General features: G+C 36.2%; 2 protein-coding genes and 2 long non-coding RNA genes across 4 annotated transcripts; 1 reads left to right on the top strand and 3 right to left on the bottom strand.

The window, feature by feature from the left end:
- Positions 1–5,868: 5,868 nt before the first annotated feature.
- LOC128287411 (uncharacterized) lies at positions 5,869–6,580 on the bottom strand. The gene is made up of 2 exons (XR_008278116.1): positions 6,493–6,580; positions 5,869–5,964 (listed from the first exon to the last, which is right to left on the bottom strand). It is a non-coding gene; the product is annotated as an uncharacterized LOC128287411 (long non-coding RNA).
- Positions 6,581–25,731: 19,151 nt separating this feature from the next.
- LOC128283318 (uncharacterized) lies at positions 25,732–26,247 on the bottom strand. The gene is made up of 2 exons (XR_008273665.1): positions 26,150–26,247; positions 25,732–26,062 (listed from the first exon to the last, which is right to left on the bottom strand). It is a non-coding gene; the product is annotated as an uncharacterized LOC128283318 (long non-coding RNA).
- Positions 26,248–26,354: 107 nt separating this feature from the next.
- Positions 26,355–42,063, bottom strand: LOC108466165 (putative disease resistance protein RGA4). The gene is made up of 6 exons (XM_053022074.1): positions 41,821–42,063; positions 28,416–28,556; positions 27,907–28,168; positions 27,499–27,857; positions 26,820–27,457; positions 26,355–26,727 (listed from the first exon to the last, which is right to left on the bottom strand). The coding sequence occupies exons 1-6, from the start codon at positions 42,061–42,063 to the stop codon at positions 26,355–26,357; spliced, it is 2,016 nt and encodes a 671-aa protein (XP_052878034.1).
- Positions 42,064–53,156: 11,093 nt separating this feature from the next.
- LOC108466166 (uncharacterized) lies at positions 53,157–54,275 on the top strand. Its single transcript, XM_017766523.1, has 2 exons — positions 53,157–53,679; positions 53,833–54,275. The coding sequence occupies exons 1-2, from the start codon at positions 53,157–53,159 to the stop codon at positions 54,273–54,275; spliced, it is 966 nt and encodes a 321-aa protein (XP_017622012.1).
- Positions 54,276–72,089: the final 17,814 nt, after the last annotated feature.

Below are 72,089 nucleotides of genomic sequence, written 5' to 3' on the forward strand. Positions count from 1 at the left end.
AGGGTTCCGCTAGTGAAAGTGTTATGGCTCAAACACGGGATAGAAGAAGCTACTTGGGAACCCGAGAACTCTATGAAAGAGCAATATCCAAACCTATTTACCGTAAGATTTTCGGGACGAAAATTTCTAAAGTGGGGAGAGTTGTGACACCTTAAAACGACCCTAGTCGAAATGTGGTTTCGGGACCACAAAACCAAGGCATAAAAATAATTTGATATTTATTTTATTGCCTATAATGTGTGTTAACTCATGTGTGATATTTTTATGCTTTGATTTAGAATTATAGATGTGAATTTCACTAGAAAGGACCTAGTAATAAACTTTGAAAGTGTGAGGGAAATGTGTGATGACTAATTAAAGGATGCATGCAAAACAATGGACTTGCATGTCAAATTTCCCCATAGCTAGTGGCCGCCCATGACAAGGATTTATGGGCAAAAATCATGTCATGAAACATGTTTGGTAAATGGGTTATGATGGAAAGAATAAAATAAGGGTATGGAATAAACAATTAATGTTAGTAGATGAGAAAAAAAAAAAGTGTCCATCTTCCTCCATAGCTTGGCGAATGTCCTAAAGGAAGAAAGAAAAAATTTTGTTCATCTCTTTTCACTCTCTTGTTGGCCGAAAATACTAAGGTTAAGGAAGGAGTTTTGCTTCATACTTGGTTTGGAAGAGGATTAGGAAGAGGTTGGCTAAACTTGCATCAAGATTAAGGTATGTTTGAGGTTCATGCATGTTTTTAGTTGCTAGCTTAATGTTCTTGTTAGCCCATGGTTCAAATCCTTGTTATGTCATGGGAATGAAATTGACCAAAGTGAATGTGGTGTTAATGCCATTGCATGTTAAATAACAAGCTTGAAAGTGATACATGTGATGGAGGATTGAAGATTCTTAGATTTTCTTTTAGCATTCTTTTTGAATGAGATACTAAGTTCTTTGTTTCACCATGACCAAATTGAAATGGTGTGGTGTTGTGGTATTCGCCATGATATATCCATAAGTATAATTCATGCCTGTTGCATGGTAAGTAAGATTTAAGCTTTGGAAATGTGTATATATTTGGATATAAGCCACTTGAGAATTCGCCCTTGCACTTACATGAATATATGTTTGCACATGATGGATTGGTATGACATATATACTAATTCAAAGTGTATATTTGCTTGTGATGATGTGTTGATTATGAAGTAAATAAGAGATGTGCAATGAATTACGATATGTAATGTGTTAGTAGTAAAATGTATGCTATTTTTTTTTGTGGTATTAAGTGTATATTCGCCACATGAGGGGTAATTAGTGTGCATGCATTCGGTTTGAGGCAAGCATATTGATGCCTATTCTTGGCTTAGAAATTTCGCTAAGAGGAATATTAACTAATGTGTTGAGTTCGATTTATGATTTCGTACATATACAACTTTGATGCCTAATGTATATAAGGGCCAAGTACTTTGAACTTCACGTTGATGTTTGAATGTATTGAATTGCTTGTTGTGATGTAAAATGTGCATGACCATTGTGTATTTGAGCTAAAGGATGGCCATATGACCATTTACACTCCTTGTCATATTCGCCATAAGCTATCATGATGAGATTTTAATAAGTTAAATTTGTGTAAATTAGCTCAAGAGCAAAGGGAGCTAAATCCGATAAAGGAAGGAAAAAGTAGTTGAATAGCCGTCGAAATCGCTCGACAACATCCAAGGTAAGTCTTGAGTGATGACCCTACTTGAATTATATAAAATTATGCTCCTTGTTTGTGTGGCCATTGAGCCGAAATAGTAAAGGTTGATAGATATTTTGTGTTAGAGCTTTAGTAACGAAAATGAACTATGGACGTGTCTTGAATATTGATATATATGTAAATGAACATTGGAAATATATCCGGCTAAGACCAAGGCATTCGTGCGAGTTGATATATCCGGCTAAGACCAAGGCATTCGTGCGAGTTGATATATCCGGCTAAGACCAAGGCATTCGTATGAGTTGATATATCCGGCTAAGACCAAGGCATTCGTGAAGTTGATATATCCGGCTAAGACCAAGGCCTTTGTGCAAGTCACCAAATCCGGATTATGACCAAGGAAATCGTAAGAGTCGCTATATCCGGTTAAATCCGAAGGTATGTGATTCGAAGTGAGCAATCTTGCTGTGAAAATTTCAGCTTATACACTTGTGAAAATTCCAGCAATGAGGTATGTTTGTATGTGCTTGTACTAATTGAATTCTTACAAGTAAGTATGCGCTAAGTTGATAACGAGCTACCGGCCTTGGGCCAAGTTGTTCTTTTGTGTATGAACATAAGGGTCGGTGATGTGAAATAAGTATGAGTATGGGAATGTGAATTAGTAAAGTGGTTTAATTAGCCATGTGAATAAAATACCTTAGTCAAAGCTGATTTCATTGCTTGAGACTTACTAAGCATTAAAATGCTTACCCGTTGCTTTGGCTCTCTGTTTTATAGGTTTCGCTCGTTAGCTGTCGGATTCGGGATCAAAGAAGTCAAGTCATCCACACTATCGAAGCCCCATTTTGGTACAAATTTTGGCTGAACTTTGAAATGGCATGTATAGGACCATCCTTTGTTGAAGGTCATGTACCTTCCGGTTTGTGTAAACTTGGATAGCCATGCGAAAATGGCTTATATACGTTTTAGCATAGAACTATAATCGTTTGTATGTTGACCCTTATGAGGTATGGAATTATTTTGAAACGATTAGCCATTGGAATGGTTAATCATAATCACGCTTTGTGCTATGTATGTAAAAAGGGCCAATTGAATCATGGAAAGTATGAAATAGGTAAAGCCTACTAAAGGCAGATGCTGACAGCAGCAGTGACGTGGATGTGAAAAATCACTAAAAATAGTAGGAATGGTATTAAATAGCAAATAAATTATGTAAGTGTACCTTGATGAATCTACTTTCATATGGAAGAAACGAAATGGTCATATGAGTTATAAGTTAACAGATTTTAAAGTTCTTGTGAAATAGGGCCAGAACGGTTTCTGGATCCCCTGTTCCAACTTTGGAAAATCATTGTAAATTAACCAGAGATAATTAGGAGTCACTCCATATATATGTAGATTCCTCTCTGAGTCTAGTTTCTATAGAAACAAACGGCATTAGTATTGAAGCCCTGTACAGGAGATATCCAATTCGTAACGCACAAAGGTCAGCGTAGTCGATCCCTACAACTGGCGAGACTTTAACTAATAAACTGTACTAATTGGCTCGACCAAAATTCTAGAAAAAATATGTAGATGGACATATGAGTCTAGTTTCAGGAAAAATTTACGGAACTGATTTTCGAGTTGTAAAACTCAAGTTATGAATTTTGGAGCGACTAGTACTCAGATTGGCAGCTTGTCTGAAAATTGTCAATAAGTGGGTTGAAGTCTGTTAACACCTCGCGTTCGACTCCGGCGACGGTCTCGGGTTCGGGGTGTTACAGTTCTAACTTTACTTACCAACTCAGTCTCAATCTCTAATCATGTTTATGATTATTCTATCACTGAACTCTTTGGTTTCTCAACCGGAAACTTATTCAGTACAAATCTCATGAAATTCCATTATAAACACCACTTCGGTAAGGGGGAGGGGTTGTAAGGCCTCTGACTCTACTTTCTTATACATATGCATATAACATTATTTCATCATCATAGTAACATTTTCACAAGCATATAATTCACTTCACACCAATTATTATTCACACTTGTTTAACACGAATCTTCCAATTATCTTATTTAAACTAGTGCACTTATACATGCATCCTATGTTTTCTGGATAACTTTGCTTATCTATTCATTCAATCAAACAAATCATACTCATGACATCGTATAAAGGCCAAACAAACATGAATATTTGTATCACAATTGCAACTTTCATTTCGTGCATCATCATATACATATCATTACTATCATCTAATTCAGTCCAAACAATTTAACTTAAATAAGTTCATTTCATTATAATCCTTTATCTCATAAAAAAATATCCTTGACATTCAACATCCAATCGATATAATGACACTTTTTTTTTATTCACAACATGATATCATGCACCTTTATTCATACCTCTACGAAATTATATTTATCCCATTCATCTTATCAAGTAGGCCAAGTGCACTACATCATATGAGCATCAAACAAGCATGGGTATTCATCACCACACTTTCATCTCACGTATTATCACGTACATATAATGAATTTTTATTCATAATTTTCTAAATCGAGACTTATCATGATCGTAATTTTACTCAAATATCTTCACATCGCATTAAACATGGTCGGGGTAGCTCGGTTGGAGAGTACCTCTGCTTAAACAAGACGATTCTCATATGCGTCAGGAGACATCACACTATCACGGATCTGTGGCATATATAGCTAAACTTTTACACATGCTAGGTTAGTCCGAGAACTGACTAAATCATAGCTTTGATACCACTAAATCTAACACCCCTTACCCATACCCGAGACTGGGACAGGGTACGAGGCATTACTGGAAAAACATACAAATATCCAACTAAAATACGGGCTATAAAATTTCATTTTTATTTCGAAACATTCATTCACATGCACATATCATAAAGCAATGGATCAAGCACGCATAATCAATTAGACGTACAACCCAGTGATCTAATATAAACCATATTACATGGCTATATACGATTTAACCATAATAAGCCAATATGTTTGGCAAAATCATACTAACAACTATCATACGGCTAAATCTCTATACATGCCACTCACTTGAAAACACTTGAAGTTTATCGACACTTCACATCAATGTTTCGATAGTGTGACGCTGCTTCCGACAATCTCCAACCCCGAGTCGACCTGCCAATACTAAAAGAAATGGAAAGGGGGTAAGTTTTACGCTTAGTAAGTCCATATGAAATTAATAAGCAATTTACCAACATGTTTCCTTAGGTAAAACAACTATAATTACACTTTTATTCATATTCTGGTCAAGCTGTCTACTTGAGTCATAGTCGGTAATTTATTTATAACTCAAGCTACAGAATTCCAAATTAATATCCGTTAATTTTCCCAGAAACTAGACTCACATGTCTTCTTACCATAAAAATTTAATAATCTTTGGTTGGGTCAATTAATACATTTTATTCATTGAAGTCTCCCCTATTTTGCGGTTCAGCAGCTCTCACTACAGCAAAACTGACTTTTAGCGGCGTTTTTTAGGCCTTTAGCGGCGCTTTTAAGTGCCGCTAAAACTATTTGCGGCGTTTTTACAAGCGCCGCAAAAAACGCCGCTATTGCTAACACCGCTAAAGTTTGCGACATTTATTTAAAAAAATACCGCTAAAAGGTCATGACTTTTAGCGGCGCTTTTCCTAAAAACGCCGCTAAAGACTATGACCTTTAGCGGCACTTTTTCTAAAAACGCCGCTATATAACAGACCTTTAGCGACGCTTTTTTGACAAACGCCACTAAAAAATATAAACTTTAAAAATATATTTTAATTAAATAATATTTATTTTCTATGATAAATATTATATTATGTTTTATTTTGAAATTTGAACTTTAAACTATACACAATTTTTAAAAAATCATTTATATGTAACTCAACATAAATTATGTTCAAAGATTCGTTGTGTCACTAAACAAAGAAAAATAATTTACAAAAATAAATAAAAGACAAGAGAAAATGAAGGTTCTAATGAGCAAACTATTTTATAAGCAATCAGAAAGAATAGTACAGGAAATTCTTAGTATCCTACTTGAAGAAAGCATCGAAAAATATAAAGAGGATGAGAATGAGTGCAAGGAAGCATCTTTAAGTTGAACCATTCTTGATGTCAGGTTCCTTGCCTGTCTCAAGAAGAAAAAACTTGCACACAACAAGGACATAATGTCCCTTTCTCCATTTGACTTAATCACCTACATTCTCTCATACCCTTTCTGCCAATAGCAATTGTTCAAGTTCTTCTCTTCTTCTCTCCATTTCCTGCATATAAATGTCCATGAGATTATGGTATTTGATGAGAAAATTAGTTCACAACTGTGATACTTTCACAATATTGGCCTGAAATACCCTACAAATCAATACCATATTGCAAAATCTCCAATATTCTTATCATGTTAAGTTGTTTATTGATAAATTTCTTAAGAGAAATGTTAACTAATGCCGTGTAATTAATGCATCACTTTTTTCTTGAATTCAGTTAAAGTAAGCAATGTATTAAATGTTAGAAAATATCCTTAAAATGAACTGTTCAAGACTCCTGAAAGGTTGTGGGTTCAATATCTTAACAACAATCACTTGTAACGCATGACAAGAATGGGTTCTTACAGTATATTTGTCAACTTAAGAACACTTGATTATAATGTGGTAGGAGAGGTTTTAATATAAAAAAAGAAGCATTCAGAGTATGACTAGACCTCCAATTGATCAAACAAAAGAATACATAAATAAGAAATCATCAAGGCAAAATGTAGACCAAAAGGCCAGCTTTGAACAACTCTCATAGCTTACCTCCAGATCTTGAACTGCTTGTTCCCTTGTAATTTCCTTTTGCTGGCGAGAACATTTGAGAAAGCCAATGCATAAGATTCCCTGACAAATTTATTATCAGTATAATCAAGGAGTAAACATAAACTCAACTCAAAATCACAGTTCTGAAGCCTTTGCTCAATTCCACCCCAAACTATATTTTACCTCTTGTTGTTTAACGTTATATAGAAATTATTCTTTACTTCTAGTATCTAAAATTACAAACACAAAAGGCAATATCAGGGTCTGATGAACAGTTAGCTTTGACTAAAAATACCAGTAAATCCAATAAGCCCTAATTATAAATCTAAAGATTTGAAATCCAACTTTGGAACAAATTATAACACAAAACTAACAACAAAAAGACACAAAATAGACAAACAATCACGCAACAAAACTAGAGCAAATACAAGAATTTAAAAAAGAAAAAAAAGATGATAAATAGCAGAAAATCTAAAAACAAGTAGCAAAGAAATGAAACAAATTAAAACATTATATCAGTTATTTAACAGTATTATTCGGAAGGATGTTCAAAACCAGAATCCACAATAGATCGAAATGCTCGGTTTTCAGAGAAAGTCTCTGAATCCCGAGCTGTGAATTCCAACATACCCCCTACACCACATAAAAAAGAAATGAAACAAATTAAAATAAAATTGCTTTACACTAAAGCTAGCAGATTATATTAGAACATTGTTTTCCTTAAAATATTTATAATAAGTTAAAAGAAATATTTTAAAATTTGATTATGTATATAATTATATGTATTTGCTTTAATTATATGTCTTGAAATAAAGTTTGTATGCATAAATAACTCCCCATTCACAAAGTATTTCAATCAAGATAAATCGATAATTTGTGGCTTCAACATGTCGACTTTACCATAATTTTGTCTAAAATTTACAATCTTTAACATGGCACATCACTAAATTTAAATAGTTGATTTCACAATCATTATATCTACATTTGGACCTTAATAAACCTAGAAATTATCCATGCCAAAACACATTTAATGTGTCCAAGAATCGACAAAGATAATGCACCATTAATCAAAACGAACTCTATTCAATCTATTCAATTTGAACAACATAAGACATACTAGACTCTTCTACAAATGCTGGAAAACTTGTCCTTACCAGTCATTTAAACAAAGATAAACAAGGTAAAATCATGAGATTTAATCCGCTTTTACTCATTAATTTTTTTCAAAGTCGAACCGCATCTTTCATGTCGCAAAAATCATAAAATTCAACATACAGTATCATAAAATCAGTTTGAGCTCCAACCTTTAAATTTTCAAAAGAATATCACATCAAAAATTGGATAGAAATAATATAAAATTTCTTAAAACAAGTTCCATATGGACAAACTACATAGAATGTCCCTTCAACTAACTAATGGCTACCTGTATCACTGCCACACCACCAGATAATTTAACAATCCTTTTGTTAAGTTTTTCCTTCTCATAATCCTGTTCTGCAGCCTGCATTAAAGTAATAATATAACTAATTGCATACTCAATGTCTGCCACGAATATTCATTGGTAATTCATTACTAAAAGTCATCATATGGTTAGGACAGCTGGTGCAAAGTTTTCAAAGATTGAATTTCAAATGTTACCATGTTACCATGCAATCGGCCCAAAACTAAGCAATTCATGCCCCAAGTTAGATGGATGTGGCCAATACATGACCTGCTTTCAGCCCAAAACTCTCTTTCCTTTTGTCTTTTATAGTTCATTTTTTCATGAAATAGTTTTTTATGTCACAATTTATTTAACTAAAGTTTAAACAACTTTTTCATCGATATCCAATATTGATCGTTAAATTGACTTAGATTTAAAGTATGTTCTTTTATCTATCAATGAATATTGATTTACTATACCAATCATTGAATTATTACTTGAAGCTTAATGGCGAACTTTAAAAAAAAAACTTAACAATCTAGTAACTTAAATAAAAATTTTGTATAGTTCAAGGATAAAATTATATATGTTTTTAATTTAGTGGTTAAAATCAAACTCGTGTTGTATTTATAGCAAAAATTTATGATTATATTATACCAAATTTATATGGAGATTTTGTGACAAATAAATAGTGGATACTCTTGATAACATTAACATGTAGTTTGGCAAACACTTGAGGATATTGTTGTTAATACATTTTCAAAAAAATAGATATTTCTTAGTGCCGACTTTTAGATGCTTATATTTTGAAATATTAATAAAATTATAATTTAATTTTCAATATTCTTTAATAATTATAATCCTAAGGTAGTTCAAAATCGAGTATAATTTCAGGTCAAGTAATTATTAAAAAAATAATGAAATGAGTATATAAAATTACATACCTTCACGTTTGTGTGCTTCCTCTTATTCTCTCCTCTTCAGACCTCACATAGAATATTTTCTTCCTCTTGATATCCCTTTCTTGCTTCCAGGCCTGAATAATTTTCTAACATGCGTGCCAACCTATTCTTCTCTTTCAAGTCCCCATCATGATGCTGCCTACTCAACTCAACTTCCAGCTACAACATAGAAAAACTGAATTACGAATGATTATATCAAAAAGGTTGACAATGGAAAAAATACAAAACAAAATGTAACCTCTCATAAAGAAAGATCATGACATATAAACGCTGCTCTTCCCTTCAAGATATGGAAATGCAAATGAAGATAGAACATCTGTTGAGGCAGACTTAAGATAACAAATCAAAGTCTTTGATATGTTTATAAAACATGAAAGGTCATACGTTACAAGACCTGGAAAGAGAAGCACTAAAAACAAAGTACTTCTTTCAACTGCAAAACAAGGAATTAAAATTTTACCTGTTGTTCACGTTCATGAAGCACCTTCTCTTCTAGCAGTCGTCGTTGAAAAGCGGCTTCAATCAAAGGTGTTGCTTCCTCTCTCTTAGCTCTTTCCATATGGTTCATTGTTTTCGCAACATTTTGTAGTCTCTTCCCCTGTTCCTGCCTCTCCTTTAGCTGCTCACTCATCGTCTGCTCAAGCAAGGTTTGCTTTGTTAATTTCTCCTGGACACATGCATAGTCAGAACTCAAATAAAAAATAAAAATAAAGAACAGCTTATAGGAGTCAGAAACTTAATGAAAATAAATGGTTGTTCACCCCATCTAAAATTGGCTTTCTTTTCCCTCTTTTCAAATGCTTCTCAATTTCTTGTAGAAACGTTTGTGCTTCTTCAAACTCCTGCTCCTCTATTTCCTTACAGATTCTTTCAGCTTGTTGTTGCTCAAATACAGCAGCAAGCCTCTTTTTCAAGTGCCTATAAAATTCCTACCAAGCATGACAATCTAGAAAGAACTATTGATATGAACTCATGAGAGCAAGTTTTGATTAGGCTAGGGTTCAAGAGTCTTCACATTTATCTATTTTAACTATAACATTTAAGCTTTTATAGTTTAACTCAGGGACAATACCATTTCAAGTATTTATCATCACACTTATTCAAACTCAACATCTTTATTAAAAGGTAGACTCAACATACCAAACAGTTTAACCTCAAATTTGCATTGGTTCAGATGTCTTTACTCACATCTTTATTGACAGGTTTTATGGAGACTAATTGTTCTGCTTCAAAGGAAAAATAGAAAGTACTCAATTTATCACGTAGACTATATTACTTTAAACAACCCAGAATTGAATACAAATAGAATCGCATGAAATTCAAAGAAAACATACAATAGAAACTTGGGGGGAACAAATAAGCAAGAGAACAGACACATATATACCATTGTTGGAGACTAATTGTTCTACTTCAAAGGTCTTGCACTGGGAAAGGGGGCGGCGGCCGCAAGTGTAGGTTTTGGAGTGGACCTAGAAGATGCTGATTTTGCTGAAATGTTGGAGAGCATCGACTGACACTTCTCCTGCTGCTGTTTAAATCTATCTAACTTCTCTTGTAATGCCATCACTCAAGACCTTAACCTTCACAACTCTCAAATCCCAGAGACAAAAGAGAAAGAAAAATCAAAGCTGAAAATCAGAAAAGCTTGTCAATAGAACTACCCAAAATCGCTGAATCTTAAGAATATTTCTTTACTTTTCCTAGCTTTTGAGATTTTCTATCAAACTTTAATTTCGAGTTAAAACACTTCAAATCGCTGAATCTTAAGAAAATAACCTTGGTAGTTAGTAAGGGATTTCAACGAGCTTTCGGCTTCAATTTCCGTTTAGATGTTTGTCCTTTGACAAAAGGTTGAGGAGAGAATGAGAGTCCTGTTAAATAATAAGCAAAACGAAGAAGAGGGAGTAACGACCGGGTAACAAAAATTAGGGATTTTGATTTTCCTGCTTTGCGTTTCCACTAAAACGCCAATATAGCTTAACTTTTCACGGTATATTTCAAATTTTGTATGCTTTTGTCTAAAACGCCACTATTGCTTAATTTTAATTTTTTTTATTTTTAACATATTTTTTCTATTCTTTTCTTTCAAAATTTTTAACATATTTTTGTATGCTTTTGTCTAAAACGCCACTATTGCTTAATTTTAATTTTTTTATTTTTAACAAAAATTAGGGATTTTGATTTTCCTATTTTGTCAGTAGTGGTTTAATGTGTAATTGTAGACGTGAAATTCTAATTGTGGTTTAAATGTATAGTTAAAACTTTAATTTTGATTTAATCATACACATTTAAAAAATAAATACATCAATATATTTTATATTGAATAAATATAAATATTTATGTATCCATGCAATATATAAATATAAAATGGTGTTATATCAATAATTGTGTAAAAAACGAAAAACGTGAAGACACAAATATATATTTTAAAAAGAAAATGAGTTACAATTAAAAAGCGTGGAGACACAAATGAGTGCGAGAGAATTTTCGTTCAGATAAATAAATATATTTTAATTAATCAAGATAGATAAATATTAAAATAGTATAAACAAAAACTATTAATAAAATTTAAAGGTAAACTTATCATTAAAAATGTTTTCCACGAATCCTTCAATCCATTAAACAATATAACACCTTATTAATATATAAAAATATTTTTTATCAAAATCAAGATATCTATTATCGATAATAATAATTAATTATAGGGTTTAGGATTTAATTATTGAATATGATTCACTTGAGATTAACATACTATATATATACCCATGGCCATTAAACCTTAAACCATAAAACCCTAAATCATAGACCTTAAACCTTAAATATTAAACCGTAAACCAAAAAATAAATTTAATCAATATTAAGTATTGCTTCCATTATTTATTATGAACATAAGCTTTTACATTAATATATATGTATATACACATCAACATCCATGTGATGTTTTTAGGGGTTTAGGGTTTTAAAAGTTATAGTTTAGGATTTAGGGTTTTCAAGGTTTAGAGGTTTAGTGTTTTAGGGGTTATAGATTAGTGTTCATGATTTTTTTGGGGTTTAAGGGGTTATATGACTTTTAACGGCGTTTTATCAAAAACGCCGCTAATGCTCCGACTTTTAGCGGCATTTTACCAAAAGTGCCGCTAATGCTCCGACTTTTAGCGGCGTTTTACCAAAAGCACCGCTATTGCTCTGTTTTTAGCGCCGTTTTAACAAAAAATGCCGCTATTGCTCTGTTTTTAGCGGCGTTTTTAGTAAAACGCCGCTACTGCTCTGTGTTTTACAATTTTTGTGGCGTTTTTTGATAAAACGCCACTAAAGCCCTATTTTCCTGTAGTGTCTGACCACTCTTCACTAAAATTTAATTATCTTTTGCTACCAAATTCAAATGAGGTTCTTGTTACTTTTTTCTGAAAATAAATTCAATAAGTAATCAAACCATATAAATTATGTTGCTTAAATATTTTTTTACAATTTTTAATGATTTTTACAATTCAGAACAAGGGATCACGAAATCAATCTAAACTAGTCTTACAAAAATATAAATATCTCAAAATACAGATTCATTTGTTTGCTCTATTTCTTTTATATGAAAATAAATTCAATAAGCTTTAATTCCATATCTCATTCCACTTCTAATTCAACTTCTATCATTTTTGGTGATTTTTCAAAGTCACTCCCCTACTGCTATTTTAGACTGTTTATCCCAAATTTCATTCCTTCACTAAAATTTCTTATTATCAACTTTCAAGATAATACTTATCCATATTCATCTTATCAAAAATTCAATCACATATCTAGCTCATAATTCAAAACTCATATATTCATATTTCGGTATTAACTCACATAATTTCTCCTGGTGAACACTTCGAAAAGTAACAATATCCGGTGGTTTTAGCACATAGCTCCACCTTCTGTAATTAATGCCCAACTTAGTGGTATATGCACATAGCACCACATTATTGGGCTAACATGTAATGTGGCATACGCACTTAGTGACACTTTTCAAATTAACATGTATAACCGTGGCATATCCATTTAGCACCACGTTAATGAATCAATATATGTAACCGTGGCATATTCACTTAGCACCACGTTACATGTATCAATATGTGTAATCATGGTATATCCACTTAGCACCACGTTACACGTATAACCGTGGTATATCCACTTAGCATCACCTTTTTCCATTCCAAAGTTTCAACCGAGATTTTCTCATTTAATCTCAATTCATCAACCACAATTCACCGTTTGTATCCATTAATTGAACAATACTAAAACTTATATCACATGTCACAAAATAGAATATTATAACATAATCAAAACAATACATTATTTACATATAAACTTACATCTCATATACTATCAAAGAAATAACATTAAAATACACATTGCATTATTAAAAGTCATATGAACTTACCTCGTATACGAAAATGGTCATTTTTACCATTTAAGTCCACTACTTGGTATTTTCTTGATTTTAGCCCGAATCTCGATTTCCTTGATCTAACATTACAAATATAGCTCATTTATTACTCACGTTATTCAAATGGGTTCATAAATCATATTTTTACAAATTTACATTTTGACCCTTAAACTTTTGCATATTTGCACTTTTGCCCCAAGGTTTGAAAATTAAACTTCATCCTATTTTCTTATGTTTTATGACATGATGATCATTTTTCCCTTCTATAACAACATCAAATTCTCACTCTAACATGTACTTATGAGCATTAGGTATTTTTACCGATTATGTCGTTTTACTCGTTTTCATGTAAAATCGCTTAGCCAAAGTTGTTTATCTAACACCCAACACTCATTTTCTACCATTATACAACAAAATGCATGCATTTCACATATGGGTAAATTTTTAAACATGAACCCTAGCTCAAATTAATGGTAGAAATGGGTAAATCGAGCTACAAGGATTTCAAAAATACAAAGAACATTAAAAACGGGGTAAAGATGGACTTACAATCATGCTTGGAAGTTTTACAAACCCTAGCCATGTCTACCATCTCCATATACGGTTATGGAATGAGAAAAATGAAGAAGATGACATCTTTTTCTTAGTTATTTTGGCTTTATTTTCCAAATTACTAAAATACCCTTAATGAAAAATAAATAAAAACATACCATGCTATGTCCATTTTTGTCCACTAATTACAAAATGGGCTATTTACCATTTAAGGATCTCCAACTTAAAAACCCATTACTCACAAGTACTTAGTACCTTTGTGAACTAGAATACACATTTTGCAATCTTTTACAATTTAGTCCTTTTGACTAAATTGAGTGCCAAAACGTCAAAATTTTTGAACGAAATTTTCACAAAATTATACCGTGAAATCGTAGACCATAAAAATATAATAAAAATAAAATTTTCTTCGTCGAATTTGTGGTCCCTAAACCATTGTTCCGACTAGGCTCAAAATCAAAAATCGAGATGCTACACATTAGAAGGCAACAACATCAAGTCGACTGGGAAACAATGACCTTTAACAATCAATGGGCATTTCTCACATACTTTATCAACTATCACATGCTTTCCTAACGGGTTTGACACCTTGATCATAAATTCTGTAGACTCGACAAGTATATTCATACTAGATGCCAATTTCATACACATATAAGAATGAGTAGAGCCAAGGTCTATCAAAGCAATAACATTAGTATCATAGAGAGAAAAATTACCAGTGATCACATCAAGAGAAGTTGCCTCTTCGTGTGCATGTATGGCATAGGCCTTAGTTGGAGCCCTAGCTTCAGATCTCACTGTTGTATCTTGTGTCACATTCTTACTCCCCCGACCCATTCCCGGTATTTCTCGGGGGTCTTCCCCTAGAAGTTGCGCCACTCGGTCTTGGACTCTAAAATCTTTCTTTCTCCATCATCTCGGGACAATCCTTAATAAAGTGGTCTAGAGAACCACATCTAAAACAAGATCCTTCACTCACCTTATAGTTTCCAGAATGACGTCTACCACATTGCTGGCATTCGGCCTTGGAAGGTTTAGCATTACCCATACTTGCCACGGACGTAGCCTGATATCTAAAACCCGAATTTTACTTTCTACGATTCTCGTATGAGTGTCCAGCCAACACATGTGAATGGGAGTACATCTCTCTAGGTTTCTTAGACTGAGATGGTAACGACTTACTCTGATATCTCTTTCTTGTTTCTCTAGCCTCAAACTCGACTTTCTTCTTTTCTTTGACCAATTCTTCGGCTTTACAAGCCCGCTCAACAAGTGCCACAAATTCTTTCAACTCAAGAATACCCACTAATGTCTTAATATCCTCATTAAGTCCATCTTCAAATCTTCTGCACATCTTAGCTTAGGAGGATACACACTCGCGAGTATATTTATTTAGTCTGACGAATTCTCTCTCATATTCACTAACTGTCATATGACCCTATTTCAAATCCAGAAATTCCTTACGCTTCCGATCGATGAACCTTTCACTAATGTATTTCTTTTGGAATTCCTCTTGAAAGAATTCCCAAGTAACCCTCTCCGGTGGTATCACAGATATCAGCGTTCTCCACCAGTGATATGTTACATCTCTTAACAAAGATATGGCACATTTTAGGCACTCCTCGGGTGTACAGGATAGTTCATCAAACACCCACATCGAGTTCTCTAACCAGAACTCTACTTTCTCAGGGTTGTCATTAGCATTTGCCCTAAATTTCTCAGCAACTTGCTTTCAAATTTTATCAACTGGTGTTCTAGAGAATCTCATAAAATCTATACCTTGAGGCATCACGGGTGTGGGTTGAGGATTTGAGGGAGGTGGGGTAGGTTGAGCATTCGGGTTCATTCGAACAAACTCCGTATACCATGCATTCATCATGTTGAGAAAGGCCTATCTGCTTCCTTCTCCTCTTCTAATAGTTTCGGGTCTACTCTCAGATGGCACCGCTCCTTCAGCTAGAGCAGGCGCATTACTTTCTACATCATCCGCCACTACTCTGTCGGAATCCATTTGCTATATGAAACACATTTTAATATTGTCAGAAGTCGTCAAACTATCATTATATATACGTATGGCATGAATCGCTAGACTCAAATACGTTAGGTTAGTTTGACAATCGACTAAGCCATAGCTCTGATACCACTAACTGTAACACCCCTTACCCGAATCCGACGCTGAAACAGGGTACGAGGCATTACCAAACTTGTACTCATATGTTCATGCAAAAAGTCAGGCTATAAAATTTTCTTTAAAACAACTTCATTTATACATACACAAATTGTCCCTAATATGGGCCTACGAGGCCCAAAACAGCCATCGAAAAAGGATGGAGACTAAATCAGGTACTATTAGAAAAGTTTGGGAAATTTTCCCTAACACAAAGCCACACGCCCGTGTGAGACAGGGGACACACCCGTGTGCTCTCTACACGTCCGTGTCCTCCAGCCGTGTAACTCTCTGTCTATGGCGTCAGCACCAATTTAGGGTCACACGGCCGCATCGCACGCCCGTATGGCCAAACCGTGTGGTCAATAAAAATCAAATAAATTTTTCATAAAAAGGAGCAGACTTCACATGGCCAGAGTACACGCCTATGTGGGTAGGCTGTGTCCCTCACACGGCCAAGACACACGTTCGTACCTTAGCCCATGTGTTTACTACTAACCATACTAACTTGCAAAAATAGAGTGCAAGGGACACATGGCCATTCCACACGCCCGTGGGATAGACCGTGTGTCACACATGACCTAGACATATGCCCGTATGCCTACCCTTATGGACAATTTGAAGGCTATTTTCCAAGCCAATTGCCACCTTAATCACTTATGTACTTAAGCATATTTCATAACATGCAACATGACATACTTAAACACTCAATATTCAACACCATAGCACTTTCACATCTTTATAATATCATCTTATTGCACATTCCCTTAATCACAGCATTTGGGGGCATTTTATACAAACTTCATGCAAATCAACTTAATTATCAAAATTTCAGGTTGCACATTTATAACTATTGTCATCTTAGGTTACTAAACCATTCTTTATCTCCTAGTATTTAATCCATACTTCTTCATACATCCACCAAGCAATCATATTCCACATCATCAAGACAATATCTCATCATATATCCATCACACAACCACATAGAACATCATCAAGGCATCAACACATGCATGCATGAACAATTATATATTACAACCCAAGAATCAATCATGAGCCATATCACATGGCTATTACAAAATGAATCATCAACATCATAGACCTTCACAATTTGTCCAAATAGCATGACACATACCACAAAATGACCAAGCCCCCTATACATGTCATACTCAAAATAACAAATTCACTGTACCCAATGTTCTTTTGATAGTGTGATTAAATGTTCTGATAATTTTCAATCCCCGAGCTAGCTTGGCAGAACTACAAAGGATGGAAAAGAGATGCGAGTAAGCATTTAAGCTTAGTAAGTCTACATGCAAATAATATGCAATATTAATAAACCATAATCATGCAAGACATAATAGCATAACCACCAAGATTATTCATCATTCAAGCATTCTAGCTCATTTATCAAGTATTCATATATATATATATATGAATATACTTTCTCGTCACATATCATCCTTTAACAAGGCATCTCTCATGAGTATAACGTACGTACCTGTACATATCCTTAGCATATCAAATAACTTTACCTTCATTACCATGCCCATCTTGGGACTTTCATCGTATCATTCATTACAATACCAGTTGAACGCTCGGAATACTATTGGATACATGAAAACTTGCACATGAGTGCGACATAAACATACGTAGCCAAAGCTACCTCATATCATGCAACGCTCACAATAGAGCTACTCACGGACTTGCTCGTATAAGCTATCGATCAAGCTACACGGGCTGCTCACAAAAGCTGTTAGGTATCTGACCACTCAAGGATTACCTAGCCATCGGTAGGACACACAAGACCATTTCCCAAAACCCAATCACATGTATCGCATCCATTATGAACTCGGACCACTCAACGAGCTCGGATGCCACATCTATCACGAACCCGGACCACTCACCGAATTCGGACTTCTTAATTCCTAGTGACATGTCACTTGTATCCTAAACTATTCCTAAGGTTCAAACGGGGTTTTTCTCACTTGCACATTGCGTCTCTATTGCACTTGCTCGTGACATCGTGGATAGCGACCATAATATCATTCATGCTTACAATAGTACCATTAGACATAGCATACATAATAAGCAATAAAATATTTATCACATAATGTTAGCATCATATAACATACCACATTGTCACATTATTTACACATTTACTTACCTCGGTACAAAAATGATAGTAATCGAGCCTAATCGTCGTATACTTTATTCTTCCCTCGATCAAGACCCGATTCATATTTTTCTTGATCTATAATGCCAAATTTAACTTTTTTATTAATCACATTTTGAAAATCGATCCATAATTCATGCTTTGGTAAAATTACCTTTTTACCCCTATCTTTCCATTTATTTACGATTTAGTCCCTAGGCTCGCAAAATGAAATGCATGCATTTTCTTGGTTACCCAAGCCTACCCGAACCTTTACTATGCTCATATCAGCCCATATTTTCCTTCATTTAGCATTATTACTACTCACTTTTACACTTTTACAAACAAGTCCCTTTTTTATGTGTTTTCACTAAAAATCACTTAGTAAAAGATGTTTATCATGCATCAAACATTCATATTCCTCTATTAATCAACAAAATACATGCATGTTACATATGGGTCAAATTTCATACATGAACCCTAGCTCGAAATATAGCTAGAAATGGGTAGGTCACGCTTCAAAGACTTCAAAAATACAAAGAACATTAAAAACGGGGCTAAGGAGTACTTACAATCAAGCTTGGAAATGTTGAACAAAACCCTAGCTATGGCTATTGAGAAATTCGGCTAGCACTAGACACATTTTTGCTTTGACTTTCCCTTTTTATTCTTTTAATTATCAAATGACCAAAATGCCCTTAGGGGTTTTCTTTCAAATTTTTCCTATGCATGTCCAATTTTTGTCCAAAATTATAAAAATTGGTCAAATTGCTAATTAGGACCCTCTAATTCATAATCTAAAGCAATTTCATGCTTAAAGCTTCTAGAATGCAAGTTTTGCATCTTATTCAATTTGGTCCCTAAAGTTCAATTAGACATTTTATGCATAGAATTTCTTCATGAAACTTTCACATAAGCATGCATTCATATCATAGACCTCATAAGAATCATATAATAATTATTTCTATCTCAAATTTGTGGTCTTGAAACCACTGTTCTGACTCGGCCCTAATTCGGGATGTTACATATACAATTGTTTAACATTATTCACAGGCACAATTTCTCAATTACATTGATTAACTTATACAAATTCTTGTCCATATGACATTTGATGACATTTCTCTTTTTGAATTAAAATCTGAAGAAATCCCAATTATTCGCGTCTTAATGTCGACCACCAATTATACACATTGCCTATTTATAAATAATAATAAAAACATAACACATCTAAGATAATCATCAAGAAGACAAGTCATATCACCGGAAATTCCTTGGATAATTTCAAGCCAGTACTCAGCCCTAATTGGATCTTCATCTGTTTTACTTTTGCAGTCTTTGTTATTATACTTTTTAATTTATTCAACAAGAGCCGTCGAACTATTTCAATCAGTTGTGGACCTAGGGGTGCCATAAGAAGCATATTAAGAGGAGATGTTATGGAGCCACTAAATTGGATGATGCAATTTTTGTGAACTATTAACTCATTAAGTTGAAAAGACATTTTAACTTCACTATCAGGATTTTACAAAATCGATAAACTATAGCTTACCTCCTATTTATAAGTCAGGATTTTACCTTTTACCTCATTAAGGTTAGTATGATCAGATTCTATTAACATTAATTAAATCTATAAGAAAAATAGGGGTTAGATCAGATCATCAATATCACACTATTACAGGTTTATATGGCATGTAATTCTAGACTTCATCACGCAACGTTTAGTCTAAGAATCGACTAAACCGTAGCTCTGATACTACTAAATATAACACTCATAACTCATTTTCATGGCCAAAATAGGGTTACGAAGTATTACCATACAATTCAGAACATTTCATACCAAGTAGCGCCAATAATCAAATTAATTTAACAAATACATATATAATTCAGGTTGGAATAAACCATACATTTACGGACCTTAAATCGAGCCTACGAGGCCTCAAAAAATAGTTTAGGAACAATCAGGAACAATTTGAAACAAAATAAGAGATTTGGGACAAAAATGAAAATTTTCAAAACAGTGGCCACACGGCCGTGTATCTAGGCCATGTGATAGAGCCTAAACTGTTTGGCTCCAAACATGGTCGTGTCGCTATCCCATACACTCGTGTGGCTACTCCATATGCCTGTGTGCACACCCATGTGTCCACCGGTGTAACTTACTGACTTAGGTCACACGGCCGTGTCGCAAGTCGTGTGTCAGCCCGTGTGAACCCTGCACCTAACACGCTTGGGACACACACCCGTGTGGGCTATCCGTGTGTGCCAAAAATGACCCAAAATATGCTCATTTCACATCCAAATGCTTAGGTACCTAAGCATATTAAAAGCACATGTATACAAGCCCTTAAAACACATTCAAAAGCACTCAAAGCATTCCAAAATGATCAACTTATGTGCTTAGCCAATGTGCCATCATTGACACCATAATTCAAATGCATACATTTCATTATCTTAGTTAAAATGCACAAACTACAAAAAAATCAAACTAACTTACATTTAAACCCAAAAATACTAGACCTAACTCATGCTGACTTACTATTTCGTGCTCACTCACTTATGCTTAAACTTTGAATTAGGCTTGTATATAACCATTAGTTATTCAAATCATTTAAACTAGAATCTCAATTCACAAGTATATAACCTAGTGATTAGCAATCACACAAATATCATACCATATTGAATGTTAAGACTTACACTTTCCTATTTCCAATCAACCAAAACTTGCATCATGCAAGCACATATCAATAGTCATTTAACTAAACACATAATAAGCACACCAAGCTATATAACATGAGTACTTATGGACTACTACAAAACAAACTCAAATCCCCTTATTACATGCCATATAAGCCAAGTTCAAATTCATAATCTACCAAGATCCTCGATAATATGATTTATTCAAGTTGATCTGATATTCAACTTCCCCAAATAGTATCTACAAAGAAACGAAACAATAACACGAGTAAGCTTTCATATAACTTATTAAATTTGTCGATTACAATGATAAAGCTAACTGAGTAAACATAAAAAATCAAGTAACGAGTTTACTAAACAAAGTTCATGTTAATAAAGTTATTCTTAGAAAATCCTATCAATCACAGCTCATAATAGGTGAGTAATACTCAGTACAATAGTACAAATCAATTTCACATTTCAATAATTTTTAAAGATCAATAAACATAGCCCGATGATTGATAAGTGGATAGGAGTAGACGGTTAACCATCCAACACACTAGATGCTCATAAGAGTCAGTACCATCCAGCACACCTGATAACACTATAATATAACATGATAGTCCGTAACAAATGCAGATTATCTTCACTACTCAGATCAATCCCATACCGTGCGCATAATAACCTATTGGCATGTCAATCGTACTCTATCCTATGTTCATCGATTAAGAGCATTCCATCACAGAACAATACATGAATATCTCACTATCTCATATTCCATATGCAAGCATTAGTTCAACAACCAACATTCATCGGCTCAGAATATCTCAATCAGTGATCGATGTCATATCAATTCATTATTTCCATTTTCAATTACATGCATCAATATAATCCAACGTTATACAATTAATTTCATATAATACGTTTAAAAATGTATTAAAATTAAACCGTATGAACTTACTTGACTAAACTGCACCAATGACAAATATATAGGACTATTTTGAATTTTTCTCCTTCCCTCAGTTTTTCTAGTCGTTCTTGATCTAAAATAATAATTTCATTCAATTAACTAATTCCAACAGAAAAATTAACTCATTTTATGGAATAAAGTCATTTGGAAATTTTTACAAAAATTACCACTAACATTTCACTTTTATGCAATTTAGTCCCTAAGTCCAAAACATGCAATTTAACCAATTTCAATTAAATCCAAGCTTAGCCAATCTATTTACCACTTCATTAAAGCCCATACTTGTTGTTATTTTGCATCAAGTCCTTGTACTTTTACTATTTTCACATTTTTGTCCTTAAACATTAAAATTAACAAAAAAGTACTTTCCAAAATAGTCTTATTTAACAACCAAGCTTAATATTCTAACATAAAACTTGAAGAAAAACTCAAACTCATCAATAGCACAATCTACAACATTTGACCGTTTTACAAATTAGTCCTTGGGTTAGCTAGATCGAATTAATACGAGCTCAAAAACATAAAAATCACTAAAAACGGGCAAGGTTTACTCACCAAATCGAAGGGCTTAATGTTTGGTTGAAGTTTTCAATGCCCTAGCCATGGTGTTTCAGTTTTCTCCACATGAAGAAGAAAAGCAAATGTTGATATTATCTTTTAACTTCTTTAATTTAACTTACATTTTAACTTTTTACTAAATTACCCCTTTAATATAAATTGTAAAATTTGTAAATTATGTCAATAAACGTCCATAATATAAGTATATGGTATAATTACCATCTAAGGAAGGTTTAATTGCACAATTGGTCCTTTAGTTGTTTCAAAATTTGAACTAAACAAGCTTAATTTCAATTTAACCCTAAACTAATTAAAACTAAATGAGAAAATAGCCCAAAAGCTATTGGATTAATTATATCCACCATCGCTTGGAATTTTTGACCATGTTCTAATCACCATTGTGGTCCCTTTAGTATTTTAAATCTATAGAAATTCACTTTTTCCCCTTTTACAATTTAATCCTTTTACCTTAATTAACTATCTAAACATTAAAATTTCTAAACCAAACCTTCACATACCAAAATAATTACTCTTTAAATATTTAATAAAAATATTCATAAGCTCGGTTTATAGAAACGGGGTCCTGATATCTCATTTTTTGAAACCACTTGACTTTTAAGACAACCACTTATACTAACTATTAATTCAATTAATTAAAATTCATCAAATCAAAATTCAATATAAAAATTATTATTGACTCGTATAATTAAAATACTAATTATACTGAACTTAAACGTTGGATTTATGGCCCCAAAACCACTATTTTCGAAACCACTAAAAAACAAGTTGTTACAAATTTCTCCAACAAGTTTTGGGTCAAGTCCTTGAAGAGTTACTGTGTTGTTTATTTGATGAGGTGGTGGAGGTGAGCTGAATGTGATGCTTGAGGCAAGGAAGGCTTATGCTTTCAATGGTGAGGGTTGAGATGGTAAAAACTGGTGGTGTCGATTTAGTGAGTGTTTTGGTTTAGGTTAGAGAGGTTGCTTTGACTGGATTATGAGTTGAAGATGATGACAAGGAACAATAGTGACTAGCCAGGGAAATTAGTTTATGATTTTTTTTTTAAAAATGCCACTCTTAAATATTTAAGGGTGTCGTGGGACAAATTTTTAAATTTTAGTGATTAAATTGGAAATATTTATAGTTGAGTGGGCAAAATAGAAACAAGCTAAAAGTTGAATGACAAAATAGTTAGTTTACCCTAATTCTTTTTAAATGTGTAATTATCACAACTTCTACTAAGTTATAATTATTTTTCAATGTATAATAAACTACAACTTCTATTTGACGTCAACTTTTTAACTAATAGTTTTAAATTAAATTATAATTATTTTTAAATGTCAATTTAGTAATATAATGAAAATTAAAAGGTATTTTGGTCGGTTCAAAAGTTTCTCCAAGCTTGTGCTTTTAACTAATAATTTTAAATTAAATTATAATTATTTTTAAATGTATAATTATCACAATTCTACTAAGCTATAATTATCACAACTTTTTAACTAATATTTTAAATTAAATTACAAATATTTGTAAATATCAATTTAGTAATACGATAAAAAAATAAAAGGCTCTCTCATTAGTTCAAAGGTATCTCCAAAATAATAATTTTGTAAATTACTAGCTTATAATGTCACATGCATTGTACATAATTTTATAATTTTTACTTTATTAAATAACATATTTTTATAATTTCAAATATATATTTATGCTAATTTAGTGAAACTTAGTTTAAAGTGAATTAGTTTTGAAAATTTTGAGAGAATAAAATAATATTTTAAAAATAATAAAAATAAAAACTGAATTAATACATAAAATTATTAAAATAATATACAAGAAAGTAAATACAAAATGTAATTCACACTAAATCAATAATTACATTTAATCATAACAATTAAAAATAATTGTTGAAATTAAATTTCTTTTAAAATAAATCCAATAATGGATAAATAAAAATTTTATTTAAGATTGATTGCTTCGCATAATATAAAAATTTACAAAAAATTAAAAATAATATCAAAATATTATATTGCCTCATCATCAATTAACCTAACATTATCTCTCTTCGATGTCATTATTGTTCAAAATATGATTCAATATTTCATTTTGAAGAACCATTGTTTTAATGTTTCATTCTTTTTATATAATTCTAACTTATTATTGCTAACAATCTTCATTTTTTACCATTACTTTTTCTTAGTTGTTAATTGATTGTATATACCTAACTAATAAATGTTAATTATGAAGCTAAAATTAAAACTTTAATTGGTATATAAGCCTAATACTAAATAAATAGTAATTAAGATGCATAGAGTTCTATTCATATAATAACTTTATGTTATATAAATAATATTAACACAGCTATTTTAAATAAAAATTAAATTTTAAATATCAAATTTAAGTTATAATTTCTTTTAACTAATATTTGTAAATTAAATATAATTATCACAACTTTTCTTTATATTTTATACTTAGAATTTTATTTAAGTAATACTTTTATTTTAAAATTAACAACATTTTGTTTACATCAAACTTTTTTAAAACGATAACGGTAAATTAAATTATAATTATTTTTAAATATGTAATTATCACAATTTTATTAAATTATAATTATTTTTAAATGTATAATTGTTACTTTTATTTTAAGCTAATTTTTTAATTAAATATTATAATTATTTTAGATATCAATTTATTAATATGATAAATAATTAAGGATATTCCTATTCATTCAAAAATTCCTTCGGCTTCTATATATTTATATATTATACAATTATAGATATAGGCTAGAAAAATCTCTAAAGCAAATTAATTGACACATTATAGCCTAAAAAGAAAAAAAAAGGCAAAATCAGAATTCAAACCAAAAAATAAAAGAAAATAATGAAAATACAATTAATAAAAGGTAGTAATAAACTTTTGTGATTGGCTTGATAATTAAAAGCTATTTATTTGAGAATTTATTTGGGTTCGAATTTTGAGAGAATAATGATAAGTCTCTATTTAGATAGTTCCTTTAAACACCCTTAACATGGGTGTGTGTATACTAACCTCTTAATTATACATTATAAAAAAAAAGTAATAAACATCAAGTAAATATATATATATATAGAGAGAGAGAGCACATTGCATGACTAGACATATACAATGCCGTTCAAATGAATAAATAAACATTCCTCAACTCATTTTTTAAGCTTCAACTTGTTAATTTTTATATTGGGATTTTAACTTCTTCTTTTTAATAGTTTCTAAATTTGACAATTGTTTTCACGTTAAAATTTGAATTATTTTTATCCAATTTTTTAAAATGTAAATATCAATGGCAAACTTAGATAAAAGAAAGTTTAAAGCTAAATAGAAAACAGTTGTTAAGTTAAGAGATTAACTTAAATAAAAAAAATTCAAACCCCAATCTGAAATAAGTTCAGCCCTTTCAACAATGGATATGAGGGTGATACAAACCTTAAATTCAATAGAAAAGCAGCAGCTAAATCTTAAATCCAATTCCAAATATACAAACCGAGTAACAATCAGCAAAAAGGAAATGCAGACAGTGTTTAAATAAAATATCAAAGCACAAACAGCTTAATCTATATTACAACCTAACAGTGAGGAGACATTGGAAGCCAACAACACCTCTCCCGCTCAACTTTTGGGATTTGCATCGACAATACTTTGGTATAACCACCAATTCCCCTGCCATTCAATAACAAGGAATTATGAAATATTCTAAACAATGCTAAGTTCACCAACATCTTTCAGTAAAAAGAAATCAAGTCTTACAAAGAATGGCGGGCTGATCAGTTATCATTAGCTGAAATTGCATTGCCATCCAAAACAATAAAAGAGGCATGAGCAATGTTGAGCCAATCCACACCGGTTCCTTGTTTGACTTAAAAGAGGACAATATTCAATCTTCAACTGCTTGAGGCGTTGCATGTTATTTGGCAGACTTGACAGTCGTGGGCAGTGGATGATAGCAAGTTTTTCAAGTGATGTGAGATTGTGCCACTCTGCTGAAGTTGTGAGGTTCACAGTCTGCAATGGTCAGATTCTTTAAGGTGTTGGCGGACCCTCGTAGAAGCCGTTGGGGTAGAGCCCCCAGCTTAGGTAAGCTTATAATTCCCAATGATAGAAGGCTGAAACCATCTTCTTCTACTTCTTTCTCTTGGAATCCTTGTGTCCTACTCAAATCAAGCTGTTCGCAATCCGCAATAATTAGAGATTGTAATGCAGTTAGATTTTCCAAACCAAGTGGCAATGATACCAAGTTTTTGCAAGTAGCAATAACCAGTGTATTCAGGGATGTGAGTGCCTGAATCTCTTGAAACAAATATTTCAGATTGGACAGCCATAAATAACTAAAAGTTAAAGTGATTTCAAGTGTTGTAAACCATTACCACCAAGATCCTGTTGTGTGGTTAATGATAAAAAATTGAGACTGACCATGTACCTCATATACTTAGGCAGCTCTTCAATTTGGCCACAACCATGCAAATTCAGAGTTTGCAATTTGTGCAACTCACAAAGGGAGTTGGGAAGTTTCTTGATGTTGGGACAGTTAGTAAGGTCGAGAAACCTTAAATGCTTCAAATAACAAATCCATTTGGGCAATACTTGGAGAGTAGACTCAGAAAGATCAAGCATCCGCAAACGTTGGAACCTTTTTAGACATGTTTCAATATAGGATTTGTCGGAATCGGGAAGCCTGCGTGAACGCAAATGGCCAAATCTATTAAGGAATTCGGAGGGATTTTGGTGGGAGTTAATAAGGCACACATGTCGAATCCCAGAGGCAGTATTTTGCTCAAAGGAGTTGACTACACAACACTCATTCTTTGACACTGATAATGCAAGACCATGGAAAAGATGATGCATCTTAAAAGTATCAAAAATATGTCCCTCTTCATAATCTTGAAAAAAGGATCCTGACAACAACTCATTCAAATACTGCCTACCAATATCATACGGATTTTCGTTTTTACTGGGGGATTCAAGAAGACCGTGAGCCATCCAAAATGCGATTAAGTCAAACTCATTAAAGCAATAATCCTTTGGATAGAGTGAGCAATAAGCAAAACATTGGTTCAGCTGAGGAGACAGTTGATCATAACTTAATTTCAAACAGAAACTGTTTCATTATCTTTCTCCATTAATTCCCACCTCTCGCTATCTCTGACAAGTGTCCACTCTTGCTCTGAAGTTTTGAAGAAAAGCGAACTCCCCAATGCCTTCACTACCAGAGGAATCCCTTGGCATTTCTTCACAATTGTTTGCCCAATTTTCGCAAGGTTTGGATGTTGTTTCTCTTTCCCTTTCTTGAAAGCAAATTTGAGAAACAAGGATAAAGATTTTTCATGAGGAAGAGCTTTCAAATAGTGGCAGGGGATTGTGCCTGTGATCTCTGCAACTCGGTTACTCCGAGTGGTGACTACAATTCTGCTTCCGCTAGCTCCTCCCGCTAATAAATTTTTTGAGTTCCACCCACTTTCTGTTATCTTCGTTCCAGACATCATCTAAAATCAGCAAATACTTTTTACCGTTCAAGCACTCCTGCAATGACTCCTGTAATCGCTCCAAATCCCTGCTTCCAGGGTCTCCATAGCCACCATTTCCGGATTTAATGATTTTTACCATTAATCCTTTCAGATCAAAGTCAACGGAAACACACACCCATCGTTTCAACTCAAAGTGAGTATCCACAGCTGCATCATTGAAAACCAGTTTGGCAAGGGCGGTCTTCCCCAGACCTCCGATTCCAACTATGGGAAGGACGGGTATGTCTTCCTTAGCTGGATCATCCTGCGTTAACATATTTACAATTCTTTTTTTTCTCTTCATCTCTGCCAATGACCTCTGATGCTAGCACAAAGGATATGGTTTCCCTGTCCCGGCGCAGGTCGTGACTTGGGCCATCATGTTTGTGAACGACATGAAGACTATTTCTCAATGCAGCAATCTCATGACAACTCTGATTGAGTTGTTTAATCTTATGGGCCATCTTAAATCGAAAAACAAGTGGTTTTGAGCTTGAAAAGAAATAGCTTACCTTTTTTCCGATACTCCTCTGTTTCAGAAGCTGTTTCCTCAATGCTTCAATTACAAATTCATCCACTACATCTTCTGCATCATAACAAGCATCCTTCAAGTCTTGTAGCAAAACCCCCAGCCAATTGTCAGGAGCCTGTTTCTGTTCAGCAGCTAAACCCACAGCTTACACAGCAGTTAAAGTGTTGTGCGGAAGCGTGTGAAAGAGTAAAATTATTGTACTAAAAAATCACATTAAATTCAATTCTCAGGAAAGAGAGGTGGATCACGAGGATCACTTAAGTACCAAGTCTTTCCTAGCCAGAATATCTCTCTATCGTAATTTAATAGTACAATAAATCACTACAATCACACTCACAAAATATGAACAATAAATAGTAAAGAACACCAGAATTTTAACGAGATTCAGCAAATCTTGCTTACGTCCTCGGGCACTACCAAATATATTTCACTCCAAAATACAAGTGAAACTTTACAAATAGGGAGAAAGAACAATGCCTTAAGTAGAGAATGGCAAATGTGAAATGATGAGAATGAGCAATGGTTGGCCTATTTATAGTTGAGGTTCAAGGGTCACCTTGCAAAGTCCCTATTCACTTAGGGACCAAAAATTGCTATTATCCCATGCCCAACACTAAATAAATATTTGGTGCCCATAACTTTGACCTTTCCAAGGTATGGGTAGGTATGGGCAAGGTATGGGGTATATTCTAATAATCTCCACCTTAAAGATTTGATTAGGATAATCTTATCTTCACATAATTCTTTCTGCCTTTGACAACAATACTTGATAGTGCCTTCTTCAACTGTTAAACTTGCACGATATTGATCAAGTTCAAACAATGTTCGAACTTGGTTGCTGTTACCACCTTGGTCATCATATCTGCGGGATTATCTGCAGTCTTGATCTTCTGAAGACAAATTTTCCCCTCTTCAATAATTTCCCGCACAAAATGGAATCGTACATCGATATGCTTTGTACGTGCATGATAGACTTGATTCTTTGCTAAATGAATAGCACTTTGACTATCACAATACACGTTAATATGCTCCTGAACCAACCCCAAGGTTTTAGCCATACCTTGTAACCAAATAGCCTCCTTTACACCTCTCCTTACAGCCATGTACTCGCTTCGTGGTTGACAACACAAGCAGAGACTGTAATGTAAACTTCCAACTTATTGGTCCTCCAGCAAGTGTAAACACATAACCGGTGGTTGATCTTCACTTGTCCAAATCACCGGCATAGTCAAAATCAACGTACCCAATAACACCTTTACCAAGTGTATTATCCTGCTTGAACAGTAATCCAACATCTGCGGTCTTCTGAATATACCGTAGAATCCATTTCACAGCTTGCCAATGTCCTTTTCCAAGATTATGCATATACCTGCTCACTATACTAACTGCCTGTATAATGTCGGGTCTTGTACACATCATTGCATACATCAAGCTACCCACTGCATTAGAATACGGAACTTGCAACATGTATTCTCGTTCCGTATTCGCCGAAAGAGATAGTTGTGCAGAAAGCTTGAAATGAGAAGCCAACGGGGTACTTACAGGTTTTTGTCCGCTTCGTTCATGCCAAACTAACAGTAGTACCTTCTTCAAATCGCTTACGAGACAAGCTAACTCTATCATGAGCTCTATCTCTCCATATTTCCATGCCGAGAATATTTTTAGCTTCTCCTAGATCTTTCATTTCAAACTCGAGATTGAGTTGAGTCTTCAATCTTTCAATCTCAATTCTGCTCTTAGATGCTATTAGCATATCATCAACATATAAGAGAAAGTATATGAAAGTTCCATCTTGTAGCTTCTGAAAATACACACAATGATCAAATTTGCTTCTTGTGTACCTCTGCCCTTTCATGAACTGATCAAATCGCTTGTACCATTGCCTCGGAGATTGCTTCAATCCATAAAGCGACTTTGTCAGTTTGCAAACCCAATTTTCTTTTCCAGCAACCTTGAATCCATCTGGCTGAGTCATATAGATTTCCTCTTAAAAATCACCGTGTAAAAACGTGGTCTTCACATCAAGCTAAACTAGTTCAAGATCATATTGCGCAACCAAGGCTAGCAAAATCCGAATAGACGAATGCTTCACAACTGGAGAAAACACTTCATTGTAGTCTATTCCTTATTTCTGAGCGTAACCCTTTGCTACCAATCTAGCCTTGTATCGAATTTCAATTTTACTAGGAAATCCTTCCTTCTTTGCATATACCCATTTGCATCCAATTGCCTTCTTTCCCTTGGGTAGTGTCACCAACTCCCAGGTCCTATTTTTATGAAGAGATTGCATTTCTTCATTCATTGCTTGCTTCCACTTTACACCATCAGGGTTACTTATTGTTTCTATGTAAGTAGAAGGAACATCATCATCTGCAATTGGAAGTGCATAGGCCACTATATCATCAAAGCGAGCAGGCTTACGAATCTCTCTTCTTGGCCTCCTATATGCAATTGAATCTTGTTGCTGTAGAGGTTCTTGGGTAGGAACCTCTTCATCATTTGTCCCTTCAATATTAGCTGGATCATCGTTAACCTTTTCAAGCTCCACCTACTGCAAAGTACTATTGGTTTTGTCATCCTTTTGTGAATCCTTATACTTCAACATGGTTGATTCATCAAAAGTCACATCTCTACTGAAAACAATCTTCCTTGTATCAGGACACCAGAGACGGTATCCTTTTACTCCATCAGTTATACCCAAGAATAATGCTTTCTTTGCTCTTGGGTCTAACTTAGATTCTTTTACATGATAATATGTAGTGGAACCAAATACATGTAAAGAATCATAATCGATGTGATTTACAGTCCACATCTCCATAGGAGTTTTTCCATTTATTGCGGTGATGGCAAGCGGTTAATTAGATGGCACGCATATGTAACTACCTCATTAAAATTCCTTGCCCAATCCAAGATTGGACAACATACATCGAACTTTCTCCAAGATAGTTCGATTCATGCGTTCTGCCACCCCATTCTGCATTGTGGTGTATCCCGAACGGTGAAGTGTCGCACAATGCCCTCATCTTGGCATACTTGTAGAAATGGATCATTTTGTACTCAGACCATTATCGATCGAAGTCGTTTAACCTTTCGACCGATCGAGTCTCCACCATCTTCTTCCATTTCGAAATGCATCCAAAACTTCACTTTTTTTCATTAGATACACCCATACTTTTCTTGAATAATCATCAACAAAAGTAACAAAATAGTGCATACCTCCCAAAGAAGCCACTTTGGTAGGTCCCCACATCACTTGTGAGCGTAGTCCGAATTCCTTTCAGATTGTGAATTGTTAGACCAAATTTTACCCTCTTCGCTTGCCCGAACATAATGTTCACGTAATTCCATTTTGCAAGAATTTGTACCTTTCAACAAGCCTTGCTTCGCCAATGTCTGCAAAGCTTTTTCACCAGTATGTCCCAATCGCATATGCCATAATCTGGTAGCCTCTGAATCTACATCTTTTTTAGAAACTATTGATGTTGATCCAATAACTGTACTTCCGTTTAAAAAATACAAGTTATTTCTTCTTGTGCCTTTCATCACCATCAATTGCCCAGCTTCTACCTTTAGTAATCCATCTCTCAAAGTGATTGTGAGCCCTTTAGATTCTAGGGCCCCTAATGAGATGAGATTTTTCTTCAGGCTAGGTACATAGCGAACATTTGTCAAGACTTGGATTGAGCCGTCGTGATTCTTCAATTGGACTGTACCCACTCCCATTGTCTTACAAGCACTATCATTGCCCATAAGAACAATTCCACCTTCTAGCTCTTTAAGACTAGAAAACCAGTCCTTATTAGGATACATATGGTAAGTACATCCAGAATCCAAAATCCACTCATCCGTTTGACATGCCATTGCCATGCCAACCAAACTAAAGTCTGACTCCTCATCATGCTCCGCTACATATGCATTAGAAATAGCCTTGCCCTTTTGTAGCTTAGGACAATTCATTTTCCAATGCCCTTTTTTACGACAAAAGGCACATTCATCTTTGGCGGGTCTCACTTTGGACTTTCCCCTTCTACCAGATTTGCTGCTGTGTGAACGACCTCTTACTGTTAAGACTTCTGCAGCTATATCTCTGTGATCTCTTTTATCTTTCTTTCGAGTCTCAGATCTATACAACGCACTACAAACTGCATCAAATGTGACCGTGTCCTTCCCATGAAGCAATGTGGTGGTAAGATGATCATATTCATCAGGAAGGGAATTCAACAACAATAATGCCTTGTCTTCATCTTCAAATTTCTCATCCAAATTTAGCAAGTCTGCTAAAATTTTATTGAATGAGTTCACATGGTCATTCATTGACATACCGGGTGCATACGTGAATCTATAAAGTTTCTTTTTCATATAAAGCCTATTTTCAAGACTTTTCGTTAGAAACTTTTCTTCCAAAGCATCCCATAACTTCTTTCTTGATGTCTCCCTCATGACAGTACTTCGCTCTTTGGCCAAACATAGGCGGATTGTACCACACGCTGTCTATTGATCTTGGCCCACTCCTTGTCATCCATCTTGTCGGGTTTTTCTTCAAGGGCTATATCTAGCTCTTGCGACATAAGACATCCAGGATCTCACATTGCCACATACCAAAATTATTGGTACCATCAAATTTCTCTACTTCAAATTTTGCATTTGTCACGAGAGTCCTTGCGATGACGATCTTTGCTGCCATTTTCTCCTCAATTCCAACTCATCAGTATCGTGAGCAGATCAGATATCGTGAATAGTTTCATATACGTGAATAGTACCGTATACGTGAATAGTACCATAAACGGTCGTATTCCCTAAGTACGAATCTGGCTCTGATACCAATTGTTGTGAGGAAGCGTGTGAAAGAGTAAAATTATTGTACTAAAAAATCACACTAAGTTCAATTCCCAGGAAAGAGAGGTGGATCACGAGGATCACTTAAGTACCAAGTCTTTCCTAGCGAATATCCTCTATCGTAATTTAATAGCACAATAAATCACTACAATCACACTCACAAAATATGAACAATAAATAGTAAAGAACACGAATTTTAACGAGGTTCAAAGAAATCTTGCTTACGTCCTCGGGCACTACCAAATATATTTCACTCCAAAATACAAGTGAAACTTTACAAATAGGGAGAGAGAACAATGCCTTAAGTAGAGAATGGCAAATGCGGGATGATAAGAATGAGCAATGGTTGGCCTATTTATAGTTGAGGTTCAAGGGCCACCTTGCAAAGTCCCTATTCACTTAGGGACCAAAAATTGCTATTATCCCATGCCCAACACTAAATAAATATTTGGTGCCCATAACTTTGACCTTTCCAAGGTATGGGTAGGTATGGGAAAGGTATGGGCAAGGTATGGGGTATATTCTAATATAAAGTCTTCTTAAACTTTTCAATGTCATTGTCAACTCCCCAAGCTAGGCTTATTTCTTGATGGGTAATATTGCTTAGTGCAGAAATGAAATTTTCAGCAATCCTAGATGCAAAGGATCTAGCCATGATTGGTTATCAATAGAATTGGGGAAGGAAGAAACTGAATGAAATGAAGACAAATTATGGAAATGTGAACTATTGCTACCAACACTCTTGAAGTAATAATGAAGAGAGATGGATCACAAATGAAATGATAAGGAAACTGTGTGAAAGACTTGACCCAAAGAAAAACCAAGCCAATGACTCGAATCCTTTTTTCTTTTTTCCTTTAGGGATAATTTAACAATATTTTGAAAAGTACTTATCAAAAGTGTAGTTTAAAATTTAAGTGTTTAATATTCTTTATTAAAAATTATTTTTAAAGAATAAAATATTTATTTTAAACATGTTACATTTAAATAATATTTAAATTAATTAATATTAATATATTTTAATAAAATATAAAAATTTATTATAACTTGTTATTATTTTAATATATGAAATAATAAATTTTAAATATTTTAAACAATAAATATTAATTGTTTATAAAATTTAATTAGAATATATAAACTATATTTTAAATATTTAAATATAGCCATTAAATATTTATAATTAGTATTTAAAAAATTATTTTAATTAATAATTTTAACACATTTGTAATTAAGCACTACAAAAAAAGGGAAAGTATTATATTATTGGAGGGAAAAAGTAATTAAGCACCAAAAATACTTTTGGAATAGGAAAAGCAAAAAATTTTAGCTTTTCTTTTTTAGAGATGCTTTTGAAAAGTACTTTTGAAAAGCCAAAAATTTCAGCCAAAAGCAACTTGTTTAGTAAAACTTTTCTTTTAAAAGTGTTTTTGAAACCAGAAGTGTTTTTTTTTAAAGCACTAGTAACTGGCCTTTAGTATGATTGAGTGTTTTGTATTTTTTTATGAAAGAAAAATAACAGTCTATCAACAATTCGTTAATATTATTAGAATCTTTCATCTTTATTTGATTAATAGAATATGCATGAATCCGTTTGAACAGGATCGAGAGATTTATTTGGAAAGTAAATTTTAACTGCTTATATTGAGAATCGGTATGAATCAGTCAAATCGATAATTGAAGTAATTGAATCAGTTAAAAATAGATTGAATCAATATTTTAATTTTTTTTAATTTCAATAATTTTCTAACCGAATCAGTGAACCAGTAACTTGACCGATTTAACTACCGACCTAGTTTAAAAAACATTACATAATTTTTTTTTCCTTTCCACTTTTTTATAGAGTGAAAATTGCTTATAAACTAGATTTTATTGCTTGACTACGCCCGGGTTTTAAAATAATTATAATAAAAATTAACTTTAATCATATTAAACTATTATTTAAACATTATACTTATATTTAAACAATTATGTTGAATTATACAGATGAATTTATATACAATAAAAATAATATATGAGAAAATTAATGTAACACCCCTAACCCATATCCGTCACCAAAACAGGGTTACAAAGCATTACTGGAGTTTACATATCAAATACTATTAATTCATGTCACTTATTATTCATATCTGAAACCAATCATATCAACCCTTAAATGGACCCTCGAGGCCCAATTTATGCATTAAAAATAAATCGGGATTATATTGAAAACTTAAAGAATTTTTCGCAAAATTCCAAAATTTTCCTTAAGTACCCCCCGTATGGGTAGGCCATGTGGGCATTCGAAATAAGGGCACACGACTATGTCCCATCATGTGTCCTTACTCGTGTAACTCTCTGACTTGGGTCACACGGCCAATTACACGCTCATGTGCTAGGCCGTGTGGATAATTTAATTTTCAAATTTTAGGTGCAAGATTCACACGGCCAAGACACACGCCCGTGTGCTAGGCCATGTGTCATACACGGCTGAGACACGTGCCCGTGTGAGCAATTTGAAGCATTCTGTTTCTCAATTTTAAGATGCAGAGGACACACGGCCAAACCACACGCCCGTGCGCATGGCCGTGTGTCACACACGGCTAAGACACACGCCCGTGTGTCTACCTTTGTGGACGAAAATAGGTCATTTTCAATGCCGCTTTTCTCGCCCATTTGGCCTTCCACCTACAACCACATTTGAATACATTTACCAACCATGTAACACCCCAAACCCGGCCTGGACTTTATGGTCAGATTAGGCAATGTCACATGGTAGTGTGTTTGAAAAATCATAACTTTGCTTAAACCAATTTTCGTTCAGAAACTTTGCATTTTTACTTATCAATTCCAAAACCATGTTATTTACTCAGTCGAAAGTTTTCAAAATGTTTATTTACTGCGGAAGCTTATAAAACTATTTGTGTACTCGTGAGTATTTTGCTAAAACATTGTTTCTTTTGAAAACTCGAGTTTTCCCTAGAACCAGCAGTTATAAACCAAAACAATAAAAATCCCAAATTAAAAATAAAAATCCAAAGAGGCCATGATATAGTAAAATACCCCAAAATAAAATCAATATCATAATTAAGTATTAAATAGAATAAAATAGGTCGTGTGGCCACCGTGAGTCCTCCGCCGCACCGATCTGCTTAAGTCTGAGGATTACCTATACAGATAAAATAAAAGGGTGAGTTTACGAAAACTCAATGTGTAATTCCCATATAAACAAGCAGACAAAATGCAATCATAGCCTGGCCTAAGGCCATTTCAGTAACAATTTCAGTTTCAATTAGGGCCTTAGACCATTACAATACAGAAGCAGTCATGAACTTGGGCCTTGACCCATTACAGTATCAATATTCAGTACAGTAACATATATACAGTATCAAATTCCTACCCAGCCAGTCTCTACACTCTAACTCAGTCCAACCCTACACTCCATGTGGGGATATAATCAACCCACCCATCCCTACACTCAAAAAAGTACCGAATGCGACACTAAACAGTAGTTTGCAACTGAGCTGCCAGTAATTTAAGCTCGAGGCCTTTCAGTACACTTCCTCCAAATAATATAAGCCCCTAATCCAATGTAATGCAATATACAAATATGACATAATATCGTGAATGTAATCAAGGCATACGATATCAAATTAGTGGAACATCATCAAACTTTTCCATGTCAGTCATACAGTCATTTCAGTCAATTAGAGGTTTAAGTAAGCTTACCAACTCCACCGTAGGTCCACAGTCGACTCGGGCGACCCGTGCAACCTTAACAATTTAACAGTGAAAATGGGCCCATAAGCCCATGTTGTTTGCCAGTGTGGGCCCACACACCTGTGTTCGGTCACACGGCCTACCACATGGGCGGCCACACACCCGTGTGGCGTCGACAGTTCCATTATTCAGCTTTTCGTCGATTATCGATTTTTCTGCTATGATTACACACCTGACTCCATTATTTGCAAAAGCACTCCTGAGCACCCAAGTCTTATCAATTGACTAGTATATCACTTTTATTATATACCTCAATCAATAACCAATTAACTAAAATTGACAGATATACTTCTAACATCTTCATAAAACTCTTACCTTACGAACACCAGACGCTTCCCTCTATAATTCGGAACCAGCACAGCCCTTAGCTCCAGACTTTCGACTGTCATCATAATTAATAAAGATTCCCCAATTACCAACTTAAAAACCGAATATTAAAACACCCTTATTAGTTGAAAAACAACGATTTAATCAAGACCCCAATACCAAGGGTAGTTCAATAAGTATGATCCACTTACCAACGACAACTCTGTCCTTAACACTCCAACCTCAGCAGCAGCACAAACTGATCACTGCCTTTCGCTTACCTTAAGTAACAACAAACTCCTTAGTCTCCAACCAAGAATCAACTAGTAGGAGGCGAAAACACTACTTACCAAAAGCACAAAAGCACAATGGAGAAGACAAGTTATGGAACGTAAAAGAGTTTAGAGAAAGAATGGATTAATAGAGAAGCCAAATCAGTAGAAGAAAGAAGTTTTCCAGCAAGCAATCGGTAGGAAATAAAAGGAGAAGAAGAGAAAAGCCAGAAAAGCAAATCGACAGTAGTGAAGCAGGAAAAAGAACAGTAGAGAAAATGGATTCATAAAGTCAAAAAGGGTAGAAAGGCCAAAATTTTGAGATAAAGAGATCAGGTTCGGCACAACTCTAATCATTTCCCTTAATCCTCTCCTTAAAATCCTTACTACCAACCGTCCACTTCCCCAGTACACCTCAAATTCCTTATTTTCCTCCACCAATCCCACAACTATCGAAACCACCCTCATTATCCTCCTAAAAATCAGCCACAACATCCTCACACTCCTCAAATACTCAGAATTTCGGTCAAACTACAACACTCACACTGTAACATCCTGAAATAGGGCATAGTCGGAATAGTGGTTTCGGGACCACAAATCTGACATCAAAATATTTATTTTATGATTATTATGAGGCCAAGAATATGAGTATATGCATGTGTTAAAGTTTCATGAAGAAATTCTAAATATAAGATGTCCAATTGGAAATTAGGGATTAAATTGAATAAATTGCAAAACTTGGTTTCTAGAAACAATTTGTATGAAATTGCTTTAGATTATGAATTAGAAGGTCTTGGAGAGCAATTTTCCCAAATTTTAAATTTTTGGACAAAAATGGGCTTGCATGGATGAAATTTTAAAGAAAGGGCATAAGGGCATTTTGGTCATTAAGCATTTTAATGAAATAAAAAGAGAAAAATGGAGCAAAAATATGCTCATCTTCTTCCCATAGCTGCCGAAATTTGGAGGACACCATACCTAGGGTTTCTTCAATTTGCAAGCTCAATAGTAAGTGCTCCCGAGCCCCGTTTTTCATGTTCTTTGTATTTTTGAAATCCCGATAGCTTGATCTCTCCATTTCTACCCATACTTCATGCTAGGGTTCATGTTTAAAAATTTACCCATGCATGAGTTGATTGTGTTTTGATGTTTTATGGAAGAATATGAAAGATAAATGTGTGTTAAACATCTTTTCCAAGTTGGTTTTCATGAGAAACCCTTATAGGGACTATTTTGCAAAAGATGTAAATGTGTGGTAGAAATGAGGAAAATAATGAAAAATGTGGGTTGCCATAAGAGAGAAAAATGTTCGATTAGGCTTGGGTAAGATAGAAATTGCATGTGTTTCATTATAAGAGCCTAGGGACTAAATCGTAAAAATGTCAAAGGTTAGGGGCAAAACGGTCATTTGGACCGGGAGTAGATATTAAACTTGAAATGTATAATGTGAGGTATTAATGAATTAATTTTGCTGTTATAGACCCCAAGGAACAAATTTCGGAGGTCAATCGTGGTATACGCAAGGTTTCGGAATAACCGAAACACAACTCCGAAAAGAGTACCAGGTAAGTTTGGATAACTTAGTAAACCCTTGATATGCATAATTGTATGAATTATGAATGCTTGATGATTGTATTTGTTATTGGTATGAAATATCATAGAAATGCATATTGATGATAACATATGAAAAATATCTCGGTTGAGGTTGACAAAGGGAATTCGATGGATAAACCCTCATTGAACAGGTAAACTGAGATTCTTCATGTGTTGCAGTAAGGATTTAGCCTGGACGGGTAATTCGAGATCTTAGGTATAAAAAGGAATCTAGCCCGGATGGATGTTCCTTGAATGATCAAGCCTCCCGAAGAATATGTTTGCATGATAGATTAAGCCCAGACGGGTAATCCGATTAGGGTCTGAATTTAGCCTGGACTGGTAATTCAGATCCGAGCTCATTAAGGGTGTTTGTTGCTATAAGGGATTTAGCCTGGACTGGTAATCCCGACATCACCTTATGAGTTCATATAATGGGGGATTTAGCCTGGACTAGTGATCCTGCCATATGATGTGAGGTTCGCGGAAGTGCATAGATGGAATAATCATTCGTATAAATTGACAGATATTGGGTATTCCATCTAGGTTTCTTAGAAAGTCAACGAGATTAACATGGATATACATATATGAATGAAATGTTGAATGATGAGCTCATCTAGTTAAATTACATAATACATGATTATATGACTAACTCATTGATTGAGTGCATGTGATAGGAAATCATTTCATAATGGATGATTTCTTGAAATAAGTATGGATGATTTCATGAAATAAGTATGGATGTTTGCTAATTACTCAGTAAGTTTACTTTTCGGTTATTCAAGCTTACTAAGCATGAAAATGCTTACCCTTTCTTTTTCCCTGTCTCACAGTGCTCAAGGACTCATAAGGATTGGAAGACAATTGGGGAGTGAACACATTATCAACTAAACAAGCTTTGGTATAAAGACTCAGTTTATTTTGTTCAATGGCATGTATAGTATTTTTGAGTATTTTTTTATATGTGTCATTTGATTTGCCCAGTAAAGGCATGTAAAAATATGTTTATCTCTTTGTATATAGCCATGAGAATTGGCTTAATTTAAGTAGGCTATGACCTACGATTTTATGCATGGTTTTAATTACGAAGGATGAGTTTCTATCAATTGGCAATGAATCACATGAATAAGCCAATTTCAGATGGATTAATGTAATATGGGAACCCATGAAACTAAATAGGAAATAACCATTTATGTATGAAACCAATGATATGAGGTTTCCATACAACTATTTTCAATAAGATTATTTACAAGTATATAATTATGCTTCTTCTCAAACTTGGTAACCATTAGGCACAAGTAGTATAAAGGGGTGACTAAAGGCTTGGAAAATAGCCTAATAAAGTCCACATGGTTGAACACACGGGCGTGTGTCTAGGCCGTGTGTGACACATGGTTCCCTCCCATGGGTGTGTGCTATGGCCGTGTGTCCCCTGCAATTAAAATTTTAGCTCAAAGTCGTACACGGGAAGCCACACGGGCGTGCGCCATGGCCGTGTTAAAATGACAGTGCCGTCTACGGGCAGGCAGCACGAACGTGTTTCATGGTCGTGTTGATAAGTTAGTGTTGCCCACGGTTGAAGGGCACGGGTGTGCCCCAAGATACATGGGCATGTGAGTCCACACGGCCCACCTACACGGGCGTGTGACACTTCATGATAAAGAAAATCTTCCGAGAAGCCCAATGTTTATCAAACGTGTTCGAATTGTCCCGCATTGCCTTCCGATATGTTATAGGTCTCGAAGGCCTATATAAGGGATGAGATGCTCATGATTGAAAAGTTTTAAATTCAAATGAAATTTTGTAACCCAAGTTAGTATACTGAAAGTGTAAAGTTCTGGTAATGCCTCGAGCCATGTCCCGGTGTGTTAGATATGGGTTAGGGGTGTTACACATACGGTACCAACAGTAAAAATAAATCTCTTTGATCGCGCAGAGATTCGAACCCTAGACCTCTATCCACTTAACACTGCACTTAACCACCAGACCAGCAAACCCATTCTGACATATTTTACCAACATTTATTTATAAGCCTACTGATTAGAGATAGGGGTTTATTCATTTAAAAACAAAAAATTGCCCAAGCCAAGACTTGAACTTGGAACCTCCCACACACACAGAGAACACTTAACCATTGAAGCAGATACACATTTGTGTTATAAATATATGAAAATAAATATATAAGAGAAATTTTTGGGGCGTTACAACTCTACCCCTAAAGAAAATTCTGGCCTCGAAATTTACCTAATTAGAACAGATGAGGATACTACTGTCTCATTGTATCCTCCGGCTCCCACGTGGCCTCCTCAGTGCTATGATTACGCCAAAGAACCTTAACCAGTAGGATGGATTTTCTTCTTAGAACATTTACATCTCGATCCAATATCTAAACTGGCTTCTCCTTAAAGGTTAGATCTAGCCTAACCTCGATCTCCCCAACAGGAACAATATGCGTAGGATTAGAGCGATAATTCCTCAGCATCGAGATGTGAAAAACATCATGGATCCGATCCAATTCTGAGGTAGTTCCAACTGGTAGGTAGACGATCCCACACATTTTAGTATGCAGTAAGGCCCAATAAACCTAAGGCTTAACTTGTCCTTACAACCAAACCTCAGTACCTTCTTCCATGAGGAGACCTTAAGAAAAACAAAGTCTCCCATAGAATACTCGATTTCAAAATGCTTCAGGTCTGCATAGGACTTTTGTCTATCAGATGCCGCTTTCAGTCGATCTCGAATGAACCTAACTTTATCCTCGGTATCAAAAACTAGTTCAGGGCCCAGAACACGTCGCTCGCCCAACCCAGTCCAACATGAAGGTGTGCGACACCTACGACAATATAATGCCTCGTAAGGTGCCATCTGTATGCTAGACTGATAGCTGTTGTTATAAGCAAACTCTGCTAGCGGTAGGTAAATCTCTTAATTTCCTCGAAATTCAATCACACAACTCCTTAACATATCCTCTAATATCTGAATCACCCTCTCAAATTGACCATCTGTTTGAGGATGGAACGCAGTACTGAAGTCCAGCCTTGTACCCAAAGCTTCATGTAGCTTCTTCCAGAACCAAGACGTGAAGTGAAGATCCCTATCTAAGATGATTGAAACAGGTATCTCATGCAGTCTCACTATCTCAGACACATACAGTTTAGCTAGCTTCTGTAGAGAGTAGTCAGTATGAACTGGTATGAAATGGGCAGATTTGGTCAATCGATCCACGATGACCCATACAGAATCCTTCTTAGTGGGTGTGAGAGGTAACCTACTAACGAAGTCTATAGTCACTCACTCCCACTTCTAAAGTAGAATCTTAACTGGCTGTAACAAACCCGAAGGCAACTGATGCTCAGCCTTAACCTGCTAGCATGTCAAACACTTAGCTACAAAATCGATAACTTCTCGTTTAAGACCTAGCCACCAGTATAACTCACGAAGGTCGCGGTACATCTTATTTCCGCTAGGATGCATAGCATAAGGGCTACATGCGCCTCTCTCAATATCAATTGTCTTAATTCAGCATCTTTCGGTACACAGATTCTCCCATGGAAACAGAGTACCCCTTCGCTATTCAGTCCAAAATCCATAGTATTCCCACTCTCAACCTGTCGAAAGCGAAGACTGAAAGGCTCATCATCTAACTACTTACCTTTAATCTGATCGACCCATGTCGGTTTAACCTGAAGCTCGGCTAACAGACTTCCATAATCAAATAAACTGAGGCAAGCAAATATTGCCCTCAAATCAATCATAGCCCTACGGCTCAGTGCATCGGCCACCACATTGGCTTTACCAGGATGGTATCTAGTCATACAGTCGTAATCTTTAAGTAGCACAATCTACCTACGCTGCCTAAGATTCAGTTCCTTCTATGTGAGGAGGTACTTGAGACTCTTGTGATCCGTGTAGATGATACACTTTTCACCATATAGGTAATGACTCCAGATTTTCAGTGCGAACACCACTGCGGCCATCTCTAGGTCATGCGCTGGATAATTTGCCTCATGAGTCTTAAGCTGACGAGTCGCATACACTACCACCTTACCCTCTTGCATCAATACACATCCTAAATCGACATGTGATGCATCACTGTAGACGATAAACTCTTTTTTAGACTCTAGCTGTATCAAAATAGGGGCCTCAGTCAGTACAGTCTTGAGCTTCTCAAAGCTCTCTTGTTGCGCATCAGTCCAATTAAATGGTACACCCTTATGTAGCAGCTTAGTCAAGGGTGCCACAATCAATGAAAACCCTTCTACAAAACGTCGATAATGCCCTGCCACTCCCAAAAAACTGCAGATTTTAAATACAGTCTTAGGCTACTTTCGATCTAAGACGGCCTCAATCTTTCGAGAATTGACTCTAATCCTCTCAGTAGAAACCACATGTCCCAAAAATGTCACTTCACGTAACCAGAACTCACATTTACTGAATTTGGCGTATAATTTTTTCTCTTGTATAATCTGTAGAACCACTCTGAGATGTTTATCATGTTCATCCTCGGTCTTCGAATATACCAATATTCGATCAATAAATACCACCATGAACCAATCCAAATAGGGCTGGAACACTTGGTTCATCAGATCTATAAAAGTAACCGGTGCATTAGTTAGTCCAAATGGCATTACTAAGAACTCGTAGTGTCCATAATGAGTTCTAAATGCCGTCTTATGCTCATCAGCCTTGTTAACTTTCAATTGGTGATACCTTGATTGGAGATCAATCATAGAGAAAACCGAAACTCCTCAAAACTGGTTAAACAGATCATCTATCCTCGATAGGGGGTACTTATTCTTTATGGTCAGTTTGTTCAGTTTTCAGTAGTCAATGCACATACGCATGGATCCATCCTTCTTTTTTATGAACAGAACTGGTGTTCCTCACGGGGACAAACTAGGGCGGATGAACCCACAATCTAATAACTCTTGAATCTGAGCTTTAAGCTCCACGAGCTCTTTCAGTGCCATTCTATAAGGGGCGATGAACACCAGAACTGTACCAGCAAGGAGCTCAATCCCAAACTCTACTTCACGATTTGGAGGTAACCCAGGTAGCTCTTCAAGAAAAACATCTGAAAAATCCTTAACCGTCTTGATATCTTTAATCGAAGAATCTCTAGAATCTAAAACACTGATATAGGCCAAATACGCCTCACATCCCTTACGAACTAACTTTTCCACCCTCAGTGCAAAAATCACATTCGATAAGTAATTTCGACGTTCCCCAATTACGACTACCTCACTTTCCTCCGTTCTCAGTACAACCCTTTTTATGGCACGCTCACTCAGTGTTTAACCAACCAATCCATTCCCAGTATTAAATCGAACTCCCCAAATGGAAGCTCCATCAAGTTAGCCAAAAAAATAACCCCTTGAACCTCTAAAGGGACATCTCTAAATAGTTTATTAACTCTTATCGATTGCCCTAACGGACTCAGTACATTGACCTCACTCGTAGTACTCTCAACCAGTATACCCAAGTTTTTAGATATGGTACAAGCTATATAGGAGTGAGTGGATCCTATATCTATTAGTGCAGTATAAGGTTTATTATAAATAAAGAACCCGTAATGACGTCTGGAGCATCTCTATCTTCTCGGCAACGTGCAGCATAAACTAGAGTCAACTGCCTTGCCTCAGTATGCTCAGCACTTCCGCTCGGTGCTCTTTGACCACGACCAAAACCATCTCCACTTTTGGCCTGACCACGGCCTCTCAGTGGCTGCTAGACTGCCCTCGGTGGTAGTACAGTATCCATGCCAGAAGTTTGCATCTAATCGGACCTCTGCGGACACTCTCTAATATGGTGCTCTAATGAATTGCACCTCAAACAAGCCCCAATTCTTTTCCAACACTCGTCCTAATGGCGTCTACCACAGTCAGTACACGGCGGCTATCTAGTAGTGGTAATAGAAGCCCCAAATCCGATCTACCCATCAACTTTGGCCTTTTTCTTAGCCCTCTAAATGAAACTTGAGGGTTCCAACTCCCTCTTGCTCCTACCTCTCTTTCGGTTCTGGTGCTCAGCACATTTCATTTCCTCGATGATCTTCATCTTATCAACCAGTGCAGCAAAGTCTCACTCCCTCTGTAGAGCTATCAGAACCCTGAAATTATCCTTGAGGCCATCCTTGAAGCAAACATATCATTCGTACTCAGTCGCCACTATACCTCGTGCATAACTGCTCAATCTCAGAAACTCGGCCACATACTCAGCCACTGATTTATCTCTCTGAGTCAAATTCAGGAACTTTCGCCAATGAGCATTCACGTAACTAGCACCCACATACTTTCCCTCGAAAACAATCTTAAAATATTCCCAGGACAGTTGTTCGGGTTGATTGCCCTCCTTAACAGTGAGCCACCACTGATATGCCTCATCACTTAGCAGCGATACAGCACCTTTTAATTTTTGCTCGGGAGTGCAATCTAGATCGTCTATAATCCTCTCTATGGCCTCTATCCAGTACTCAGCCATATTAGGGGCAACTCCAGCAATAACCTTGAAAACTCCATTAGACTAGAGTTATTCCATAACCGACCCGCGGCCTCTAGCTCTAGTATTGGGCCCAGCGATCCTCTCTAGAATCCTTAACATGGTTTAGGACAGTGCACCATCCCTAGCCGCTCGATCATGAGACCTAGTCTTAGTCATAGGTGAAGCCGGCATCTCACTAGTATCTAAATTAGGCAGGTTTCCAGAAGATGAAGACTCTGCTCGAGCCCCTCTACAGCCTCTACCACGGCCTCTTATACCCCGTCCATGAGTATCTCTGGTGCTAATTATCTAATTGCATTTTATTTTTTTAACAGTTTTATGTATCAGTTTACAGTTTCAATGTTTATTAATAGATATTTTATGAAAATAGTATCAGAAGTGTACAATTTGTTTCGTACATCGCAGTGTCAATCTATGTCTACCAGTCTTACTACAGTATCAGTATACACTAACTTAAGTGTTTTTCAGTACAGTTTATCTATAGTAGTTTCGATACATACTATCTATAGCATTTTCAGTTTATAAACAGATAACAGTTTAGAGAACTTACAGGATCGGCGCGGAGACTCAGTGTACCACACATTTGTTAAAAATATTTCAAATCATTAGAAAATAGTTCTTAGAAAATCAAATTCTAAAAATCCAAATCCACAGTTGAGTTTTGTAACTTGACTTTGATACCACTAAATGTAACACCCCAAACCTAGCCTGTACGTTATGGTCAGATCAAGAAATGTTACATAGTAGTGTGTTTCAAAAATTGTAGCTTTGCTTAAACCAATTTCCGTTCAGAAACATTGCATTTTTACTTATCAATTCCAAAATCGTGTTATTTAATCAGTCAAAAGTTTTCAAAATGTTTATTTACCGCGGAAGCTTATAAAACTGTTTGTGTACTCGTGAGTATTTTGTTAAAACGTTGTTTCTTTTGAAAACTCAAGTTTTCCTAGAACCAGCAGTTATAAACCAAAACAATAAAAATCCCAAATTAAAAAAAAAAATCCAAAGAGGTCATGATATAGTAAAATACCCCAAAATAAAATCAATATCATAATTAAGAACTAAATAGAATGAAATAGGTCGTGTGGCCACTGTTGAGTCCTCACTGCAACGATCCGCCTAAGTCTGAGGATTACCTGTATAGATAAAACAGATAGGTGAGTTTACGAAAACTCAGTGTGTAATTCCCATATAAACAAGTAGACAGAATGCAATCATAGTCTAACCTAAGGCCATTTTAGTAACAGTTTCAGTTTCAGTTAGGGCCTTAGCCAATTACAATACAGAAGCAGTCATGCACTTGAGCCTTGGCCCATTACAGTATTAATATTTAGTACAGTAATAGATATACAGTATCAAATTCCTACCCAGCCAGCCTTTACACTCTAACTTCGTCAACCCTACACTTTATGTGGGGATATAATCAACCCACCCATCCCTACACTCTAAAAAGTACCAAATATGGCACTAAACAGTAGTTTGTAGTTGAGCTGCCAGTAATTTAGGCTTGAGGCTTTTCAATACATTTCCTCTGAATAATATAAGCCCCCAACCCAATGAAATGCAATATACAAATATGACATAATATCATGAATGTAATCAAGGCATACAGTATCAAATCAGTGGAACATCCTCATACTTTTTCATGTCAGTCATACAGTCATTTCAGTCAATTAAGGGTTTAGGTAAGCTTACCGACCCCACCGTAGGTCCACAGTCGACTCGAGTGACCCGTGTAACCTTAGTAGTCTAATAGTGAAATGGGCCCACAAGCCCATATTATTTGCCCGTGTGGGCCTACACACCCGTATGGCCCATGCGGCCCAAAATGGCCTTAGTCGTGTGGATCACACGGCCTGGCCCAAAAATCCCACATGCCCGTTTGGGCCAACACGACCGTGTAGCCCACACAGCCCAATACGGTCCGGCCCATGTATCACACACGGCCAGCCTCGTCGATCACACAGCCTACCATACAAGTGGTCATATGCCCGTCTAGAGTCGACAGCTTTATTATTCGGCTTTTTACCGATTACAGATTTTTAGTGCTGTGATTACACACCTAATTCTGATTATTTGCAAAAGCACTCCTAAGCACCCAAGACCTATCAATTGACTAGTATATCACTTTTATTATATACCTCAATCAATAACCAATTAACTAAAATCGACAGGTATACTTCTAACATCTTAATCGAACTCTTACCTTACGAACACCAAACGCTTCCCTCTATAATTCGGAACCAGCACAACCCTTGGCTCTAGACTTTCGACTGTCATCATAATTAACAAAGATTCCCCAATTAACATCTTAAAAACCGAATATTAAAACACCCTTTTTAGTTGAAAAACAACGATTTAATCAAGACCCCAATATCGAGGGCAATTCAATAAGCATGATCCACTTACCAACAAAAACTCTGTCCTTAACGCTCCAACCTCAGTAGCAGCACAAACCAATCACTGCCTTCCGCCTACCTTAAGTAACAACAAACTCTTTAGTCACCAACTAAGAATTAATTAGCAAGAGGCGAAAACACTACTTACCAAACATACAAAAGCACAACGGAGAAGACAAGTTGTGGCGCGTATAAGAGTTTAGAGAAAGAATGGATTAATGGAGAAGCCAAAGTAATAGAAGAAGGAAGTTTTCCAGCAAGAAATTGGCAGCAAATAAAAGGAGAAGAAGAGAAAAGCTGGAAGAGCAAATCGGCAACAGTGAAGCAGGAAAAAAAACGGTAGAGAAAATGGATTCATAAAGTCAAAAGGGATAGAAAGGCCAAAATTTTGAGATGAAGAGATCAGGTTCGACACAACTCTAATCACTTCCCTTAATCCTCTCCTCAAAATCCTCACTACCAACTGTCCACTTCCCCACTACACCTCAAATTCCTTATTTTCCTCCACTAATCCCACAACTACCGAAACCACCCTCATTATCCTCCTAAAAATTGGCTACAACATCCCCACACTCCTCAAATACTCAGAATTTCGGTCAAACTACAACACTCACATAGCACCAGCAGTAAAAATAAATCCCCTTGATCGCGCAAAGATTCGAACCCCAGACCTCTTGCCACTTAACAGTGCACTTAACCACCAAACCAGCAGACCCGTTCTAACATATTTTACCAACATTTATTTATAAGCCTGCTGATTAGAGACATGGGTTTATTCATTTAAAAACAAAAATTTCCCCAAGCCAAGGCTTGAACTTTGGACCTCCCACACACATAGAGAACACTTAACCACTGAAGTAGATACACATTTGTGTTGCAAACAAATGAAAATAAATATATAAGAGAGATTTTTGGGGCGTTACAAACCAATTCAAGACATTAAAACTAAACCTAAGCCAATCTTGTGCATGTTATATTAGCTCATATGTTCAAGTATTTAAACTTACCAATATCACACTTATGTTCATAAATAAATTTTATCAAATATACTAATTCAAAATCATTCATAAATAGATTTATATACTCTCCATCATAAAACCATTTCATCACAAATTAAACATGATAAAGTCTTATATAATTACATTAAAATATGATTAACACTAGTTATTCCAATGGTTAGTTACAACCAAAATATTTAATCATTTGATCTATTTTATCCTATACATGCCACTATGCCAAAAATTAACTTGTTTCATATACCGAGAAGTTTGAGGGATAGTGTAATGTGATTCTGACCAAGTTCCAACTTTCACGAGCCTCTAAGTACTATAAAATAGAGCAACCATATTATGCTTAGTAAGTTCATATAACAAGAATTTAACTTACCAATCATATTCATTTAAGTAAGCATACAAACATACATCCAAAACATTATGGTCAATTGCCTAGACACATGCTCTCATCAAACAAGTTAGTCATGAAATTTACATGAATATCAAGAAAACAAAGATGAGCTCATCATGAAATTTACATAAATATCAAGAAAACAAAGATGAGCTCATCATGCAACGATTTCTAGGTATTTTAGGGATATTCAAGATATAATTCATTTAATTCTCATATTTTCTCATATCAGTAGTTTGTCCATTGAATCATTGAAATATCGATGGATACCCGAATAGTACACATAAGATGTACTTATCAATGATTCGTCAATTCATATACGGGGGGTGCTCATTAGAGTACATAACCAGGAAGCACACTCTCGAGCCTTATAACGGAAAGCTTACAGAGAGCCATCTTAGGAAGCTCACAAAGAGCCTATCGGGAAGCTTATCTGGGTTATATAATGGGAAACTCATAAGAGCCATAATCAGGAAGTTCACAAAGAACCATATCAGAAAGCTCACAAAGAGCCATATAACAGGAACTCTAGATAGCTATACATTGGGAAGTTAAAACGAGCACTATCGGGAAGCTCATAAAGAGCTAATTTAACAAGAAGCTCATGAAAGAGCCCTTAATCGAGAAGCTCTAAAGAGCCATATATCGAGAAGCCTGAGAGGGCTAATAACAGGACACTCTTTCGAGCAGTGGTGTTTCCGCAACATATGCAAAACTACAACCAATACAGGAAACTTGTATCCATCGATTTTCATTTGTCCAAATGAGACTTAACATTTGCTGGGCATTATCGAATGTTTAATCAATTTCGTACACATGACAATAATATAATTCACATATACAAAATTTAATTTAAACATATAAATGTATATAATTTAGTTACACGAACTTACCTCGATACTTGTTCGTATATGAGAATCTACTAATCCGAAACTGATAAACATATTAATTTACATAATTCTTGTGTTTAATTTGGTTTATTTCTCAATTAATCCCTACTTAATTGGAGTTTTTATGATTTAATCTTGTCAAGGATGCAATTTGTCAAAAACGAGAAAAAAGGGGTCAAATTGAAAGACAAATCGTTGAGTTGGGGCCAAATCAAAAAGATGGGAAAAGCCAAGGATTTAACATAAATTTTGACTTTGCAAAAAGCTAAAAATAGAAGATTTTATTTTATTTTATTTTATTTTATTTTATTTTATTTTATTTTATTAATTTAGGATTATGCTATTTTTAGTAAACCCCATGTATATAAATAGGGGCTTTTAGTTCTTAGAAAAATCATCCTTTGTCTTTACATTCCTATTTCAATTGGGAATTGAATTACTCTCTCTCTTGTATTTCCTTCTCCAATTTGGAATTGGAATATCATTTTTTTCCCTTCAATTTTACGTTACATTTTGTAGCCTTGTATCCAATTTTTGTTTGTTTTCCATAATTGGGTCAATTACTCTCCAAGTCCTTTCCATTCATTGCTTCACCATAATCATCAATCTCCTTTCCAAGCTCACAAAGCATGAACAATTTCATGCTTAACTAAATTTCTTCTTAGCTTTAGGCCAGTGTTCTTTCCGGTCGAGAATTGTGAGATACGAATTCGTGTTAAAAAAAATTCGTCCCATCGTTATTCATTTTTTCCTAAGTATCGGGATAGACCAATCATCCCTTAAAGTTAAATTCGATTTCAAGTCAAAGTGCACGTTGGGTTGGAGTTGTGTTTGCTTACAATTGGAGATTCAAGTCGGCCGTGCTGTATTTAGATTTTCGAGAATAGATCGAGGAAGAAGTGATCGGGTTTAAACGACCCACGCGGTTGAGGCCGTTAATTCGAGTTGGGTTCTTCAAAACGTAAGGCTGGCAGAATCTTGTATCGGGAACACATGTATCTTGATTAGATAATTGGTAAGGGTTGGTTTGTAGGTCGTACCGGAACCAGCTGTAGAGGAAGGATTGGTGTTTAGGACGTTCTTAACTGCTATAACCAGCTTATCGATTGGAGGAGAAGATTAATTTTCGAGGATCGATTCTCAACACAAAATTTACCGAGTCTAAGGCTAAGACTTATTACATTTGATTGCAAATCCCAATTTAATTTCTGATTTATTTAATTATTTATCTTAACAGTTTTAATTATTTAATTTCTAATCAATTTCAAAATCCCCCGCTTTACTTATTTATTTGCTTATTTTTTAGCTGGTACGTTTAGAGTCGTGGGCACGATGCTAGCCACGACGCTTGACACGACATTCTGTTTATAAGCCAAACTCAAAAGTTGATTAGAGTACCAATCACTGTGGACTCGACCCCACTACCACTCTTACTACTATTTAGAGTATTTAGTAGGAATTATTTTTGGTGAATTCGACGCCCATCAAATTTTGGCACCGTTGCTGGGGATTGGAGATATTTTCTAACCTTTGTTTGACTACCTTATGGCTAGATCAGAACCGGGAAATCTAGAGTTTGATCCAGAAATTGAGAAATTGGCCCGACAACTACGAAGAGAAGCCTTACGTCGTGGTAAACGGCCAAATCCCGAATTTGAAACTATATCTTACACTGAAGAATTTTTTTGACGAACCAGACGGGATGGCTGAACAAACTATACGCCAGCTCACAACGGCACCGGATGAACAATAGCCCTTATGTATAACCTATCCGGCAGGAGGAATGCTGTTTGAGCTAAAGTCGGGTTTGATCCACCTATTGCCCACTTTTCGTGGACTACAAAACGAAAATTTGCACACCCACCTTAAGGAGTTCCATATGGTGTGCATAAGCATGAAGCCTTAGGGAGTAACAGAAGACCAAATCAAAATTCGTGCTTTTCCGTTCTCATTGGCTGACTCTGCTAGAGAGTGGCTATTTTATTTGCCTTCGAAATCTGTCAACACGTGGTTTAACATGTCTCATTTGTTTCTTGACAGGGTCTTCCCTGTAGCCCGAGCAGCCTAACTAAGGAGGGACATCGTAGGAATCCGTCAGAAGGACACTAAATAGCTCTACGATTACTAGGAGCGATACAAAAAGTTATATGCGAGCTGCCCACAACATGGATTGACTGAACAGTCACTCTTGCAGTATTTTTATAAGGGATTACTCCCAATGGAAATGAAAATGATAGATGCTGCAAGTGGAGGAGCACTAGTCAATATGACGCCTCAAAGAGCGAGAGAGTTGATTTCAAACATGGCTGCCAACTCTCAACAATTCCGACCGATTACAGAACCCACGAGATGGGTTCATGGGTTAAGTTCTTTATCTCTAGAAGACAAGATTGATAAGCTGACTAATGTTGTTCAAACTTTACTTTCAGATAAAACAGGCCCATCACGGTTATGTGGAATTTGCGCAAAGCCAAATCACCCGACGAACTCATGTCCTATTTTACAAGAGGATTCGGCGGAACAAGCGAATGCTGTCGAAAACTTTTCAGGACCACCTTAAAGGCGATATGACCCCTACTCAAACTCGTATAACGTAGGGTGGAAAGATCACCCGAATCTCTGCTATGGGACGAATCCGCAATTCAATCAACCATACCAACAGAGGCCACCGCAGAATCAACAAATACCACCTTCAAAGTCATCTTTGGAAGCCATAGTGGAAAAGTTAGCCAATAGTACTGAGAAATTCCAACAAAAAACTGACATGCATTTGCAGGAATTGGATAAGCAAGTGAGCAAACTCGCGCTCATGGTTAGCCGTTTGGAGTCCCAAGGTAAGCTGCCATCCCAGACTGAGCCAAATCCTCGACACAATGCAAGCGCTATGACATTAAGGAGTGGGAAGGTTTTGGTGCCCGTACTTGACACAAGTCGCGGCCACGACACTAGTCGCGCCCATGACACTAGTCAAGATAGGGAGAAACTTGACACAGAGGCTCCAGTAGAATCGGTACCACAAAAGTCGTTCACAGTACCACCTCCGTTTCCCGAAAGACTAGTTCAATACAGGAAGGAGCGAGACGAGAAGGAGATCCTCGACACCTTTCGAAAGGTGGAAATCAACATACCTCTTCTCGATGCAATTAAACTGATCCCACGATACGTAAAATTCCTAAAAGAATTATGTATGAGTAAAAGGAAACTTTTGGGAAATGAAAAGGTAAGTGTCGAAGAAAATGTCTCTGTCGTTCTGCAACAGAAAATACCGCCCAAATGTAAGGACCAAGGTATGTTTTTCATATCCTATAAAATAGGTAGTGTTGGTATTAAAAAAGCAATGTGTGACTTAGGCGCATCAATTAATGTTATGCTTTTTTCAATTTATAAACTACTTAATGCAGGTCCTTTAAAGGAAACTGGTGTGATAATCTAGCTTGCAGATAAATCTGTGGTACATCCGGAGGGAGTATTAGAGGACGTTCTTGTCAAGGTAAACGAGTTAATATTTCCTGCAGACTTCTACATTATCAACACGGAGGATGAAAATTCAGCCAATTCATCTAACACACTTCTCGGGAGACCAATTTTGAGTACCGCTCAAACAAAAATTGATGTACGAAGTGGGATACTCACTATGGAGTTCGATGGAGAGGTGGTGAAATTCAATGTCTATGAGGCCATGAACCATCCTAACCTGATTTCTAATGTTTCTAATATTGATATAATTGATCCTTTAACTGAATTATGTTTAGAATATTATGACGAGGATGAATTACGAACCGTTCTATGCAAAAGTCTGGACTTTGATGCCATTAAGGAACTGGAGGAATGGATAAACTTTGAAGATTCGGTTCATGAAACAGTGGCTCATATGGAGGCATAACAATGGAGGAACCCAGGTAAATTTCTTGAATTAACTCCATCACAGACTAAGTTCGTACCATCTATTTTGTAGGCTCCGGAGTTGAAACTCAAACCACTCCCAAGCCACTTGAAGTATGCTTTTCTCGGTGAAGGAAATACACTACTAGTGATAATCTCGAGTAAACTCTCGAGGATAGAAGAAGAAAACTTGGTACGAGTCCTTAGGGACTATAAAGAGGTAATTAGGTGGACAGTAGCTGAAATTAAGGGGTTAAGCCCCTCGACTTGCATGCACAAAATTCAAGTGATGGATAATGCTGTACCTAAAAGAGAGGCTCAAAGGCTTCTCAACCCGCCTATGATGGAAGTGGTGAGAAAAGAGGTTCAGAAGCTACTTGATGCCAGGATGATCTACCCCATATTTGACAGTAATTGGGTTAGCCTAGTCCACGTAGTACCAAAAAAGACCGGTGTAACCGTAGTTGAGAATTTGGCAGGTGAGATGGTTCCCACTCGGGTCCAAAACGGGTAGAGAGTCTGCATCGGTTATAGGAAGTTGAATTCCTTAACACGGAAAGATCACTCTCCACTTCCTTTTATTGACCAGATGTTAGAACGTTTAGCTGGAAAGTCTCACTATTGTTGTCTTGATGGTTACTCAAGGTTTTTCCAAATTCTAGTGCAACCGGGGGATCAGGAGAAGACGATGTTTACGTGCCCATTTCGCATATTCGCTTACAGACGGATGCCGTTCGGACTCTGTAACGCACCAGCCACTTTTCAGAGGTGCATGGTAAGTATATTTTCGAACTACATTGAGAAAATTAACAAGGTGTTCATGGACAACTTTATTGTATATGGTAAGTCCTTCGAGGTATGTCTGACTAATCTTGCAAAAATTTTGGAAAGATGCTTAGAATTTAATCTTGTTCTAAATTATGAGAAATGCCATTTTATGGTAGACAAGGGATTAGTTCTAGGTCATATTATTTCTGCTGAGGGAATTTCTGTCGATAAAGCAAAAATCGACATCATTAACTCACTACCATACCCCACAACTGTGAGGAAGATTCGATCTTTCCTTGGTTATACAGGTTTCTACATACGGTTCATTAAGGACTTTTTAAAAATTGCGCAACCTCTCTGCAACCTATTACAGAAAGACAAGGAATTCGAGTTTGAGCAATCATGCAGAAAAGCGTTTGACACGCTCAAACATAAGCTCGTTTCAGTGCCTATTATTCAAACACCGAATTGGATTTATCCTTTCAAGATAATGTACAATGCTAGCGACCATAGCATAGGAGAAGTCCTTGGACAAAGGATCAAGAAAGAAGCACACGTCATCTCCTATACCTTTAAAACTTTGAACGCTGCCCAAATCAACTATTCAACCACTGAAAAAGAGTTTCTAGCTACAGTCTTTGCCTTAGAAAAATTTCGTTCATATTTATTAGGACCTAAGATTGTGGTTTTTTCCGATCATGCAGCCCTCAAATATCTAATCGGGAAGAAGAAAGTAAAACTGAGACTTATAAGGTGGACACTACTTTTGCAAGAGTTCGATCTCGAAATAAAAGATAAAAAAGGAAGTGAAAATTTGGTGGCTGACCATTTGAGCCAAATTCCTCCATCAAAGGATGTAACACCACTTAAAGATGATTTTCTGGATGAAAATTTACTTGCTGCCCAGATGATTTTTCCTTGGTATGCAGACATGGTGAATTATCTTGCTACAGGTATGATCTCTCCTAACCTATCGCGATCTGAAAAAGACAAGATCAAATGTGAGTCTCGACAATATATTTGGGATGACCCCTATCTTTAGAAGTACTGTTCCGACTAGGTAATTCGTCGATGCGTTCCTAAAATTAAGGTAAAATCAATTCTATCCTTTTGTCATTCTTATGCATGTGGTGGGCATTTTGGCCCCAAACGAACTGCACATAAAGTATTTGAATGTGGACTATATTGGCCAAATATTTTTTGTGACGCATATCTGTTTTGTAAAACTTGCGAAAAATGTCAAAGGGTAGGAAATGTGAGCGAAAAAAATGAAATGCCTCTAAACCCTGTGCGTGTCTGTGAAATTTTCGATATATGGGGCATTGATTTTATGGGGCATTGATTTTATGGGCCCATTTGTCTCATCATTCGGGAACGTTTATATTTTACTTGCTATTGACTATGTGTCAAAATGGGTGGAAGCAAAAGCCACTCGTCGTGCTGATGCCAAAATAGTAGTTGATTTCCTAAAAAGTTATATTTTTTCTAGGTTTGGCACACTGCGAGCTTTGATCAGCGATCGAGGGACATATTTTTACAACAAAGTAATTGATACGCTCTTGAAAAAATACGGGGTGGTGCAACAAGTCGCTACAGCTTATCACCTACAATCGAACGGTCAGACGGAAGTGTCGAATCGAGAAATCAAGTTGCTTTTGGAGAAGACCGTTAAGCCAGATAGAAAAGACTGGAGTTTGAGACTTAACGATGCATTGTGGGCATACCGAACAGCTTATAAAAGACCCATAGGTATGTCTCCTTATCGACTAATTTTTGGTAAACCGTGTCATCTTCCTGTTGAGCTAGAACATAAGGCGTTTTGGTCGGTCAAACTATACAACATGGAATTGGAAGCTACAGGTAAGCAACGTAAATTAAATATCCAAGAACTTGAGGAAATTCGACGAGAAGCATATGAGAGTGCCTAAATTTACAAAGATAAGGTCAAAGCGTACCATAACCAAAAGATAAACCACAAACAATTTTTGGTAGGACAAAAAGTATTACTTTATGACCTACATTGAGAATTTTTGCAAGTAAGCTTCGGACTAAGTGGTTAGGGCCTTTTATTGTTACTCACATATTTCCACATGGCGCAGTCGAGGTTAAAAGCAAAGAATCTGGAAAAATTTTCAAAGTCAACGGGCAACAATTAAAGCCTTTTTACGAAAACATTCAAGTCCACTTGGTTGAGGAATTAGTCCTCGAAGAGCCGGATGAATAAATTTCTGGGTCGTCGAGCTAACGACGTCAAAAAAGTTCTTTTTGGGAGGCAACCCAAATTCATTCGCATTTATTCTTATTTATTTAATTTTTAGTTTAAGTAGAACTTAGGGTGTAAATAAATAAATTTTTATTTAATTTTGTTCATTTGATGTTTTCAGGAACTTAAGGGAGGATACGAATTTTCTTGGATAATGATGATGGTGTGGGCACGACTTTCTAATTTGGTGATAGTGAAAAAAAATTCCTAACCTTCATAAAATCCCCCCCCCCAAAAAATCAAAATCCACTAAATTCCTAACCAAACTCATTTACCCTAAACCGAAATACCAAACTACCCTACCATCAGCCCAATACCCACCCCCCAATCCACTTACCCAACATCAAACACCTAACATAATATACCAACACCCAAACCCAACACCAAAAACAAGCCCAAGAGAGGAAAAAAAAATGAGCCAAATGGCATAATTGACCCAAAGAAAAAAAAAAGAGAAAAAAAAAAGAGAGAAAAAGAAAAAGAAAATTAAACACCCAAAAATCCCCAAAATCCATTTCCCCTTCATCTTCATCTTCTTCAAACTTCAAAAAGAAACCCTAACCCAAGCAAGCCACCTCACTATCGCCGTCGCACTCCCCATAGCCAGCCTAACACCGTCGCACCCACCCCACGCCACCGCCGTCGACGAGCCCAAACCCCGATCCCTCCATTTTCTTTCTCCTTTTCATTTTTTTCTATTTTTCCCCCTCCACTTACAACCATTATTTTTCGGCCTTCTCTACCGTTGTGCTACCATCGAACGATGCTATAACCCATCGGAGCCCTTACCCTTGCTCAACCGCTCCTCTTCTCCACAAGGAACATCTCCTCTAATTATTTTCTTTTTCACCACCACCAAGCCACCCTTACCACTGCCGAACGATGCCATCCCCGAAGCTCCCACTGTCATTCTTCGAAAAAATAAAAAAATTTTGACCCAAAACCGCGTCGCCACAGTTGCGCCACCGCTAATCACTGCCAACTCTGCCAGGCGCCACCACCGTATCCACTTTCATCGTACCAGCAGAACCAATTACTCGTGACATTCGTACGGAAACCATGGTCCGAACTCAGAACCAAACGGCTGACAACTTTTCAGTTTCACTCAATCAAAATCGGTATCGATTCTTCGCGCCTCCAGTCGTTGATATAGCCGACGATGAACCTTCCCCACCTCCTCTTAAACGAACGGCCCGACTAACGAGAGCACGTCGCCAACAACGTTCGACTCCAGTAAAACTGGAACACTCGGCCAGTAGCTCCACTATATCCGAAAGGTCAACCTCTAACCCTCAATCTACTTTACCTTTACTGACATATCATGCAGGTAACTCGGACGAGGTTCGACCATCTAGTGACCATGTCGACCCCTCTGCGAAAGAATGTGTTGCCCAACGCCAAACACGATCGTCCCCTACTCGAAGTCGTCGACAACAGACACGTGAACCAGCGACACCACTGCACAGCAGTACTGACGCTGCTGAAAATTCAAGTCCACCTCCCTCGCCTGACGAATATGTTCGACCAACACAAAATAGTCAACGTAATAGACGAGGTCGTGCCAACAACATTCCTACCGAAGGACGATTGCGAGGGTTTTTATACTTTTCGACCCCAGAGCATCGCACACGATATGACGACATTCGACAACACCCACTCCCAGTCTGTAAGTAAATCAATTCCACCACTCTTAATATGCTAAATATTAATGATGTTGTGACTACTTATTTTGATGCTATTGGTTGGAGCTGTTTTGCAAACATATCCTATGATGCATATTATGAGTTAATATATGAGTTTTACACCACATTTAGCTTCAATACTACAACATTACAGACTGTTGAAATGCAAAACATTATTTGTTTTTGTCGCTTGGAAAGGACTTTCGGATGTCGATATCTGATTTTAATATTGCCACGGGTTTCATTGACCTTAAGAATATTCAATCTGATTCCTATCATACTGCTCTGTTAGATATCCCAAGTGACTTTAATGCTCAAGATGCCTATCGTGTTTTAGCCCATTCTGATCAACTTTATAATCTGAAAACCACAAAAGACTTATTGGTGCATGAACCTGCTTTAAGATATATTCACCGATTTTTGGCATTTAGTTTTTCAGGACAAAACGATTCGTCCTCTGTCTTAACGAGAATTGAATTATTTTTCTTGTGGTGTATGCATTCCGGTTATAAAGTTAATTTAGGATATTAGTTTGTACGAAATTTTCATATTGTTTTGCGATGTAATCGTCCTCTGATACTTGGGTCGTATATTACGAACTTAACCTTTACAATTTTTCCCTCTGAAATTGATTTCTTGTCTGTAACATTTGCATATCATATGGACAGCCTATATAAATATTGTTTGGATTCTATGGGTTTGCTTGCCAGCACCCCTACTGCGTATTATTTTGTTCTTCTAGGTACAATGACTGCTCGTGGGAATATGGTTTTTCGACAACGCCTGCATTTCACTACTCGAGAACAAGAGGAACAACCTCCGACTGTAGAGGCCCATTTAATCCAAATCGAGGCTCGACTTGGAACAATGGAAACCCAAGTCTCCACAATCCTCGACATCTTGCAGAATCATTACTCCCAACACCAACCACGTCATTAACATATATGGGGAGTGTTCTTAACTTTTTCTTTTTATTTCGGCTGCTGACTTTTATTTCATATAATATACGCTTGAGGACAACCATAGGTTAAGTAGGGGGGATGGATGGTAAATATTCATGAATTTTTGTTGCAGGTCTCTCTTTTGCATGTGTTCAATTTTATGTTAAATTCATTCGATAGTTTATTTAAACATTGAGCCTTTAATCTCGTACTTAGTTAATTTGGACAATTGGGCAAAGTTTGAATTAAAATGTTCAAGTATATAGATTAGTCAACATTTGTGTCTTAAAATTGACTTAAAATTGATCAAACTTTATATTTTGAGAATTTATTTATTTTTTACCTAAGTTGTTTACATTGATTATGTATGCAAAAAGAGACTCGATTTTAAAAATTGTACAATAAATTTAATGTTTGAAAAAACAACATGGCATGAGCTAAGTAGGGGGGAGTTGATAAACATATTAATTTACATAATTCTTGTGTTTAATTTGGTTTATTTTTGAATTAATCCCTGCTTAATTGGTGATTTTATGATTTAATCTTGTCAGGGATGCAATTGGTCAAAAACGAGCAAAAAAGGGGCCAAATTGAAAGACAAATCGTTGAGTTGTGGCCAAATTAAAAAGATGGGGAAAGCCAAGGATTTAACATAAATTTTGACTTTGTAAAAAGCTAAAAATAGAAGATATTATTTTGTTTTATTTAATTTTATTATTTATTTTTATTTAATTTTATTAATTTAGGATTAGGCTATTTTTAGTAAACCCTATGTATATAAATAAGGGCTTTTAGTTCTTAGAAATATCATCCTTTGTCTTTACATTCCTATTTCAATTGGGATTGAATTACTCTCTCTCTCTCTCTTGTATTTCCTTCTCCAATTTGGAATTGGAATATCATTTTTTCCCCTTCAATTTGACGTTACATTTTGTAGCCTTATCTCCAATTTTTGTTTCTTTTCCATAATTGGGTCAATTGCTCTCCAAGTCCTTTCCATTCATTGCTTCACCATAATCATCAATCTCCTTTCCAAGCTCACAAAGCATGAACAATTTCATGCTTAACTAAATTTCTTCTTAGCTTTAGGCCGGTGTTCTTTCCGGTCGGGAATCATGAGATACGAATTCGTGTTAAAAAAATCCGTCCCATCGGTATTCATTTTTTTCCTAAGTATCGGGATAGACCAATTATCGCTTAAAGTTAAATTCGATTTCAAGTCAAAGTGCACGTTGGGTTGGAGTCATGTTTGCTTACAGTTGGAGATTCGAGTCGGTCGTACTGTACTTGGATTTCTGAGAACAGATCGAGGAAGAAGTGCTTGGGTTTAAAAGACCCACGCGATTGAGGCCATTAATTCGAGTTGGGCTCCTCAGAACGCAAGGCTGCCGGAATCTTAAATCGGGAATACGTGTATCTCGATTAGATAATCGGTAAGGGTTGGTTTGCAAGTCGTACTGGAACCAGCTGCTAGAGGAAGAATTGGTGGCTAAGACGTTCTTAACTGCTATAACCAACTTATCAATTGGAGGAGAAGATTAATTTCAAAGATCGATTCTTAACACGGAATTTACCAAGTCTAAGGCTAAGACTTACTATATTTGATTGTAAATCCCAATTTAATTTCTGATTTATTTAATTATTTACCTTAGCAGTTTTAATTATTTAATTTCTAATCAATTTCAAAATCCCCCGCTTTACTTATTTATTTGCTTATTTTTCAGCTGGTACGTTTTAAGTCGTGGGCACGACGCTTGACATGACATTCTGTTCATAAGCCAAACTCGAAAGTTGATTAGAGTACCAATCCCTGTGGACTTGACCCTACTACCACTCTTAGTACTATTTAGAGTATTTAGTAGGAATTATTTTTGGTGGATTCGACACCGATGGATGGTAAATATTCATGAATTTTTGCTGCATGTCTCTCTTTTGCATGTGTTCAATCTTACGTTAAATTCATTCGATAGTTTATTTAAACATTGAGCCTTTAATCTCATACTTAGTTAATTTGGACAATTGAGCAAAGTTTGAATTAAAATGTTCAAGTGTATAGATTAGTCAACATTTGTGTCTTAAAATTGATATATGTAGCTAGGTTTTTTGTATAAATTGATTGTTTGGAAAATTATATTTACTTGTGCTTAAATAAATAAATAAATAAAAGTTCAAGTTATGAGTGAAGTTTCGAAAAGGTGACCGGATAGAGTAACCGGGGTAAAGTGCTTGGGTTGTCATCTTAACTCGCGTCAAAAGGTTCGAGTGACAAGTCGATAACTTATAAACATTCCGCTAACTTAGCCTTCAAAAATAATAATAATAATAATAAATAAATAAAATAAGACTGTTTGAACTGAGTAACCGGGATAGGGTGCTTGGGTTGTCATCCTACTTCGCGTAAAAAGGTTCGACCACGTCAATAATTTTATTTTTCAAATGCGTGGTTAATTAATAATGCCTTGCAAATTATTGGATTCAAACTCAATTTTATGAAATTATTTAGTTCACATGTTTTAATTTTACGACACTTGTAGATCAAACTTTATATTTTGAGCATTTATTTATTTTTTGCCTAAGTTGTTTACATTGATTATGTATGCGAAAAGAGGCTCGATTTTAAAAATTGTACAATAAATTTAATGTTTGAAAGAACAACATGCTTGAGGGCAAGCATGAGCTAAGTAGAGAGGAGTTGATAAACATATTAATTTACATAATTCTTGTGTTTAATTTGGTTTATTTCTGAATTAATCCCTGCTTAATTGGTGTTTTTATGATTTAATCTTGTCAAAGATGCAATTGGTCAAAAACGAGCAAAAAGGGGCCAAATTGAAAGACAAATCGTTGAGTTAGGGCCAAATCAAAAAAATGGGGAAGGCCAAGGATTTAACATAAATTTTGACTTTGTAAAAAGCTAAAAATAGAAGATATTATTATTTTTTTATTTAATTTAATTTAATTTAATTTAATTTAATTAATTTAGGATTATGCTATTTTTAGTAAACCCCGTGTATATAAATAAGTTGTGACAGCCTTAAAACGACCCTAGTCGAAATGTGGTTTCGGGACCACAAAACCAAGGCATAAAAATAATTTAATATTTATTTTATTGCCTATAATGTGTGTTAACTCATGTGTGATATTTTTATGCTTTGATTTAGAATTATAGATGTGAATTTCACTAGAAAGGACCTAGTAATAAACTTTGAAAGTATGAGGGAAATGTGTGATGACTAATTAAAGGATGCATGCAAAACAATGGACTTGCATGTCAAATTTCCCCATAGCTAGTGGCCGGCCATGACAAGGATTTATGGGCAAAAATCATGTCATGAAACATGTTTGGTAAATGGGTTATGATGGAAAGAATAAAATAAGGGTATGGAATAAACAATTAATGTTAGTAGATGAGAAACAAAAAAAAAAGTGTCCATCTTCCTCCATAGCTTGGCCGAATGTCCTAAAGGAAGAAAGAAAAATTTTGTTCATCTCTTTTCACTCTCTTGTTGGCCGAAAATACTAAGGTTAAGGAAGGAGTTTTGCTTCATACTTGGTTTGGAAGAGGATTAGGAAGAGGTTGGCTAAACTTGCATCAAGATTAAGGTATGTTTGAGGTTCATGCATGTTTTTAGTTGCTAGCTTAATGTTCTTGTTAGCCCATGGTTCAAATCCTTGTTATGTCATGGGAATGAAATTCGCCAAAGTGAATGTGGTGTTAATGCCATTGCATGTTAAATGACAAGCTTGAAAGTGATACATGTGATGGAGGATTGAAGATTCTTAGATTTTCTTTTAGCATTTTTTTTTGAATGAGATACTAAGTTCTTTGTTTCACCATGACCAAATTGAAATGGTGTGGTGTTGTGGTATTCGCCATGATATATCCATAAGTATAATTCATGCATGTTGCATGGTAAGTAAGATTTAAGCTTTGGAAATGTGTATATATTTGGATATAAGCCATTTGAGAATTCGCCCTTGCACCTACATGAATATATGTTTGCACATGATGGATTGGTATGACATATATACTAATTCAAAGTGTATATTTGCTTGTGATGATGTGTTGATTATGAAGTAAATAAGAGATGTGCAATGAATTACGATATGTAATGTGTTAGTAGTAAAATGTATGCTGTTTTTTTTTTTGTGTGTGGTATTAAGTGTATATTCGCCACATGAGGGGTAATTAGTGTGCATGCATTCGGTTTGAGGCAAGCATATTGATGCCTATTCTTGGCTTAGAAAATTCGCTAAGAGGAATATTAACTAATGTGTTGAGTTCGATTTATGATTTCGTACATATGCAACTTTGATGCCTAATGTATATAAGGGCCAAGTACTTTGAACTTCACGTTGATGTTTGAATGTATTGAATTGCTTGTTGTGATGTAAAATGTGCATGACCATTGTGTATTTGAGCTAAAGGATGGCCATATGACCATTTACACTCCTTGTCATATTCGCCATAAGCTATCATGATGAGATTTTAATAAGTTAAATTTGTGTGAATTAGCTCAAGAGCAAAGGGGAGCTAAATCCGATAAAGGGAAGGAAAAAGTAGTTGAATAGCCGTCGAAATCGCTCGACAACATCCAAGGTAAGTCTTCGAGTGATGACCCTACTTGAATTATATCAAAATTATGCTCCTTGTTTGTGTGGCCATTGAGCCGAAATAGTAAAGGTTGATAAATATTTTGTGTTAGAGCTTTAGTAACGAAAATGAACTATGGACGTGTCTTGAATATTGATATATGTGTAAGTGAACATTGAAAATATATCCGGCTAAGACCAAGGCATTCGTATGAGTTGATATATCCGGGCTAAGACCAAGGCATTCGTGCGAGTTGATATATCCGGCTAAGACCAAGGCATTCGTGCGAGTTGATATATCCGGGCTAAGACCAAGGCCTTTGTGCAAGTCACCAAATCCGGTTATGACCAAAGGCAATCGTCTGATCGCTATATCCGGTTAAATCCGAAAGTATGTGATTCGAAGTGAGCAATCTTGCTGTGAAAATTTCAGCTTATACACTTGTGAAAATTCCAGCAATGAGGTATGTTTGTATGTACTTGTACTAATTGAATTCTTACAAGTAAGTATGCGCTAAGTTGATAAACGAGCTACCGGCCTTGGGCTAAGTTGTTCTTTTGTGTATGAACATAAGGGTCGGTGATGTGAAATAAGTATGAGTATGGGAATGTGAATTAGTAAAGTGGTTTAATTAGCCATGTGAATAAAATACCTTAGTCAAAGCTGATTTCATTGCTTGAGACTTACTAAGCATTAAAATGCTTACCCGTTGCTTTGGCTCTCTGTTTTATAGGTTTCGCTCGTTAGCTATCGGATTCGGGATCAAAGAAGTCAAGTCATCCACACTATCGAAGCCCCATTTTGGTACAAATTTTGGTTGAACTTTGAAATGGCATGTATAGGACCATCCTTTGTTGAAGGTCATGTACCTTCCGGTTTGTGTAAACTTGGATAGCCATGCGAAAATGGCTTATATACGTTTTAGCATAGAACTATAATCGTTTGTATGTTGACCCTTATGAGGTATGGAATTATTTTGAAACGATTAGCCATTGGAATGGTTAATCATGATCACGCTTTGTGCTATGTTTGTAAAAAGGGCCAATTGAATCATGGAAAGTATGAAATAGGTAAAGCCTACTAAAGGCAGATGCTGACAGCAGCAGTGACGTGGATGTGAAAAATCACTAAAAATAGTAGGAATGGTATTAAATAGCAAATAAATTATGTAAGTGTACCTTGATGAATCTACCTTCATATGGAAGAAACGAAATGGTCATATGAGTTATAAGTTAACAGATTTTAAAGTTCTTGTGAAATAGGGCCAGAACGGTTTCTGGATCCCCTGTTCCAACTTTGGAAAATCATTGTAAATTAACCAGAGATAATTAGGAGTCATTCCATATATGTGTAGATTCCTCTCTGAGTCTAGTTTCTATAGAAACAAACGGCATTAGTATTGAAGCCCTGTACAGGAGATATCCAATTCGTAACGCACAAAGGTCAGTGTAGTCGATCCCTACAACAGGCGAGACTTTAACTAATAAACTGTACTAATTGGCTCGACCAAAATTCTAGAAAAAATATGTAGATGGACATATGAGTCTAGTTTCAGGAAAATTTACGGAACTGATTTTCGAGTTGTAAAACTCAAGTTATGAATTTTGGAGCGACTAGTACTCAGATTGGCAGCTTGTCTGAAAATTGTCAATAAGTGGGTTGAAGTCTGTTAACACCTCGCGTTCGACTCCGGCGACGGTCTCGGGTTCGGGGTGTTACAATTTTATTGGTATCTCTTTGTTTCACCATGACCAAATTGAAATGGTGTGGTGTTGTGGTATTCGGCCATGATATATCCATAAGTATAATTCATGCATGTTGCATGGTAAGTAAGATTTAAGCTTTGGAAATGTGTATATATTTGGATATAAGCCATTTGAGAATTCGGCCCTTGCACCTACATGAATATATGTTTGCACATGATGGATTGGTATGACATATATACTAATTCAAAGTGTATATTTGCTTGTGATGATGTGTTGATTATGAAGTAAATAAGAGATGTGCAATGAATTACGATATGTAATGTGTTAGTAGTAAAATGTATGCTGTTTTTTTTTTTGTGTGTGGTATTAAGTGTATATTCGCCACATGAGGGTAATTAGTGTGCATGCATTCGGTTTGAGGCAAGCATATTGATGCCTATTCTTGGCTTAGAAAATTCGCTAAGAGGAATATTAACTAATGTGTTGAGTTCGATTTATGATTTCGTACATATGCAACTTTGATGCCTAATGTATATAAGGGCCAAGTACTTTGAACTTCACGTTGATGTTTGAATGTATTGAATTGCTTGTTGTGATGTAAAAATGTGCATGACCATTGTGTATTTGAGCTAAAGGATGGCCATATGACCATTTACACTCCTTGTCATATTCGGCCATAAGCTATCATGATGAGATTTTAATAAGTTAAATTTGTGTGAATTAGCTCAAGAGCAAAGGGGAGCTAAATCCGATAAAGGGAAGGAAAAAGTAGTTGAATAGCCGTCGAAATCGCTCGACAACATCCAAGGTAAGTCTTGAGTGATGACCCTACTTGAATTATATCAAAATTATGCTCCTTGTTTGTGTGGCCATTGAGCCGAAATAGTAAAGGTTGATAAATATTTTGTGTTAGAGCTTTAGTAACGAAAATGAACTATGGACGTGTCTTGAATATTGATATATGTGTAAGTGAACATTGAAAATATATCCGGGCTAAGACCCGAAGGCATTCGTGCGAGTTGATATATCCGGGCTAAGACCCGAAGGCATTCGTGCGAGTTGATATATCCGGCTAAGACCGAAGGCATTCGTGCGAGTTGATATATCCGGCTAAGACCAAGGCCTTTGTGCAAGTCACCAAATCCGGTTATGACCAAGGCAATCGTCTGATCGCTATATCCGGTTAAATCCGAAAGTATGTGATTCGAAGTGAGCAATCTTGCTGTGAAAATTTCAGCTTATACACTTGTGAAAATTCCAGCAATGAGGTATGTTTGTATGTACTTGTACTAATTGAATTCTTACAAGTAAGTATGCGCTAAGTTGATAAACGAGCTACCGGCCTTGGGCTAAGTTGTTCTTTTGTGTATGAACATAAGGGTCGGTGATGTGAAATAAGTATGAGTATGGGAATGTGAATTAGTAAAGTGGTTTAATTAGCCATGTGAATAAAATACCTTAGTCAAAGCTGATTTCATTGCTTGAGACTTACTAAGCATTAAAATGCTTACCCGTTGCTTTGGCTCTCTGTTTTATAGGTTTCGCTCGTTAGCTATCGGATTCGGGATCAAAGAAGTCAAGTCATCCACACTATCGAAGCCCCATTTTGGTACAAATTTTGGTTGAACTTTGAAATGGCATGTATAGGACCATCCTTTGTTGAAGGTCATGTACCTTCCGGTTTGTGTAAACTTGGATAGCCATGCGAAAATGGCTTATATACGTTTTAGCATAGAACTATAATCGTTTGTATGTTGACCCTTATGAGGTATGGAATTATTTTGAAACGATTAGCCATTGGAATGGTTAATCATGATCACGCTTTGTGCTATGTTTGTAAAAGGGCCAATTGAATCATGGAAAGTATGAAATAGGTAAAGCCTACTAAAGGCAGATGCTGACAGCAGCAGTGACGTGGATGTGAAAAATCACTAAAAATAGTAGGAATGGTATTAAATAGCAAATAAATTATGTAAGTGTACCTTGATGAATCTACCTTCATATGGAAGAAACGAAATGGTCATATGAGTTATAAGTTAACAGATTTTAAAGTTCTTGTGAAATAGGGCCAGAACGGTTTCTGGATCCCCTGTTCCAACTTTGGAAAATCATTGTAAATTAACCAGAGATAATTAGGAGTCATTCCATATATGTGTAGATTCCTCTCTGAGTCTAGTTTCTATAGAAACAAACGGCATTAGTATTGAAGCCCTGTACAGGAGATATCCAATTCGTAACGCACAAAGGTCAGTGTAGTCGATCCCTACAACAGGCGAGACTTTAACTAATAAACTGTACTAATTGGCTCGACCAAAATTCTAGAAAAAATATGTAGATGGACATATGAGTCTAGTTTCAGGAAAAATTTACGGAACTGATTTTCGAGTTGTAAAACTCAAGTTATGAATTTTGGAGCGACTAGTACTCAGATTGGCAGCTTGTCTGAAAATTGTCAATAAGTGGGTTGAAGTTCAGTAACACCTCGCGTTCGACTCGCGACGGTCTCGGGTTCGGGTGTTACAATTTTATTGGTATCAGAGCTACGGTTTAGTCGATTCTAGGACTACCGTAATGCGTTTGGGTCTAGCTATACATGCCATTTTATGTGATTATATGATAGTGTGGTGATTTCGACGTTTGAACTTGTGTTTATTTATAGTAATGGATCCCGATCCCAACCGAAGCGATAGCTGATGATGTGGAGAGTGTGGCGCCTGCTCCGCACAAGGGACAGCGCGGCGGACTCTCAACCTGTTGCTAGCAATCCGAATGACGAGGCTAGACAAGCCTTTTATAGCGTGATGAATGATTGGTTCAACCAATACATTCGAACTAATACTACTGTTCCACAACCTCCATTCCCAACAAACACACCCCGCACCTACAATGCCTCCGTAATTGACCAAATAAGGTCGAATAAGCCCCAGTTGATAGAATCCGAAAACATGGGGCTACTGAATTTAAAGCTACGGATAGTGATGATGCCGAGCAAGCCGAAGTTTTGGTTGGACAACACGATCCGGTACTTTCGATGAGCTATCTTGTACACCGATGAATGCCTAAAGTGTACCATCTCCTTGCTACGTGATTACGCCTACTATTGGTGGAGTACTCGACTTGTTGTGCCCCGCGAACAAGTAACTTGGGAGTTCTTCCAAACCGAGTTTGGAAAAAGTATATCACCGAGATTTATGGACCAAAACGAAAGGAATTTCTCGAACTTAAACAAGGTTCCATGTCGGTTCTGACTATGAACGAAAATTCGTGAGGCTTAGCCAGACGCTGCGAGAATGCATTTCTTGAAGTCGTGATGTGTAAACGCTCAAGATGGACTGAATGATGAGATAAAGTCGTATGTTGGCATTTTGGAAATCAGAGTTTGTGACTCTCGTCGAGCGAGCGATGCAAAGCCGAGGAGTTTAGTATGGAGAAAAGGAAAGCGGAAGCGGGAGCAAGGAGTTTCAGAAGAGGTATTCGGGAAGCCCTTCCAACATCATCAAAGAAACTTAGAGATGGCTTAGGCCGATCTAGAGACACTTCGGGCTTTTCTAGACGAGATCGCGATCGACCCTGTGACCACACGAATCACTTGATCGCCAGAGTGGGAATGATCGACGAGAGAGGACTGAGTGCCGATTTGTGGCAAATGGCATTTTGAAGTCAGATTCCGTGGATCGCTCTGTTACAAGTGTGGATCATTGACCACTTCATTAAAGATTGCCCGAGGTTGTCCGAGCAGAATGTAGATCGGAGTGGGAAACCGGTACTACCAACGCCGAGGTAGACCATCCGGAAATACGGGCAAGGCTAGTGGTGGTCGAGAGGATCTAGAGATGTGCGACCAGATCCGAGGCTCGGCGCTCAGCTAGGACTTATGCTATACGCGCAAGACGCGAGGATGCCTCCTCGCCGGATGTTATTACGGTACTTTCACTCTCTTTGATACTAATGTGATTGCTTTGATTGACCCTGGTTCTACTCATTCTTATATATGCGAAACCTTAGCATCCAAGAAGACTTTGCCTATTGAGTCTCTCGAGTTCGTAATTCGGTGTCAAATCCTTTGGGTCGTTATGTGCTGGTCGACAAAGTGTGTAAGAAATGCCCCTAGTAATTCGAGGTACTTGCTTTCCGTGGACTTGATGCTTTTGCCGTTCGATGAATTTGATGTTATTCTTGGGTTGGATTGGTTGACCGTGCATGATGCGGTTGTGAATTGCAAAAGCAAGACTATTGATTTGAGATGCTAAACAACGAGATGATCCGAGTTGAGTCTACGAACTTGAAGGGTTGCCACCGTAATATCATCAATGTTGGCCCGTAAATATGTAAGAAAAGGGTGTGAAGCATACCTTGCGTATGTACTTGATGATAAGGAGTTAGGAATAGAACCCAAATCATGCGGTGGTTTGTGAATACCGGACGTTTTCCCCAAGAATTGCGGGTTTGCCACTGTTCGGAGATAGAGTTTGGCATTGAGCTTGTACCAGGACCACACCGATTTCGATAGCTCCATATCGTATGACACCAACGGAATTAAAGGAGTTGAAAGCTCGATTGCAAGAGTTGATGGATAGAGGTTTTGCTCGCCTTGAGTTTTTCACCTTGGGGTGCACCGGTGTTGTTTGTGAAAAGAAGGACGGAACCATGAGGTTGTGCATCGACTATCGTCGACTTAATAAAGTGACAATAAAGAACAAGTATCCGTTACCACGTATCGATGATTTGTTCGATCAACTCGAAGGAGCCTCGGTGTTCTCAAAAATAGATTTGAGATCGGGCTATTATCGATTCTGAATCCGAGATTCGGACATACCCAAAACCGCCTTGAACGAGATATGGTCACTACGAGTTCTTAGTGATGCCGTTTGGGCTCACTAATGCCGGCGGTATTTATGGATTTGATGAATCGGATCTTGGATCATATTTGGATCGGTTCGTAGTTGTGTTCATCGACGACATCTTGGTCTATTCAAGAGATGAGACCGAACATGCGAGCACCCGAGATTAGTGTTGCAAATTTTACGGGATAAGCGGTTATATGCTAAGTTTAGCAAGTGTGAGTTACGGTTAAGAGAGGTTAGCTTCTTGGGTCACGTGGTATCGCATCGGGTATTCGAGTCGACCCAAGCAAAATTTCAGCCATACTTAATCGGAAACCTCCAAGAAATATTACTTGAGGTTCGGAGCTTTTGGGACTTGCGGTTACTACCGACGGTTTGTAAAGGATTCTCGATGATAGCCACACCCATGACGAAACCGCTTGAAAAGATGTCAAGTTTGAATGGACGGAAAAGTGTCGAAAAGTTTTGACCAATTGAAAACTCATTTGACTAAGCTCCAAGACTAGTACGGCCGAATCGGCAAAGAGTTTGTCATCTATAGTGACGCCTCCTACTTGGGTTAGGTTGCGTATTGATGCAAGAGGGTCGAGTTGTGGCCTATCGCGTCGAGACAATTAAAGCCACATGAGAAAAATTATCCGACCCATGATCTCGAATTGGTCGCCATCGTATTCGCCTTAAAGATATGGCGACATTACTTATTTGGTGAGAAGTGCCATGTGTATTCGGATCACAAAAGTCTCAAATATTTGATGACTCAAAGAGACTTAAATCTGCGACAAAGACGTTGGCTCGAGTTGTTAAAGGATTATGAGCTGGTCATTGACTATCACCCGGAAAGGCTAATGTGGTTGCGGATGCCTTAAGCCGAAATCACTTTGCTTTGCTTCTGACGATGAATGTACACTTGTCTATCCTACCCGACAATGTGTTAGTAGCGAATTAAAGGCCAAACCATTGTTGACTCATCAAATTCGTGAAGCTCGAGAAAGTTGATGAGGAGTTGCGTGCAAAACG

This window comes from Gossypium arboreum, chromosome 2, assembly GCF_025698485.1.
Source record: "Gossypium arboreum isolate Shixiya-1 chromosome 2, ASM2569848v2, whole genome shotgun sequence".
Taxonomy (NCBI): domain Eukaryota; kingdom Viridiplantae; phylum Streptophyta; class Magnoliopsida; order Malvales; family Malvaceae; genus Gossypium; species Gossypium arboreum.

What these genes read in the sequence shown, in the direction of transcription:
- LOC108466166 (XM_017766523.1), top strand. Translation starts at nt 53,157, where the DNA reads ATGCATTTGCAGGAATTGGATAAGCAAGTGAGCAAACTCGCGCTCATG. An exon ending in GCCCAAATGTAAGGACCAAG is followed by an intron (nt 53,680 to 53,832) that starts GTATGTTTTTCA and finishes TCTAGCTTGCAG; the next exon opens with ATAAATCTGTGGTACATCCG.
- LOC108466165 (XM_053022074.1), bottom strand. Translation starts at nt 42,063, where the DNA reads ATGGCACCTTACGAGGCATTATATTGTCGTAGGTGTCGCACACCTTCA. An exon ending in AGGTCTCCTCATGGAAGAAG is followed by an intron (nt 28,557 to 41,820) that starts GTACTGAGGTTT and finishes GCTGCTGAACAG; the next exon opens with AAACAGGCTCCTGACAATTG. An exon ending in TGGAGAAAGATAATGAAACA is followed by an intron (nt 27,458 to 27,498) that starts GTTTCTGTTTGA and finishes CTGTCTCCTCAG; the next exon opens with CTGAACCAATGTTTTGCTTA.